This window comes from Agelaius tricolor, unplaced genomic scaffold, assembly GCF_023055355.1.
Source record: "Agelaius tricolor isolate 1412-34295 unplaced genomic scaffold, bAgeTri1.0.p SCAF_22, whole genome shotgun sequence".
NCBI classification, from domain to species: domain Eukaryota; kingdom Metazoa; phylum Chordata; class Aves; order Passeriformes; family Icteridae; genus Agelaius; species Agelaius tricolor.
The window spans coordinates 13,433,544-13,504,074 of record NW_027269282.1 but is presented as its reverse complement, the minus strand read 5'-3'; the positions used below and the strand labels follow the sequence as shown (position 1 = coordinate 13,504,074).

The following is a 70,531-nucleotide window of genomic DNA, read 5'->3' as shown; positions in this document are numbered from 1 at the left end:
TCTCCAGCCCCTTCCCAGCTCCCTCAGCCCCTCCTGGGGCTCCATTCCCTTCCCAGCTCCATTCCCTGCCCTGCTCCACTCAAAGTGCCCCTCTCCAGCTCTCCTGGGGCTCCTTCAGGTGCTGTGGGGCCGCTCTGAGCTCACCCCAACCTTCCCCTGTCCAGGTGAGCCCCCCAGGTGTCCCAGCAGAGCTGCTCCATCCTCTGAGCATTTGGTGCCTCCTCTGGATGCCCCAGCAGCTCCAGGTCCCTCCTGGGCTGGGCTCTGCAGGTGGGGCTCACCTGGGCACAGAATTCTCCTTTCCTGCTGGATTTTCCAGCCCATAATAATGATGTTTTTGTACCGTGGCAGTGAGAACAGAAAGCTGCAGCACTCCCCCTGTGCCTGGCAGAAGCAGCTCCCTACATTTCCCATTTTCCCATCTTTGCCACTTCCCTTTCCATTTTGCAGTAAATATCCCTCAGCCTGGACAGGACATCCCAAAGCTTTTAAAGGCAGACAGAACAAACTGCCTGAGCATGCCTGGAGCACAGCAACCTTCCCTCCCTCCCTCCCATCTCCCTAGGGGCAGCTGGGCCCCTGTTTCCATGTGAAAAACGTGGAATTTGCTCCTGGGAGTGCGGAGCTGCTGAGGCTCTGCTCTCACCTCAGCAGGGCCTGAGCCCCAGGGTCCGGCATTGCCTCCTCATGAGGATGCCCTGAATGACACAGAATTATTCTTTATTTTCACTGTACCTGCAGAGACAGATTGGTGAGCTCAGTGCCAGCTGAGGGAGCTCTGTAGGGCAGCCACAAACATTCCCTGTATCACCCAAAACGCTGGAGGTGTTTGTTTGTCACCCTGCTCTCCTAAGTTCTTCTAAGCCTTCTGATGTTCACATTTTTGTAGTGGAGATTTTCACACACTTTTCATGTAAATAATGATTGTTTTGCATTCCTTTCTGGAGGAAGGCAGAATTGATGGGCTGTTGGTTTGACCACTGTGGCTGGAGAGGGGGCAGCTTCATCCTCCAGTCCGTAGTCACTTTTGAAAGTCTACAAATATTGGAGTTTGGAAATAAACTGCCCTCTTTCTACCTTGGACACCTCAGCTTGTGTCTGTTGTTCATTTTGTGTCCTATTGTGACATTGTTTTCATGTTGGAGTGATAAATACAGGGAGAGAGAGAAGTCCAGCTGCATCTGTGAGACACAAAAAAAGCATCTCAAACAAAACTTTAGGGCCCCTTCCAACCCCAACCACTCTGATCCTATAATTTCATGGCAGGAGGGTCTCAGGGAGCCACAGACCAGAGGAGTAAGAGGGGATTTTCCAAACTTACACCATTAAATAATACATCTAATGCAATTATTCATGAATAATAGCATGATTTATGGCTGTGGGAGGCTGCATTTTATACCAACCCCACCACAACACCCAAGCACTCTCCAGGCTTCCAAACCACCCAGGACTGTTACAGTTCCCTTTTAATTTTGGCTGCAAGCAGCCTGGGAAGGTCTCTGGCTCCATTAATGGCTCTCATCTATCACTTAAGCCCAGAGCCACTTTGCAGCAGCCCTGTGATCAGGGAGGAAATGATCCTGACAAAACAACTTTGTTTTTTATGGCTTTCTAATCATTTTGTTATTATGGAGTTGTGGCTGCAGCGAGAACTCTGTGATTTACAAGTGATTGTTTTGGGTGGGGGATGTCACATCCAGTGGCACCTACACAATTTCATATTTATGGGGGTGTTCATCTGTCACACTGCATTTTAGGTGCCTGCACGTGCCTGATGGACGAATGCTGCCTGCTGGAAATGAGCTTTTCCTTAAGAATCACAGAATTATTGGGGTTGGAAAAGCCCTCCAGGAGCAGAGCCCAGCCTTGGATCCCCAGCCTGTCCCCAACCCAGAGCTCCCAGTGCCACCTCCAGGGTTGGGCACTCCTGAATTAATGAATTAATAAGGAATTAACTCCTCTGGGGAGCTGTCCTTGCCCACTGGAGCCCCAGGATTGCCACCATGATATTTTCTGAAAAATCCCTTCACCAGGATTGTTCTCCTGAGAAGCTGAGGAGGCTCAGAAAAGAATGAAGACAATAATTATCTGATTGTTTGGGAATGTGGTCTGGAGGTTGCTTACCAGCAGGTGCAGCTTTGATTGGTTCCATGTGAATTGTTTTTAATTAATGACCAATCCCAGCCAGCTGTGTTGGACTCTCTGAGCCAGTCACAGGTTTTTATTATTCATTCCTATCCAGCCTTCTGGTGTCTCCTTTCTCTTTCTTTAATATAGTTTTAGTATATAATTTTCATATAATATAATATGATATGATAATAAGATAATATGATATGGTAATAATATAATATAATATGACAATAATATGATATTATGGATATGATATAATATAATATAATATAATATAATATAATATAATATAATATAATATAATATAATATAATATAATATAATATAATATAATATAATATAATATAATATCAGCCTTCTGAGAGCTTGGAGTCAGAGTCTCATCTCTCACCTCATCCTGGGACCCACAACCCCCAACACAGGGTCAGGGACACCCAGTCACGTTTTACACACAAACGTGTCCCCTCCCCATTTCAGGCCCTCTGTGAACCAAAACAAAATGATTGCTAACCATGGAAAAGGCCAAATTCCAGAGGGGGAGCTTCAGTGGCGGGATCAGAGCAGTCAGAGGCAGCTGAGGGCACTGAGGTGCTGCTGGTGGCAGGACTTGGTGCTCACAAAGGGCTTTTCCACCCTGAAGGATTCCCTGGTGCCAGAATTTATCTCCAGCTGTGCATCCAGCCAGGCTGAGTCCTGGGGCAGGGCTGCACTCACCTGGAGCATTATTACATTATATTCCATTACATTATATTACATTACATTATATTATATTATTGTCATGTTGGGATGGATTCTGTGCCGAAGCTGCAGGAGGGCTGGGCACGAGGCCAACCTCACAGCAGATCCTGCAGGATCAAACATCCCAGACTGTCCAGTGGTGGCCACAGCAGCTCTGAGAGCTGCCAGGATCCATCAGCTCCTCCGAGGGTGCCAGGCTCCAGAGCAGACATTCCAGAGGAGGGCAGGCTGTGTCTGGGCTCATGGCAGGGCTGTTTCAGGGCTCACTCATCCAATTCCCTGACAGAGAACCGAACCTTCCATGGAATAAATTCCCAAACCCACCAGAGCCTGCACTCCTGAAAATATCCTCATTTGATTATCCTGCATTTCATTCATTATCCATGCACTGTAGGCAGCATAGAGCCCTTTTCTCCCTGTTTTAATGGCACTGAAGCGTTAGGACTGTCCCTAACCCTGGGCTCTGGAGGCACCCCTGGCTCTCCCACCCCTCTCCTGGGGCTTCCTCTGCTCCCTGGTGCCAGGGAATTGGGGAGGAGCAGCAGCCCAGGCCCTGCAGCCTCTCCTTGGCCTCACTGGATCTTGGCTCCTGCTCTGCTCCCTGCTCCAGAGAGGATGGAATGCTGCTCATGGTGCAGATTTCGGGAGATTTGGGGCCATGAGGCACCTCTGGGGCTCTGAAAAGAGTTTCTCCCATTTAACCCTCAGCCTGCAGTGGGCTCTTGCCCTTTTCCAAGGGCTTTTTTGTGCTTCTCTATTCCCATCCCTGCCCCAACAGCTTATCCTGAACCAGGGAATCTTTTCCCTGAGCTGCCACTCCTCCTTTTCCCAACAGCAATTGGATTTTTCACTTGCACCCCCTGGTTTTCCTCTGCATCCCGTTGAAGTCCAGCTGTGCTTCATTCCATGGGCTCTGATTTTAAAGAATTCCTTCTCCAGCTCAGTCTGGAGAGGAAACTCCTGGGAGGGTTTTCCAGAGCAGAGTGGATGAGCAGAGAGACAAAGCTGCAGCTGCAGCTCCCTTGGTGCCACTGCCCCAGCTCCCCCTTCTTCCTTTTCCAGTTCCAAACAAGGAGAAGCTCTGTGGTGACCCCAGCAGCGATTCCTCACGTGGTTCCTTGCTGAGGGAGGTGAATGTGGCTGCTCAGGGAGCCAGGATTATCAATTACTGCTCCCAGGAAAGCAGGGAGAGCTCCCTCAGCAAGGCTGCAGCACCTGGGTGGGACACACTGATGGATTTCCATGGATGGTCTCTGTTCAATGGCTCAAGGAGCAGCAAACACTCAGAATTATGCAGATTTACTGTGGGTTTTGCTGCAGGTCCAGGCTGGGTAAAGCAGCTCTGGAATCTGGGAGCATCCTGGTGCTGCCTGCCCAGCAGGAACAGCCACTGGTGTGGGACGGGTGAATAAAAACAGAGCTCACACTGAAAGCTGGGCTAAAAATGGATCAACAAGTACAGGAGAGAGAGGAAAATAAAATCAAACCAACCAGTTCTCTGGTTTTGATGATGCCGGAGCACTCACAGATCTCAAACTGCTCTTCAGCACATCCAAGGATGGGTGAGGCTCCTCCAGGGAGGGAATTCCAGCTCTGGGCACCTTCAGCTCTCCTGGAGCTCCCAGGGACACACACACCTGCCTGTGTCACAGATATCCTTTATGGAAAATCCTTTCCTTGGGATTTTTCCTCCTGAGAAGCTGAGAGGCCTCAGGAACAAAATGTCCCCAATGGTTATCTGCTGCTGTGGGATGCAACAGGTGCAGCTGGGATTGGGCTCATGGGATTGTTTCTAATTCATGGCCAATCACAGCCCAGCTGGCTCGGACTCTCTGTCAGAGCCACAAGCCTTTGTTATCATTCTTTCCTTTTCTATTCTTAGCCAGCCTTCTGATGAAATCCTCTCTTCTATTCTTTTAGTATAGTTTTAATGTAATATATATCATAAAATAATAAATCAGCCTTGTGAAACATGGAGTCAGATCCTGGTCTCTCCCCTCATCCTCAGACCCCTGTGAGCACCATCACCTGCCTGAATCTCTGCTCCCACAAACCCTCCCTGGTGCTCCTGAGCACCACAGCTCATCCCAGGTGTGGGGGGTACACGGGGACACCGCCCTGGGAATGAACAACCCGAGGGGCTTCAGGTGCTGCTGACGGAAATTTACTTCCCTCAGTTTTCCTGAAATGAGAAAATTTAGGAAATTAAGGAGGGGGAAAAAAAGACTCTGCCCTAGGAAACAAATCTCTGATAGAAAAAAGATGGAAAAGTGGAAGTTATCTCTTAATGAATAGAGAAGTCTTATTACTGCAGCCTGCTACAACTTCAAGGTTTGCAGCAGGAACTTCTCCAAGGGAGATAAATATCCCATTAAAGCAGCCCTACATCCCAGAACTCCTGCATTTTAAAAGCACCCTGGAGGCCAGAACTTGCACAGTTCTCTCTGCAACTTGTGCTCTCTTCTGAAGCTGTCTCAAACAGAAAGAGTCTTTCTAGTCAGGCTTGTTGTGGCTTCAAGACAGGCTCCAAATTTTGGCAGAAAAGGCAAATTCTGAGGGATGGGGGTGGGGGTTTGCTGCGGAGAGGGAGCATTGGATCTGTTCATGTGAATCCTGCTGTAGTTTCATGTTTATCCCAGAGTGCTTTGGATGGGAAGGGACCCTAAAGCCCACCCAGTGCCACCCCTGCTGTGGCTGGGACAGCTCCCACAGTGCCAGGTGCTCCAGCCCTGTCCAGCCAGGATGCATCAGCTCCTCCGAGGGTGCCAGGCTCCAGAGCAGACATTCCAGAGGAGGGCAGGCTGTGTCTGGGCTCGTGGCAGGGCTGTTCAGGGCTCACTGAATTCCCTGACAGAGAACTGAACCTTCCATGGAATAAATTCCCAAACCCACCAGAGCCTGCACTCCTGAAAATATCCTCATTTGATTATCCTGCATTTCATTCATTATCCATGCACTGTAGGCAGCATAGAGCCCTTTTCTCCCTGTTTTAATGGCACTGAAGCGTTGGGACTGTCCCTAACCCTGGGCTCTGGAGGCACCCATGGCTCTCCCACCCCTCTCCTGGGGCTTCCTCTGCTCCCTGGTGCCGGGGAATTGGGGAGGAGCAGCAGCCCAGGCCCTGCAGCCTCTCCATGGCCTCACTGGATCTTGGCTCCTGCTCTGCTCCCTGCTCCAGAGAGGGTGGAATGCTGCTCATGGTGCAGATTTCAGGAGATCTGGGGCCATGAAGCACCTCTCGGGCCCTAAAAACAGTTTCTCCCATTTAACCCTCAGCCTGCAGACAGGTTACCACTCAGAACTCCTCAGATTCTCCAGGAACCCAGACTTTCATCCACTTTTGCCAACCAGGCTCCCAGAAATGCATCTTGTTTACAGACTCTGCTTTTCCTCAAAGAGCTCCAGAGCTTAATCTTGCTTTTCATCCCGAGCTGCAGCAGGGTCCCCAGGGATTCATTAGTGGCACCAAGGAGGCTTTTCCAGCACCTGGTGCTGCTGAAGGAGGCCGGGGAATTTATTTTCCAGTCCTTCCCAGGGTCCAAGCTCGCTGGCACCGCCTCAGAGATGCAGAGCTGCAGTTCTGAGGATTAAATTCTGGGGATTGGACTCTGTTTTGTTTACTCTTGCCTTATCAATTCCAAAAGTTGTTTGAAATCTCAACACGGTTCACTGTTAATCACCACTGAAGCTTTTCTGCCACCAGCTGGGAAATTCCTTATCACCAGATGACACCTTTCCCTCCTTTTCTAATTTTTTTTTTTCTTGTGTGTTTCCAGGATTGGTTTCTCATGGAGTTTGCAGTGGCAGGGTCACATCACACATTTTTGGGAGCACCAGGGGTGTCCCTGGCACCACACACAGAGCAAACCCTTCCCACCTCATCCTTGTTCAGCCCCAAGTCACAGATCCCCAAACTGGTGTGGCTTGGAAAGGACCCTAAATCCTTTATCATTATCATTTGCCTTCCATCCTTTTGGGATGTTCTGCATTGGGAACCACTGATTGTCCTCTGTCAGAACTCAGCGCATCCCTCTGGGTGTCCAGAGCTGCTGGGACCCCACCAGGGGCTCAGAGACCCTGGCACACAGCCCAGAGCACCTGAGGGTTTGATTGTGAGCCCTGGAGCGAGTTACCAGCTTTGTATGAGGGCATGAAGGTCACAGAAGTTTAAATAGTGTAATAATAAAATGATCACAGGGCGAAAATGTAGATTTTGGGATTTTTGGAATGGGGGTTTTGGGGACAAGATGGAGGAACTTGGGCATGTCCAGCCTTTCTTCTTCTTCTTGTCTCCATTTTCTGCAGTGGTGTTGGCACTTTGGGACTGGTTTAGAGTAGAAGTGCACTGTCTAACACAGGTGATAGGTATTGGAATTCAGTGTAAATATGTTATATGTAGAGTAGAAGTGCACTGTCTAACACAGGTGATAGGTATTGGAATTAAGTGTAAATATGTTATATGTAGAGTAGAAGTGCACTGTCTAACACAGCTGATAGGTGTTGGGAATTTAGTGTCAATATGTTATATGTAGAGTAGAAGTGCACTGTCTAACACAGGTGATAGGTATAGGAATTAAGTGTAAATATGTTATATGTAGAGTAGAAGTGCACTGTCTAACACAGGTGATAGGTATTGGAATTCAGTGTCAATATGTTATATTTATGGTAGAAGTGCACTGTCTAACATGGGTGATAGGTATAGGAATTAAGTGTAAATATGTTATATTTATGGTAGAAGTGCACTGTCTAACACAGGTGAAAGGTATTGGGAATTTAGTGTAAATATGTTATATGTAGAGTAGAAGTGCACTGTCTAACACAGGTGATAGGTATTGGAATTAAGTGTAAATATGTTATATTTAGAATAGAAGTGCACTGTCTAACACAGGTGATAGGTATTGGAATTAAGTGTCAATATATTAATTGTAAATTAAGTGTCAATATGTTATATTTAGAGTAGAAGTGCACTGTCTAACACAGGTGATAGGTATTGGAATTAAGTGTAAATATGTTATATGTAGAGTAGAAGTGCACTGTCTAACACAGGTGATAGGTATTGGAATTCAGTGTCAATATGTTATATGTAGAGTAGAAGTGCACTGTCTAACACAGGTGATAGGTATTGGAATTCAGTGTCAATATGTTATATGTAGAGTAGAAGTGCACTGTCTAACATGGGTGATAGGTATTGGAATTCAGTGTAAATATGTTATATGTAGAGTAGAAGTGCACTGTCTAACACAGGTGATAGGTATTGGAATTAAGTGTCAATATGTTATATGTAGAGTAGAAGTGCACTGTCTAACACAGGTGATAGGTATTGGAATTCAGTGTCAATATGTTCTATATAGTTTGTAGTATAAAAGGACAGCACCACCCTGGTTGGGGTGGTCACAGTGCCTGTGGCTGCCCTGCTGAGCAGATCCCGGCTGGGCAGGAGAAAATTTTATAGATGAGAATTAATAAACAACCTCAAGAGCGAAAAGTGAAGAGTCCAGACTCGTTCTTCAGTTGTGGGGCTAAAGCAGAGACACCCTGCACATCTCGGGGCAGCAATCAACAACCAAAACCCGAGAGCCCTCCTCATAAAATCTGATGTCCTGTCATAAAATCAGAGAATCCCAGGGTTAGCGTTCAGAAACACAGGATCACATAAGAGATTATCTGCAGGTGCTTTTATTAAGAGCTCTGGGTGTCAGGAGTACTCAACTCAAATCTGACTCCCACCATACATTCGAGATGATTGTGGTTTTATATTCTATTGTTATATAACTTTCATTGTAATTATTAAACTTATATTTAATAATTATATTATATTATATTATATTATATATATTATATATATTATATACTTTGTTCTATTGTATACATAGATTTATCATATATATTTATTATTTATTATATAATATATCTTTATTATTTATTATTTATATATTTATAATATATATATTATATACTTATATTATATACTTTGTTCTATTGTATACATAGATTTCAGTCAACCATGGCTTCTCATGGTTCCCCCCTTAAACTTCTAACATGGTTTCTCATGATTCTTCTTATGATTATGCAATAATTATATTTAGTTACTAAACAACCATCACATCTAACAATTATATCATTTATTATACACAAAGCCCAACATTTTCAAAGTCCATCTTTAACATTTTCCAGGGCTCCACTACCACCAGGATGGTTTGGGGTGGGAGGGACCCCAAATCCACCCCGGTGCCAGCCCTGCCATGGCAGGGACCCCTCCCACTGTCCCAGGTGCTCCCAGCCCCAGTGTCCAGCCTGGCCCTGGACACTGCCAGGGATCCAGGGGCAGCCCCAGCTTCCCTGGATAATCTCCCAGGGCCTCCCCATTTTCCCCTGGATTTGGGGTGAGGAGCATTTGCACCCCACAGCAGCAGCAGCAAACCTGAGCACCAGAACATCTCGACCATAATTAACCTTTTAATTTACATATCCACAACAAATTTACTGCAGAACTTGAAGGCATCTGAAGCACAGCTGTGCTGGCTGGAAGCTGGACGTGATTATTTTGGAGAACAGAAAGCTCAGCTCCCACTCAACAGATTTGCAGCAATTAAATCTCCACCACTGGCACTTATTTTACATTTCTTATCTCAGGAAATGACTTTTTTTTGACCAGTTGAGCTCCTGCTGCTTCTCAGCCGGCCCTGGAATGAAAGTGCAGCAATGTTGTTTGAATCATAAAGCTAAAAGGCACAATCTGGGCTGAATATTCAGGGAGAGGTTGAGTTCCCCAGGTGCCCCCAGCTCAGGGCTGTTCCAGGCGGCTGGAGCATCCCCAGGGATGGAGATTCCACATGTTCTCCATGTGCATCCCTGGATTTCTGAGCCAAAGATCCTTAAAGAATCCCAGGTGCTTCCAAGCACTGCATGGGTTCACCCTCAACAGCGAATTCTGGGACGTGGCAGCTCCTTGCCCCACATCAGCTCCATTCCCAGCAGATGCAAATCTCCAATTTACATAAAATACACAAAAGTAATAAAATCCTGACACCTCTGTGCCTCCATCCTGACTTTTTCCTGTCCCTGGAAGCAGGCTCTGCCTTTGCAACCCAAATTAAACCAGGATCTGACAAATTTTCACACTTAAGTAGATGTTTGCTCCAAATTCCCTGTCCTCCTTTCACCTCTTCCCCATGACCATCCCCTCAGTGCACAGACCCTGATGTTCCTCTTTTCCTCCCCTTTTAACTCTAAATCATTCCCTCTGGACTTCCACAACTCAGAAATAACAGGAACCAGACGCTGCTTTCTGGTTTTCCTTTCAATTTCCAAATTACTTCTAAATTGTGACCTTGCCTACCAAGATTTTGCCTAAAGCAAGGTTTTATTGCTGTGTTATCAACGGCAGAAAATAAACCCCTCACATTAGAAAAAAGAAACAGACCTTTAATTAACTGTAATGATGGTTCTGGGGGCCATTATCACACATTCCAGCTGCAATAAAAACCTTTTAAGAGGGTTGACAGCAAGTTCAGCCCTTATTCCTCCCTCCTTCCCAGCACCCAGGCTGAAGGGAGGAGGAAAGCTCTCAGCTCCCTCTAAAAGGGAAATTTGGAATATCTCAGACCCCTGAGCAGTTGGCTGTGCCACAGAAATGTCCTCAAAGTTCTCCCTGCAGCTTTTGTCCACTTTAAGATGAAAGAACGTCCAATTATTGTTAATTTTGGTTACATCCAGGAGTTTGGTACCATCCCACCCACTCCCAGCTCCATTGCTTTTCCAGGCACAGAGCAGCAGGAGTCAAGCACAGGAAAAATCCAAATTTCCTCCTGATGGCAAAGGAATTTCCTGGATTTTCTGAATTTTCTATTCCAACACCAAGTCTGCAAACCAGAACTGGTGCCAACGTTTCTCCAGGCTGCAGTTCCACCACAGGAAATGGATTTAAATGCCACACCTGGGAATTTGGGTTTTGCATTTAAAGAAGCTGTGGTTTGGAATATTGATGCATTTCTCCAATTTCCCTTGGTTTTCCCAAGCAGTAATTGTTCCTCATGTACTTTTCTAATCAAATGATGTCTGCAGTCATTCCAGGTGGGAATGGAGGGATTTATCCTGAGCTGCCCTGGTGAGCCCCAGACACACCTTCAGCACAGGGCAGGCCATGTGGCATTATTGCTGCCATCCCAGCTACAAATCCCAGCCTCAACTTTTCTTAATTTGCATCCCAACCTTCCAAAACAGAGGGAAAGAAATGAGATTTTTAGTGCTCCGGGATGGCTCTGTCATCAGCAAGGAGCAAACCCCTGCTACTCTGGAAATTAATGTTCTCATTCTCTTTTTGTCCCAGGGTTTTTGTCCCAGGGATCCCAGGGTTTTTGTGTCAGGAATTCCAGGGTTTTTGTCCCAGGGATCCCAGGGTTTTTGTCTCAGGTTTTTTGTCTCAGGGGTCCCAGGGTTTTTTTGTCTCAGGGGTTCCGGGGTTTTTGTCCCAGGGTTTTTATCCCAGGGATCTCAGGGTTTTTGTCCCGGGTGTCCCAGGGTTTTTGTCCCAGGGATTCCAGGGTTTTTTTCTCGGGGATCCCAGGGTTTTTGTACCAGGGTTTTTGTCCCAGGGGTCCCAGGGGTTTTGTCTCAGGGTTTTTGTCCCAGGTGTCCCAGGGTTTTTGTCCCAGGGATCCTCAGGGGTTTTGTCCCAGGGTTTTTGTCCTAGGGATTCCAGGGTTTTTATCTTGGGGATCCCAGGGTTTTTGTCCCAGGGTTTTTGTCCCAGGGTTTTTGTCCCAGGAATTCCAGGGTTTTTGTCCCAGGGATCACAGGGTTTTTGTCTCTGAGATCCCAGGGGTTTTGTCTCAGGGTTTTTGTCCCAGGGATCCCAGGGTTTTTGTCCCAGGGATTCCAGGGTTTTTATCTTGGGGATCTCAGGGTTTTTGTCCCAGGGTTTTTGTCTCTGAGATCCCAGGGTTTTTGTCCCAGGTGTCCCAGGGTTTTTGTCCCAGGGATTCCAGGGTTTTTATCTTGGGGATCTCAGGGTTTTTGTCCCAGGGTTTTTGTCTCTGAGATCCCAGGGTTTTTGTCCCAGGGATCCCAGGGTTTTTGTCTCTGGGGTCCCAGGGTTTTTGTCCCAGAAACATGCATGGATCTCAGGAGCTGCAGTTAGCACAGAGGCAGCCTCACTCTCCCCTAGAAATTAAAAGCAATGAAGGCACAGCAGAGCATGAGGGGGTTTGTGTGCCCTGGGAAGGAGAGGGCTTAGTCCTTCTGAGCAGGAATGAGAAGTAAATAGAGCTGGAATTGAATCTCTGAGACTCTTAGACAAATGAGGTTTCTCTCCCCACTCCCTGCCCAGCCAGCAGCATTCCCTGAGTGAATCCCTCCTGCTCCAAGCAAAGCTTGCAGAGGAAAGCCATGGGGAGCCCTAGCTGCAATATTCCTGGGGTTTCCACTCTCCTCCACCAGGCCTGATCAATGATCCCCCCAAAATGAGAAACTCCCCCTTTCTCAGCCCTCTGATCAGAGCCCTCCTGGATAATCTGGTTTGTGCCCACCATCCATCTTCCCTCCAGATGAGAAACTGCTCATCAGCCCAGCTCCAAAATCAGATCTGCTGCTCTCAGGGCCAGGGGAGGGAGACAGATCACTGCTAATGGGGCCTTGGATCCAGTTACAGGAGCCCTGGAGAGGGGAAATGATGGCGAGATGAGAAACCAAAGAACACGTGGAGGGGTTCACTGAGGAGGAGAGAATTGCAGAGACCTCAGGATTGATGAGTGAGGGCAGGAGGAGGAAGTTTACGCCATGAAACAAAGACACATTGGGTTTAGAGAAACTTAATTTAATTTTCCTGTCTTCTAATGATTGGCAATACCAAGAAAGCCCTTGGTAAGGGTCCTTCCATCTCAGGACAAAGGATGAGAAGGAAATGGAAAAGAGAAAGAGCTGAAATCCCAGCAGGGTGAGGTCAAGCAGTCCCTTTGGAGCTCCCTTTGGAACACCAGTCCAGGCAGTGGTGCCAGTTCACAGCACAGGGCAAGGCTGGCACTGATTTCTCCAGATTTATTGCCCCACTCACACCACTGTGAATCCAAGCAGAGAAGGTGAACTCAGGCCTCCAAAAGCCAGGGGTGAAACTGCTCAGCTCAGTGACAATTCCAGCACTCCTGTTGGGATCAGAACTGACGAGATGGGGATTATTTCCTGATATTTCCCTTCTCAGACACAGCCTGTCCTTTGTTCCAGCGTTTTCCCTGCAGCTGGAACCAAGTTCTTGCCTTTGGCTGCTCCTGCAAGGTGAGAAACACCTTTGGATCTCACCTTGGGCTGCCAGGGGTGCCTGGGTCCCTGCCCTGGGGAGCCTGGTGGCCAAAGGAAAGCTGCACTTCAAGGCAGCCAGAACTGAGAGCAGAAACAAAAGGAAACAGAATCAAAGCTGCCCCTCCAGAATCAGGCCCGGGAAAATAAAATAAAATAAAATAAAATAGGTGCTTTCAAGCCTGACTAAAAATAGCTTGCTCAAATTTCTCTGTAATGCCTTCAAAGATAGGAAATGACAGGAGAAATGAGAAATCAGCCTGGCTGTGCTCAAACCACAGCCTGGGAGGTCGAGGGGACCACGGGGATCACCCCAAACAAACCAGCAGCACAGAAATACCTCCTGCCACACCCCAGCTGCACAGGTGCTCCCTCCTTCCTTAAAAGAACACCCCCAGCTCTGGATAACAGCCACACACTGGTTATTCCCCTCCTCAATCCCCATCCAGGCACAAGCTGACTCTTCTCATGCTCCCCACGGGTGCTGGGAGCTCTCTTTGCTGTGGCAATTTAACTTTTGCAGTTCTATTTGGGGTTTTAAACCCCGTGCACTTCTTTCAAGTCTCTCCTTCCTTTTATTCCCTCTGCTTTGTTGTTCATTTATTATTGCAGGTTCAGCCTCGTCACATACACCTTTTATTCCTCTGTCTCATAAAGTTTTGATGGTGCCATTGTAGCTGAGAACTTTTCTTCCCTCCTGCTTTAGGAAACTGCATTTCAGGAGTTTATTCAATGTGGGATATGATGGAGCCATTCCTGCCACGGCCACCACCAACCTGTGTCCCATGTGCCACACTTACATGGCTTGGAAATTCCCTGGGGAGACAGGGACTGCTGGAACCTCTTGGATGGAATAAACTGCATTTTGTATACAATAAACTGCATTTTGTATACAATAACTGCATTTTGTATGCAATAAATTGCATTTTGTACACAATAAACTGCATTTTGTATGCAATAAACTGCATTTTGTACGCAATAAACTGCATTTTGTATACAATAAACTGCAGGTTGTATACAAGAAACTGCATTCTGTATACAAGAAACTGCATTCTGTATGCAATAAACTGTATTTTGTATACAATAAACTGCATTTTGTATACAGTAACTGCATTTTGTATGCAATAAACTGCATTTTGTATGCAATAACTGCATTTTGTACGCAATAAACTGCATTTTGTATACAATAAACTGCATTCTGTATGCAATAAACTGCATTTTTTATACATTAAGCTGCAGGTTGTATACAATGAACTACATTTTGTACACAATAAACTGCATTTTGTATACAATAAACTGCATTCTGTATGCAATAAACTGCATTTTGTATACAATAACTGCATTCTGTACACAATAAGCTGCATTTTGAAGAGCTGCCTGGAGTCCCACATCTCTCATCCAGGCTCTCACCCCTGTTTTGGCTCCCTGGCCACCCAGATCTCTGCAGCCCTGTCTCAGCCTGCCCTGCTCATTTGCATCCCTGCTAATCAGCCCAGCCTGCTCTCCTCGGGCTGCCAGGAGATGCATGACATTAATCAGCTGATTGTTATTAACCCAGTTACATTGTAGCTGTGCATTAATGCTGCTCCAGCCCTAAATCCAGCCTCTAATCAGGCATTACAACACCCAGCTCATTGTGCTGCCTGTGTGCTTGGCAATAATCCTGCTATTGAGGGGCTGGGGTGTTGGCATCAGAGCTTTGTGGGGTTTCTGCAGATTTCAGGGGTGGGCAGAGGGGTTTGGGGTCAGTACTGGGTGTCTCATGGAAAAGGCTGCTCAGGATTTAACACCTCCCAAAAAATAACCCAAAAATCCCAACAAATTTCATACAGCACATGCACAGAGGACAGAAAATCACAATTCCCTCAGCACCATAGCCAGGACAGGACAGAAAATCACCAATCCCTCAGAACTTCTATACCCAGGACAGAAAATCACCATTCCTTCAGCATTTGAACATCCAGAACAGGACAGAAAATCATGAATCCCTCAGCATTTGAACATCCAGGACAAGACAGAAAATCACCATTCCCTCAGCACTCCAAAACCAGAACAGAAAATCACCATTCCGTCAGCATTTTCCATAGCCAGGACAGAAAATCACCAATCCCTCAGAACTTCTATACCCAGGACAGAAAATCACCTTCCCTCAGCATTTGAACATCCAGGACAGGACAGAAAATTACCATTGCCTCAGCATTTGAACATCCAGAACAGAAAACCACCATTCCCTCAGCACTTCATACCCAGAACAGAAAATCACCAATCCCTCAGCATTTTCCATAGCCAGGACAGAAAATCACCATTCCCTCAGTATTTGAACATCCAGGACAGAAAATCACCATTCCCTCAGCATTTTCCATGGCCAGGACAGAAAATCACCATTCCCTCAGCATTTTCCATAGCCAGGACAGAAAATCACCATTCCCTCAGTATTTGAACATCTATAACAGAAAATCACCATTCCCTCAGCATTTTCCATGGCCAGGACAGAAAATCACCAATCCCTCAGCATTTTCCATAGCCATTTTCCAGAAGCAGCAGATCCCAGCCTGGGTCAGGCTGGGCCAGTGTGCCCAGACTGGCACAGGGTGTGTTCAGACTGGCACAGGATGTGCCCAGATGCTCTGGAATATTGCCCAGCCCCTCCTGGAAGGTGTCCCAGGGTTTGGGATGAGATGCTCCTGGAGGTTCCTTCCATCCCAAACCCTCCTGGGCTCGGTGCTGATTGTGGCCTGCAGGACCAAACTAAAGGAGTTTAAAAGCTGAGCACTCCAGCTCTGCCTGTGCTCCTTCCTTACTTCCAGCAGGATTTGTGTCTCTATTTATCCATCATTTGACCTTGCCTTTGCCCTGCAGCAGCCCAGCTCTGCAGGAATCCCACAGGGAAGGGTTTCCCTTTCCCTGCCCAGGTGCTGGCAGGGAATCCCCTCCCTTCCCAGGCACTGGAATGCTGCAAACAGGCGGCTCACCCATAATTTACAGCCAGAATCAACCACTGGACTATCAGTTAAAATTAAATCCACTCCATCCTGGCAGGAAATCAATGGCCCACAAAAATAAACAGCAGCCTGGGAAGCAGAGCCCTGGCCAGGGAGTTTTCCAGGATTGCCTGGGAGCACAGCCCTGCCCCCTCGGAAAACACATAATTGCAGTGATTAGCCCATTATTTGCAAAATTGTTGTAAACACGTTAATAATTAATCAGTATCTGCAGCGTGCCCTCATCAATGTGTGGTTATTAAATCCATTCATGATTCCAAGACATTCATGGGGATATTTTGCAAATCCTTTTTCCAAGTGTAGCAGATTTTTTTTTTGTATTTTTGTGGTTTTGCAGCAGCTATATTTTTTAACCAAAATAATAATAAAAAAAGAAGACAAAGCATATAAAGATAATTTCTCTGTAAAATGCATTTTAATGCATCACTGCTCATTTTCTCAAAGTCATTTTTTTGGGGACTAGAGATGTCTGGTAGCAAAAAAAAATTATTTGTGATCAGACTTGGCACCGTGCAAAGCCTGATTGGAGCTGCAGGTGATAAAATGGAAACTGAAATATTTAAAGCAGAATCTCCCAAATCAGGCTGATCCCATAAATGAGCTTTGTGGGATGTCTACAGGAGGGGAAAAAGAAAAAAAAAAAAAAGGAATTAAAAACTGGGATGACAGTTCCAGTGTACCTTCCCTTCAGCCTGAGGAATGGAATCCAGAAATGGAGGTGCCAGGAGCTGCCAGCAGCTGTGGGGGCTCAGAGCCAGGCTCTGCTGAGCCTTGAACACAAACCCACAAATAAATTCACAAACTGAACTTGGGCTGGGCACCCTGGAGAGGGGCAGGGAACTGCCAGGAGCCAGGGGTGCCCAGGAAAATCCACCTGAGGGTGAGGAAAATCTTCTTTATTTGTGGGCACCTGTTGTGGCACTGTTAGCGTTCAGAAACACATGATCACATCAGCCATTATATGTGGTGCTTTTTATTCAAGAGCTCTGGGAATCGGGGTGGTTTCCACCCAAATCTGACTCCCACCATACATTCGAGGTGAACGTGTTTTATATTCTATTGTTATATAACTTTCATGTTAATTGTCAAACTTATATTGTTCTATTGTATACACAGATTTCAGCTAAACATAGCCCCCTTTAAATTTCCAACATACTTTCTCATGATTCTTCCTATGGTTATATAATTATATTTAATTACTAAACAATCATCATATCTAACAATTCTATCATTTATCATACTGCTTACACAGGTGCAGTGACCTGAGAAAACACAAAGCCCCACATTTTCAAAGGCTATTTTTAACATTTTCCAGGGCTCCACTATCAGCACTAGGACAGGAAATAACTCGATGTGGACATGCTGCTTTTTCAAGGCAAAAAGAGACTTTTTAACTTCTGACCGCAACATTTCTAGATTTCCAAAAGTGACAGTGGATTGCAGGGTGACAGTGCCACCTCTCCAATGGCACTGGGCAAGCCAACAGCCCATCAAATTTCTCCCATAAAGGAATGCAAAACAATGAGTTATTTACAGGAATTGTGTGAGAAAGTTCCTTACAAGAATGTCAACATCAGAAGGCCTGGAAAAACTTAAAAACTCAGGGTGACAGGGCCCCCCAGGCCCCTGGGGAACAATTCCTGCCCAGATCCCTCTGCAGTGCAGCCCTGCACCTCTCATCCCCTGGGAAATCCTGCGTCCTCATCTGGGAGAGCACAGAGAATCCCTCCCTGCAAAACTGAGATTTCCCTCGCAGCACCCGGCCCGGCCTGGCCAGAGCCCATTCCAGCTGGAAATCTCACTCCAGACATAAAAATCGGGGTTTTGCAGAGCTCCCAGGAACCGAAAGGATGGGAGATGCTGGAAGTTACTCAAAATGCTGCCCATAAAAGGGGGAAATGAGTCAGAGACACCCTGAAGGCAGCCTGGCTTTCTGAGGGAAGCAGGGAATGCTGAGAGGGGCTGGAAGAGCCTTTGCAGCAGGAAATGCCCCAGAGAGCGGCTGGGAGCTCTGCCCTGGGTCCTGGCAGGGTCCGGGGAACCCGAGCAGCCCCGAGCCCCTGCAGGCGGCACCAGGCTGATTGAGAGCCCTGGAATTTCCCAGGATGTTGTGTTTTCCTCTGGCTACAGCCAGGCCTGCTCCATGAACCAATTTGTCCCTCGGAGCATTAATTGCTTAACATCAGATCTTAACGAGCTTTCAGCACCAAACCCAGCATTCCTCTGCCCCCAGCAGAAAAATCCCATTTACAGGAGAAGCTCAGGGCCGGGAGCCAGCTCTGAGGACTGAAATTGTGTTTCCTTCAGCCACTCATTTCCTGAGCCTCCTGAACACGGGCCACGAGGGCGTTTTTGTCATTTTCTGCCACTTTTTGCTGTGCTTGGCCAAAGCCCTGACATCTCCCACCCCGGCAGGCCTGGCCCTGCTCCTGTACCACGCTGCAGTCGCTTCCCAGCCGCTCTGCTGCATCTGCACCAAACTCCTTTATGCATTTTAAATGATCTAAAATCTGTATTAAAGCCTCTGCCCCTGAGCTGGGAGCTCTCCTGAGGTCAGCTCACCCCACAGGATCCCAGCCAGGTGCTGGGTTGGTGACACCCAGCTCCCCATTCCTCTGAGGGGAATGACAAACAATGCAGGGCAGCGTTTGCTGGAGGGATTTGATTGTTTTAATTTGATATTTCCAGCCTTAAAGATTCCATGATTCCAGCTGCTTTTGTCCTGAGATATCGAGCAGCTTTCATAGAGCTCCAGCCTGCTTTGGGTGGGAAGGGACCTAAAAATTCATCCCACCCCACCCCAAGGACACCTCCCACTGTCCCAGGTGCTCCAGCCCCAGTGTCCAGCCTGGCCTTGGGCACTGCCAGGGATCCAGGGGCAGCCCCAGCTGCTCTGGGCACAATTCCTAATTCCCAAAATCCCACCTAAACCTGCTCAGTTTGAAGCCCTTTCCCTTTCCACCCAAAAACCCTGGAAAGCCCAAGGTAACCAAGGTCCCACCACGGCGCTGAGCTCTGGCATAAATCCTGATTTAACCCAGACATGAGCAGAGCAGGATCCTGTGTTCCAGCCTCGTGTTCCTGCTCCACACTTTGCTGTTCCCAGAGGGCTGCTGTGGTTTATTTGTGCTCTGAAGATGAAGGTGGAGGTTTCAGCGATAGGAAGCCACATCCTTCCCTCCCTTTGTGCTGTTCCTCTCCCCCTGCTCTCCCTCAGCATCCCAGCTGCTTCCACAAGCACACCCAGCTCTTCCCCGGAGCTGGGAAAAACTTTTCAGGTGCAGCTCTTTCATTTGGCAAAAAACCATTTGGGGCAGGCAAAGCTGTTTAAAAATTCAAATGAGGTTTTCAAATGGTGTTTGAGCTCAGGAATTCGGAAACATTTCCTGAAACACAGGAGCTGGTTGCAGAGAGACTGGAAATGAATTCTGGATGAAAGTGAAGCGGGAGGAGAAAAAAGACCCCTTTTAACACAAAACATGTTTTGAAAATTACCATTTCAGGGCATGAATTTGTGTTGCATTTGATCTGAAGTTAATGAGGTCTGCTCAGGTACCCAGCTGCCACAGAGCCATGGAATCCCAGGATCATTCAGGCTGGAAGACAACTCCAGGATCAGCTGTGCCTGAGCTCACCTTGGCTCAGCCCTGAGCTCCGAGTGCCACCTCCAGGAATTCCTTGGGCACCCCCAGGGATGGGCACTCCAACCCTCCCTGGGCAAACAGGGCTGCAAACACAGCCTGAGCAGCAGGAAAAGATCCCAAAAATGCCAGAGGGGGTGGCCTGAGGAGCTCCTTCCCTGCTGGAGGCTGGGGCTGTCCAGCTCCAGGTCCATTCCCTGGGCACAGACATTCCCAGGGCTGGGCACACACCCTGGACCCCCAGCAGAACCAGGGACGGAGCTTTTAGAATAAGGATCAATTCCTGGAGGGATTTATCGAGGAATTCAACAAGGAATTTATCGAGGAATTTAACAAGGAATTTATCAAGGAATTCAACAAGGAATTTATCGAGGAATTTAACAAGGATGAATTCCTGAGCTGGCTGTGCCAGCCCTGGGCTGGGCTGGGCTGGCACTGGGAGTGATTCAGGGCACAGAGGACCCCTGTGCCAGCCCTGGGGGATCCCTGTGCCAGCCTGGACATCCTCTCAAAGGGTGAGAAAGTTCTGGAATGTTCTGCCCAGGGAGGTGGTGGAGTCCCCATCCCTGGGTGTGTTTAACAAAGCCTGGATGTGGCACTGGGGGCCAGGGTGTGTGTGAGGTGTTGGGGCTGGGCTGGACTCGAGGATCCTGGAGGTCTCTTCAAGGACTGAATTCACTTTCTGTTCTCCCACTGAGTGAAGTGATTCTGTCAAATCCACCCCTCTCCCAGTTTCCATTATCCCAGGTTGTTCCAAGCCCCTCCAACCTGGCCTGGGACACTTCAGGGATGGGGCAGATCCATTCCTGCAGTTTGGAAGCCTTGGGGCAGAGGATCTCCCCTCCATCAGCCCCTGCATCCTCTCCCAGAGCTTCCCACAGGAAGTCCCATCTCACCTCTCATCCTCAGTAAAAACAGAGATGCCATGCCCCAAATTTGTTTGATAATTGCATTTTCTCACTACCCTCCCATCATTCTGGGTGCCAGCAGTGTCCAGGCTGTTTACACCCACCATGAAATTGTTAGAGTTCAAAACCACATAATCACATCAGCCATTATATGTGGTGCTTTTTATTGAAGAGCTCTGGGAATCGGGGTGGTTTCCACCCAAATCTGACTCCCACCATACATTCGAGGTGAACGTGTTTTATACTCTATCATTGTATAACTTTCATGTTAATTATCAAACTTATATTGTTCTATTGTATACACAGATTTCAGCTAAACATAGCCCCCTTTAAATTTCCAACATAGTTTCTCATGATTCTTCCTATGGTTATATAATAACCATATTTCATTACTAAACAATCATCATATCTAACAATTCTATCCTTTATCATACTGCTTACACAGGTGCAGTGATCTGAGAAAACACAGGGCCTAACGTTTTCAAAGTCTATTTTTAACATTTTCCAGGGCTCCACTATCAAAATTGGCAGAGGATAATGGAGAGGGCACAGGCCCACCCAGAGCCATGCTGCAGCTCCACCTGTCCCGGCACTGCCATCCCATAATCTGCATTTTAGGGTGCTCTCAGGGGCTGAGGCTGTGCTCAGAATGGTGACACCGCTCTGCTGCTGCAAGGAGAGCGCTGGGAAGGGCTCCCCACCCACCACAGCACAGCCACCAAAGCCACAGCCCCAAACCTTTCTCCCACTCTGAAGGATTTTCCCAAGAAGGACAGTGACAAACAACCAGGTACCCGCAGGACAGGAGGTTCTGTACATCCCCGGCTGCTGCCAAAGCCACGAGCACCACTCTGCCTCTCCACGCCCTGCAGGGCCACGGAATGCCAGCCTGGTTGGGGCAGGAAGGGACCTCCCAGCCCAGCCCATTCCAGCCCTAAAAATCCACTTTAAAACTGCGGTGTGCAGCGCTGCCTCTCGGTTCAGATGTGGCAGGGAGTTCGAGGCACCCAGTCCAGGTGAGCTTTGCCCCCTGCAGGTGTAAGGAGCCCTTTCCCACCGTGTTTTCCCGCTGAACAGCAGCCCCGGCTCGGCGGCGATGGCACTGACAGATTTACAGAGAGCGCTGCTGAACTCCCCACATCCTCCTGCGCACAGAAGGCTCCATCTAGTGTCACACGGGCACATTCCCGGGGAAAAAAAGGGGGAAAAAGGGGCGAAAGGCAGTGGATAATAATTGCTATGGGTTTTTAAGATGCCCTGGCAACAAAACAACAACAACAACAACAACAACAACAAAAAGTAAAAATATTTTCCTACCGTGCTTTTCTGTCCACAGCAGCTTCAAAGCAGGTGAAGACCAGATCTTCCATTGTGGCTTTCTTTGGAAAAGGGAGGGACAGGGCCCAGGGAATGGCTGCCAGTGCCAGAGGGCAGGGCTGGATGGGAGATTGGGCATTGGGAATTGTTCCCTGGCAGGGTGGGCAGCCCTGGCACAGGTGCCCAGAGCAGCTGGGGCTGCCCCTGGATCCCTGGCAGTGCCCAAGGCCAGGCTGGACACTGGGGCTGGAGCCCCTGGGACAGTGGGAGGGGTCCCTGCCATGGCAGGGGTGGCTCTGGGGGGGTTTGGGGTCCCTTCCCACCCAAACCTCCTGGGATTCTCCGATGGCTCACACGGGGTCCATGAATTCTGCTGGCATCATTGCTCACCCCAGGGTCTGCATTGTGACCAGCACTGGACCCACATCCAGGAGGAATCTGAGCAGCCCTCGGGGGGCAGAGCTGGCACTGCCAGACTGTGCCAGGCCCAGGCACTCAGGGAGGGCTCAGCCCCAGCACTGAGGGCAGAAATGCCAGGCTGGTTCTGCCAGGAGCCCGAAATCCCTGAGAGTTCAAATCTTCCTGACAGCTCCAGCCTGCCCGGGGCAGCATTCCCAGTTTAACCCAAACCTTCCCAGTGTCAGGAAAGCCTCAGCTCCTGCACGTTCTTCAGAGGCACCCGTGGCACCCCGGGTTCAGAGCTGCTCCCTGGGGCACTCAGACTGAGCAGCAACATCAGCTGCTATTGGCATCATCATCATCATTATTATACTACTATTATTATTATTACTATTAGGATTACTGTTATTATGATTATTACTGTTATTCCCAAGCATTTGATCTGAGAAATGGCTGAAAAGTCCAGATTTGTCTTGGGAACAGCAGCCAATGAATTTAAATTGAAAGTTTAAATGAATCCCCAATAAAGCCACGTTGGACAGCTCCTGGGCTAAGGAGCTCCAGCCCTGTGGCCCCTCCTCTTGTCCCCATTTCCCACCCACCCCACAGCATTCCTGCCCCATTATTCCCTGTTATCCCACCCTGCAGCATTCCCAGCCTGATTTTCCTCCTTACCCCACAGCACTCCCCGTTATCCCCCCAAGCTCCCCCTCAGCATTCCCAGCCCCAGTATCCCATTATTCCCATTATCCCAGGGCCATCCCTGCTGGCAGCATCCCCAGCCCTGTGTCCCCCATTACCCCCCCACCATCGTGTCCTGTGGCATCCCCAACTCTTCACCTGTGCCCTGCCACTATCCCATTATCCCAGGGCAGCATCCCCAGTCCCATTATCCCAGTATCCCATTATCCCAGGGCAGCATCCCCAGTCCCATTATCCCAGTATCCCATTATCCTGACACATCATCCCCAGCCCTGTTATCCCACTATCCCATTATGCTGGGGCAGCATCCCCAGCCATGTTATCCCATTCTCCCAGGGCAGCATTCCCAGTCCCATTATCCCTCTATGCTGCTATCCCATTACCCTGGAGCAACATCCCCAGCCCCGTTATCCCATTATTCCATTCTATCATTATCCTGGGGCAGCATCCCCAGTCCCATTATCCCTCTATCCCATTATCCCAGCACAACATTCCAAGTCCCATTATCCCACTATCCCGTTATCCCGAGGCAGCATCCCCCGTCCTGTTATCCCTCTATCCTGCTGGGGATAATAGGGCTGGGGATGCTGCTCCATTACCCTGGTGAAGCATCCCCAGCCCTGTTATCCCATTATCCCACTATCCCAGCCCCATTACCCTGGAGCAGCATCCCCAGCCCTGTTATCCCATTATCCCGCTATCCTGGCCCCATTACCCTGGAGCAGCATCCCCAGCCCTGTTATCCTGCTATCTCTCTACCCCATTATCCCTCTATCCCATTATCCCCCTATCCTGTTATCCCGCTATCTCTTTATCCTGCTCTCCCATTATCCCTCTATCCCATTATCCTGCTATTCCGTTTTCCTGCTATTCCTCTATCCCTCTATCCCATTATCCCTCCCTCCTGCTATCCCTCTATCCCACTCTCCCGTTATCCCGCTATCTTTCTACCCCATTATCCCTCTCTTCCGTTATCCCTCTCTCCCACTCTCTATCTCACTCTCCCCCTCTATCCCGTTATCCCTCTGTCCTGTTACCCCCTATCTCGTTATCCCATTACCCCTCTGTCCCATTATCCCGTTATCCCTCTGCCCCTCTGTCCCATTATCCCTCTGTCCCATTATCCCGTTATCCCTCCATCCCGTTATCCCTCCGTCCCGTTATCCCGTTATCCCTCTGTCCCGATATCCCTCTATCCCACTATCCCATTATCCCGTTACCCCCTCTATCCCATTATCCCTCTGTCCCATTATCCCTCTGTCCCATTATCCCGTTATCCCTCCGTCCCGTTATCCCTCCGTCCCGTTATCCCTCTATCCCACTATCCCATTATCCCGTTATCCCCTCTATCCATTATCCCTCTGTCCCGCTCCCCGCGCTCCGCGGTGCCCAGCACCGCCCCGTGGCCATGCACGGCGCTGCCGCCGCCAGGAAAAATCCCCGGGATTGGTTTTCCCCATGAAATACCCCTAATTAAAATCATGAACTAACCCAAATTTATCCATAAAATACCCCCCTAACTAAAATCATGAACTAACCCAAATTTACCCATAAAATACCCCCCTTACTAAAATCGTGAACTAACCCAAATTTACCCATAAAATACCCCCTAATTAAAATCATGAACTAACCCAAATTTCTCCTGGGCCAGGCAGAAGCCCTCAATGTTCACATGCAGCCAGGTTAACTTTTAATTTAAATCCCAGGTATTGATTGCATCCCTGATCTCAGCCGGGTGACACTTCCCTTTCAAACCTGGAATATTTCATGGAGGTTGGAAGGAATTTCTTATCCCAGCACTGAGGAGGTGACAGAGGTGACAATTATCTGCTAGGTGAAGTTATTTCATGTATTTAGTAGCACAGAGGGTTTAATCACTGGCTGTTCCTCTCTTCATCTTCCTTAGGAATATTTGGGGTTTTTTTTCCTAATATCCCAACATTAAATTGCAGGGAAAAAATAATCCAGCTGAAATGTTGGGACAAACAAGGGAAATAACGCAAAATAAGGAGGGAAATACAGACAAGGCACCCACAGCTTCCCTGGGCACCCTGTGCCAGGGAACAACTCCTTCCCAATATCCCATACTGGAATAAATAAAAATACAAATTGTCAGGAATCAACTGCTATTCCCTGCTGCTCTGTTGCACGTCTATAAATCCATTAACAGGACTCCATAAACCCCAAATAAATTCCACTACACTGAATTCTGAAGGAAAACTAAATAGCATTTGGTATTTAGTAGTTAATTAAAGCTTCTAACTCCTTACTTCACCACAGGGGTGCTACGTTTTGCTGTAATAAATTATTTTCTTCCTACTGAAAACTACCTGAATGCATTTGCAATTCACTTAAGAGGATTAATTAAGGCTTGTTTTCATGACAAGGATTTTTTTTAAAGCAATTAAAATCGGGTTTAAAGTTATAACACATATTTGATAGCAATTACTAAAACTAATCCTAGAAAATTAAATATCCATCCCTAGGAATCCTCTAGCACATGGAAGGACCTGCTTCCCTGCAGCCAACCTTCTCCACGTTGGGATAAGCTTAACACCAGATTAGGTTTAGTTCTGAGACTGGGATCATATTTAGGATTTAGGGGAAAAGCCCCAGAGCTGCTCCCCGAAGGTTGCACCTCACCTGGAGCCTTTTCCAGGCACAGCTGGGAATGTCAGTGCTGGCCCTCCCAGCAAGGAGAGACTTCTGCCAGCATCTGGGGATGTGGAATGCACCCAGGCTCAGGTGCTGCAAGAAGGGCTGGTCCCAAATGAAATCCCAGCAGTGCAGGAGCAGCCCAGGAAAGCTCTCCACAGCCCTGGAGGATCCCTGAGTGCTGGAGCCAGGACATTGCTCTGTGCCTTGGATTTTAGCCCATGGAGACAATTCCCAACTTTGTGTGAGGAGTTCCAAGCCATAAGGGTTTGAGTAGAATGATGGTGAATTTATCACAGGGTGAAAAAGTGGAATTTTGTGGATTTAGAATGGGGGTTCAGGAGGCAAGATGGAGGAATCTGGGTGTGTCCAGTCCTTTTTCTTCTTCTTGTCCTCCATCCTCTGCTGTGATGGTGGCACTTCTGGATTGGTTTAGAGCAGAGACAGACTGTCTGACATAGGGGATAGGTATTGGAAAATTATTGTAAATAAAGTACAGGCAGTTTTCAGGATCAAAAGCTAACACCAGCCTGAGGGTGTGGAAAAAGTAGAATTTTGGAAAAGTAGAATTTTGGGGATTTAGAATGGGGGTTCAGGAGGCAAGATGGAGGAGTCTGGGTGTGTGCTGTCCTCCTTCTCCTCCATCCTCTGCTGGGATGGTGGCACTTCTGGATTGGTTTAGAGTACAGACAGACTGTCTGACATAGGGGATAGGTATTGGAAAATTATTGTAAATAAAGTACAGGCAGTTTTTAGTGTCAAAAGCCAACACCACGCCAAGGGCAGGGACTGAGCCACAACCCAACCTCTGGACAGATCTCAGCAGGTCAGAGAGAGGATGGAACAGATAAGAGAAAATGAACAACCTTGAAAAGCAGAACCGAGGAATCTCAGCTTCTTTGGTCATGGGGCTGGGGAAAAAGAGACTTTCTAATACCTCAGGGTCATCTGAACCACAGGAACCTGAGAGCTGAGGATTCAGCAGCACTTCCAAAACCACTGAAACCCTCCCAAAACCCCACGTTTGTGACTGAGCACCCCAAATTAGCAATTAGTGCACCCACTTAACGAGTTTGCAGAGGACAAAGCTGCAGCTCATTAATAACTCCCTAAAGCTGTGCTGGCTCAAGGCTCCCAAAGTGTTTTTCTTGCTCATTAGACATGGAAACAATTAATGGGGGCAGGAAAAGATGGTGCTCCATTAATATTCCCCTAATGAGAGCTGAGCCCAAAAAAAGCAAGTTCCAATTTCACCTTAAATAATTCTGGGATGGACAGGGGTGCAAATAATGAAACCCCAACACCACAAATCCTGGAGCACTGAATTTTAATTGACCTTTTTGTGTCCCCAGTGAAACCATTTCCACAGAGAGAATATTTGTGTTTATTTCCTGTCTGCTTCCCCTCCTGATGCTCTCAGGGTGCAGTTGGCTGTTTCTCCAGGAGAATCTCTCAAGTGTTTCAGGCTGTTCCAGGGATTTCTCTCCCCATCAATTCTCCCCCTTGAGCACAGGCAGCAGCTCCCCGCTTTCCTTCAGCTCCTGCAAGACACAAGAAGGGTTTGCTGGGATGATCCAAGGAGATTCCAGCAGGAAACACTCCCTGGCAGCATGGAATGCCTCACAGGGCTCCCTCCTGGGCAACACTCCGAGCTTTAGACAGGATTTAAACTCTGCTTTGGGTGCATTTCGTGCAAAAGACAAAGGAGTGGACAATCACACCTTGAGAGCTCTGCTTGGTGTCCCTGATCTCCTGCCAGGTGGAATCCCAGACACTCCAGGCACAGAACTTTCCAACACCCCAAAGGAGGAATTCACCACCCATGGATGGGTTTTGTTTTCCCACCCCTAAACCCCAACAAGAAAATGAAAATCCTCAGGACTCTGAGCAGGAGGCGCCTGCCCTGCTCATCCCTCAATCCTGGGCACTGAAATTCACATTTTGGGGCTGGCAGCTGCCTCGGGAGCACCAGGAGACACCTGGGAAACAACGTGGAATGCTGCTCTTCTCCCACATCTTGCAGTCAACAGCTCTATTGCAGTAATTCCATACTATGCTGCATTAAAAAATGCAATGTAAAATGTAAACCACTGACAGCGCTCATCCACCATACGAGTCATGAACTCAAAGAGCCAAGGATGCCAAGGGAGAATTTACATTGAAATACCAAAAAAAAAAGGGATTTTACAGCATCTCACAATGCCCAAGACTCCTCTTCCTGACACTGAAAAAGCCCCCACAATTCTTAAGTTATCTAGATTAATTTTATTGATTTAATCCCTACACTTGCTAAATAAACAAATAAAATTAAACTCTAAATAAGGTTAATCTATATAATATAAGCAAAATTAATCTATGTAATTGAAGCAATCCCTAAACTTGTTAAAAAAACAGAATTAATGATATACCTTGGGTAAAATTAATCTATATAAACAGAATTAATCCATATAATTTAAGTAAAGTTAATCTACATCCATAAAATTAATCTACAGAATTTAGGTAAAAATAGTATCTATAAATCAAATTATTATTTATGTAATAATTTTATATAATAACTTCAATAATAAATTTATATAAGAATTGAAGCAATCCCTACACTTGTTAACTGAATAAAAATTTATATACTTTAAGTAAAATTAATCTATATAAAGTATATATTTATATACTTTAATCTAATTAATCTATATCTTTATAATTATATATAATCTATAATTATATCATTTATATAATTGAAGTAAAGTTAATTTGTATGAATAAAATAAAGCTGTACAATTGAAGTAAAATTAATCTTTGTAAATAAAATTAATCCATGTACATTAGGTAACATTAATCTATATAAATAAAATTAATCTATATCCTTTAAGTAACATTAATCTATATAAATTAAATTAATCTATGTAATTGAAGTAAAATTAATCTTTGTAAATAATATTAATCTATGTAATTGAGGCAATCCCTCACACTTCTTAAGTAAATCAAGCAAATCTCTCTAATTTCAGTAGTCCCAGGATTTTTAGAATTAAATGGGATTTATTGACTGAGCATTCCCAGGAGTCCCAGTCTGAGGAATTGGCTCTGAACCATCCAGGCAGGAATGGGCTCAGGAGGATTTGGGAACTCTGGGGCTGCTCCAACAACTCCAAGAAAATTTCCTTTTCCCCAGGAATGTTTCCTGGGAAAAAAACCAACATCAGGAGCAAAATTAGGGATGAGAAAAATTAAAGAGGTGAAAATGAGCTTTTTTCCAGTCATTCATTGGAGAATTAAAGCTCCTTTCCCTGGAAAAGCATCCTAGGGTGGCTGCAGGGATTCGGTGGGGGGCAGGCAGGAAAATTCCTATTAATGCAATTTTGAAATGCAACAAATAAATGCAATAAAATGGAGTTTTTACCTTGACAATGTCCAGGCCCCCCACCAGCTCCCCCTTGACGTAGAGCTGGGGGTACGTGGGCCAGTTGGAGAAAGATTTCAGCCCCTGGCGCACCTGGGAACCAAACAGGAATTCATTCTGTTTAATCCCAAATCAAACTGGGAAATCACACAGGAATATTGGGAATTCTGGCCAAACCAAACTGGGAAACCACACAGGAATTCATTCTGTTTAATCCCAAATCAAACTGGGAAATCACACAGGAATTCATTCTGTTTAATCCCAAATCAAACTGGGAAACCACACAGGAATTCATTCTGTTTAATCCCAAATCAAACTGGGAAACCACACAGGAATTCATTCTGTTTAATCCCAAATCAAACTGGGAATCCAACAGGAATTCATTCTGTTTAATCCCACATCAAACTGGGAATCCAACAGGAATTCATTCTGTTTAATCCCACATCAAACTGGGAAATCACACAGGAATTCATTCTGTTTAATCCCAAATCAAACTGGGAAACCACACAGGAATTCATTCTGTTTAATCCCACATCAAACTGGGAAACCACACAGGAATTCATTCTGTTTAATCCCACATCAAACTGGGAAACCACACAGGAATTCATTCTGTTTAATCCCACATCAAACTGGGAAACCACACAGGAATTCATTCTGTTTAATCCCAAATCAAACTGGGAAACCAAACAGGAATATTGGGAATGCTGGCCAAATCAAATCTGGGAATCAAACAGGAATATTGGGAATGCTGGCCAAATCAAATCTGGGAAATCAAACAGGAATTATTGGGAATGCTGGCCAAATCAAATCTGGGAAATCAAACAGGAATATTGGGAATGCTGGCCAAATTAAATCTGGGAAATCACACAGGAATTATTGGGGAATTCTGGCCAAATCAAATCTGGGAAATCAAACAGGAATTACTGGGGAATTCTGGCCAAATGAAATCTGGGAATCAAATAGGAATTAATGCTGGCCAAATTAAATCTGGGAAATCAAACAGGAATTACTGGGGAATTCTGGCCAAATGAAATCTGGGAATCAAATAGGAATTAATGCTGGCCAAATTAAATCTGGGAAATCAAACAGGAATTAACTGGGAATTCTGGCCAAATCAAATCTGGGAAATCAAACAGGAATTACTGGGGAATTCTGGCCAAATGAAATCTGGGAATCAAACAGGAATTATTGGGGAATTCTGGCCCTGGGAAAGGCAGCAGGGAATGGATCCCCAGGGAGGGGCAGCTGCTGTTACCTCCTCATCCTCCAGGATGTCAAAGGTCTCGTAATCCACGCTGGGGAGAGAGAGGGATAAAATGAGATATTCATGGAAAAAATGGGATATTCACGTTATTCACACTGCAGCTGGGGAGAAATGCTCAGAACGCAACAAAACCCTGCAACATTTGTAAAGAAACGCCTCAAAATTCTCACAGAGACTGCAAAAATTACCCCCAAAAATTTGTAGAACCTCAAGATTTTTTAAAAACCCATCAAAAGCTGGAAAAATCCCTCAAAGTTCTCAAAAAATCCTCAAAATTATCAAAAACCTCAATCTTCTCAAAACCCCCTCAGAATTCTCAAAAAACCCCTCAAAGTTCTAAAACATCAAGATTTTTTTTAAAACTATTGAAATTCTCAAAAAAAACCCCTCAAAAGTCTCAAAACCTCAAGATTTTTTAAAAACCCTAAAAATGTTCAAAACCCCTCAAAATTCTCACAAGAAGTCCTCAAAATTCCACAAAAACCCTTCAAAATTCTCTCGGAGAAACCCCAAAATCTTGAAAAAATACTCAAAATCTTCAAAAACCCCTCTAAATTTTCAAAAAACTCCTTAATTATCTCAAAAAGCCCCAATAAAATTCTCAGATAACCCTTCAACTGCTTGAAATCCTCTTGAAAAATAAAAACTTACATTTGGGGAGTAATTCCATTGCTATTTTCTAATACATTTTCCATAAAATGCAGTTTTTACCCCAAAACTGCCCCCCCAAACTCAAGCCCCATTACCTACCCAGTGTTATTCATGATTTCTATGATTTGCTTGCTGAAGCCACATTTTGCCATCTGAAATATAAAACACAGGTATTAAATGTCTCTGCTTTTTAAATCCATGAATTCCAGCTGCACTACAGCAACTCCCATTTTTCTGCTGGATGAGCCACTCCCTAATCCCTTTCCCATCCTTTATCTCCTGATTTTTATGGATTTATGGAATAAATCTGCTGCATTTTGAGGCATCACTGGCCTGGATTCACCAGAATAAACTATAATAAACAAGAAAAGCAACTTGTCATACTTATTCTCATTAGAATTAATTTAATTATAATTAAACTATAATTAAATTAATTATAATTGGAATTATAATTAAACTAAAATTAATTATAATTGGAATTATAATTAATTAATAATTCGTATCCACTGCAAACTCTTGACATGAAGACAATGAACACCCAGCAATTTTTAGATATTAACAGATACTATAGATATCTATAAGATATCCAAGATATTAGATATATCTATTATAATATCTAAGCATCAGATATTTCTATTAATATTTATATTAATTGGTATTAATAGAAATATCTAATAGTTAGATAATATTCAGCAATAATAAAAAGCAGGGGCTGTTTTATGGTTTATAGAAGCACAAAATAAAAAGATAAAGAACTTTTGCAGCTGCACTGATTTGAATTAAGTAAGAACAAGGTAAAATTCACAATTTTCTGGAACATTCCATGTTACCTGTTTGTTTCCCTTCATGAAGAGCATCACAGGAGCTTTGTTTATCAAGGATTTAAGCCTAGAAAAAGACATAAAATACCTTGGTTATCAGCCCAAACAAAATGCAGAATTGGGAATGAAAACTCCAGCTGATCAATCTCCAAGAATTCCACCCTGGGCTGGGAATGCACTCCCAGCAGGAACCCATCTCCCATGGAGAAAATGGCACTAAAGCCTCCCCAGAGGTGCTGCTGCTCCTTACAAACACATCTCATGGACAACTTAACCCAAAAAAAAACTTTAAGGGAACTTTAAAACCCTCTGGGAGACACAGGACATTTCCCATTCCCTTCTTTCCCTCAAAAGTTTGTGCAAAAAAAATCTGTGTAAATGGGGTTGCTGCTTGTGCAATTTGCAAACTTCGTCAAGAACTGACCAAAAAATGTTGAATTTCTTAACAAACTCCTTAAAAAGCAGAGGAAGGGGCTAAAAGGCTTTAAAAAATAAGTTTTTAAAGGCCACCAAAAGTAAGTTTTTAAAGATGAGCCCATCTCATCTTTATCTCCAATTTAATCTCTGCTAAAAGCATTAATTGGGGTTTGTGAGCTCAGGGAAACAATTTCAAAGTAAAGCAACCCAAGGCTTGGGATAAATTTGGAAGGAATGAATAAATCCCTAGAATTTAGAATGGTGGGTTTATTTTTTATCTCCATTTTTACATGGGATTTATTAAATTATTTGTGCACTGCACTGAGCAGGGAGAAGAACCAGGCAGGGATTCCTTCCAGTGACACCAGAATTGGAAATCTGTGGCAAATAAAGCTGGAAAAAGCTTAAAAAGATGATTTTCCCAGTTATTTTTAAATAAAAAATTGCTAAAGAGAGACAAGAATGAATCTATATCTATATATCCACCTACAGATACAGATATATAAACACATATAGATATAGAAACACATATAGATATATAAATATATATACATATAGATATATAAATATTCAAGTAGATATGTAAGTAGATATATATATTAATAAAGAAAAATATGGAAATATAGATATATAATTATAAATATACACATAGATATAGAAATATAGAAATAGAGATATAGAAATATAGAAAGGCATATTTATAAATATGTAGATAAATACAGATCTATAAATAGATATAGATATATAAATGCATAAATAGATATATATATCTACAGATATATATATATAAACAGATTCTTGCAACAAGCAGAAATTAAACCACAAATACAAGTAAAGATTCTTGGACTTAAACGTACAAACCCCAAAAGACACCGAAAAACTGCAAGAATTTTGCAAGTAAATGAATTCTTGAGGCACTTCTGATAAAGCAGAAATTCACAGAGGGTTTCCCCTGTATAAGCATAGAAAAAAACCTCAAAAATTGTCATAACTCCCCCACCTGTCCTCCAGCTTCTGGCCCTTTGGGCAGATTGTGTCCAGTTCTCCTGACGCCTCGAGCTCCTGGGGAAATTAGGGAAAAAAGCAAACATGAGGTGGAAGAAGCAAGACAAGGACATTTCTGTCATGCCAGAGAGGAGGGAAATTGCGTGGCGTCACCTTGACGATGTCCAGGCCCCCGATGAGCTCGCCCTTGACGTAGAGCTGGGGGTAGGTTGGCCAGTTGGAGAAGGCTTTGAGCCCCTGGCGCACCTCCTCGTCAGAGAAGATGTCAAAGCTGCTGAAGGCCACGCCGTGCTTCTGCAGGATCTCCACCATCTGCCTGCTGAAGCCTGCAGTGGAACCCCCTGGGATCTCAGCACAGCTGGGCTCACAGCTGGGCTCAGCCTGGCTCACAGCTGGGCTCACAGCTGGGCTCACCCTGGCCCACAGCTGGGCCCATCCTGGCTCACAGCTGTGCTGACCCCACCCTGGCTCACAGCTGGGCTCACAGCTGGGCTCAACCTGGCCCACAGCTGGGCTCAACCTGGCCCACAGCTGGGCTGTGCCCACCCTGGCCTACAGCCATGCCCAGCCTGGCTCAGGGCCATGCCCACCCTGGCTCAGGGCCGTGCCCACCCTGGCTCAGGGCCGTGCCCACCCTGGCTCAGGGCTGTGCTGGCCCCAGCCTGGCTCAGGGCCATGCCCACCGTGGCTCAGGGCTGTGCTGACCCCAGCCTGGCTCAGGGCCGTGCCCACCATGGCTCAGGGCTGTGCTGGCCCCAGCCTGGCTCAGGGCCATGCCCACTGTGGCTCAGGGCCGTGCTGGCCCCACCCTGGCTCAGGGCCGTGCTGGCCCCAGCCTGGCTCAGGGCCGTGCTGGCCCCACTGTGGCTCAGGGCCGCGCTGGCCCCAGCCTGGCCCGGTGGGGCACACCGCAGCGCTCTGTGCCAGGGAGGCCCAGCAGGCAGGCTGGCTCACCGCAGCGGGGCTCCTTGGGAGAGCCCTTCATGAAGAGCATGCAGGGGGCAGCGTTGATGAGCCCCCTGAGGCGGGCGTGCAGCTGCTCCTGGGCAGGGGCAGCGCCCCCGGGGCCGGCCGTGCCCGCCGTGCCCGCCGCGTGCCGCTGAACCTTCTGCGTCAGCTCCGGGGCGTGAGCGCCGTCCAGGCGGTCCACATTCTGGGAATTCTGCAGGAAATAACACACAGAGTGCAGAACAGGCATAGATACAGCACACACAGACTGCAGAACAGGCATAGACACAGCACACACTGCAGAACAGGCATAGACACAGCACAGAGTGCAGAACAGGCACAGACACAGCACAGAGTGCAGAACAGGCAGAGACACAGCACACACTGCAGAACAGGCAGAGACACAGCACACACTGCAGAACAGGCAGAGACACAGCACAGAGTGCAGAACAGGCATAGACACAGCACAGAGTGCAGAACAGGCATAGACACAGCACAGAGTGCAGAACAGGCAGAGACACAGCACAGAGTGCCTCAGAACAGGCACAGACACAGCACAGAGTGCAGAACAGGCAGAGACACAGCACACACTGCAGAACAGGCATAAACACAGCACAGAGTGCCTCAGAAAAGGAATAGACACAGCATAGAGTGCCTCAGAACAGGCACAGACACAGCACAGCCTGCAGAACAGGCATAAACACAGCATACACTGCCTGCAGAACAAATGGGATAAAGCACAGCCTTCAGTCTAGGCCTGGCTCAAGCACAGCACTCACAGCCTTCAGTCTAGGCCTGGCTCAAGCACAGCACTCACAGCCTTCAGCCCAGCCCAGGCTCAAGCACAGCACTCACAGCCTTCAGTCTAGGCTGGGCTCAAGCACAGCACTCACAGCCTTCAGTCCAGCCCAGGTTCAAGCACAGCACTCACACCCTTCAGTCCAGCCCAGGCTCAAGCACAGCACTCACACCCTTCAGTCTAGGCTGGGCTCAAGCACAGCACTCACAGCCTTCAGCCCAGCCCAGGCTCAAGCACAGCACTCACAGCCTCCAGTCTAGGCCTGGCTCAAGCACAGCACTCACAGCCTTCAGTCTAGGCCTGGCTCAAGCACAGCACTCACAGCCTTCAGTCCAGCCCGGGCTCAAGCACAGCACTCACAGCCTTCAGTCTAGGCCTGGCTCAAGCACAGCACTCACACCCTTCCGTCCAGCTTAGGCTAACGCACAGCACTCACAGCCTTCAGTCTAGGCTGGGCTCAAGCACAGCACTCACAGCCTTCAGCCCAGCCCAGGCTCAAGCACAGCACTCACAGCCTTCAGTCTAGGCTGGGCTCAAGCACAGCACTCACAGCCTTCAGTCTAGGCCTGGCTCAAGCACAGCACTCACAGCCTTCAGTCCAGCCCAGGCTCAGGCACAGCAAAACCAGCCAGCCAGGCCTGGCTTTCAGGGAGGAGCTGCCTGCCAGGCTCGTGCCTTTCTGGCACCAATGATGCCTCAGGGATTTCAGCTTTTGTGTTTTTCAGATCCTGTGCTGCATTAGTGCCTAACTCTGAACTCCATACAAAGTGTAGTTCAGTGTCTTCACATTTTGGTCAGACTAAACAATCCCTCCAGGCCTGAAACTCAGGACACCCTACAGCCTCAGGTCCTGAAAAGAATAAACTAAAGTGAATTGGAGGGAGCAAACTGGGGGTGAATAACTTCATCACCTGAAGCTGAACTGGAGGATGAACCCCTGCTATGTAAATAGCCCAAACTCACATCTGCCTGACAAACCCATGACCATGGCCCATCCTGGGGTAGCTCTGAGGCTCTGAGTGCCCAAGGTGCACCTGTGGAAGGCCTTTAATAAATACCCACTTTATCCTCCCAACCTTGTCTAGCCTCTGTTCTGGGCAGCCACTGCAAGGCCTCAGTAACAGCAGCAAGTTTGCCTCTAGAAATACTTATTTCATAAAATATTATCCATTTTATCATCACAGGCAAATAGCACCCAAACAGAATTGTTATTTCTGTTATTACCATATTTACTTGGGTCTTTTCCCCCACTACAACACAAGGAAATGTTGCTGTAAATTTTTTGACCCAAGTACAACAAGTGAAATAAAAACTATGTATGAGTCCCGAAGCACTTAAGGAAGCCCTGAACTATTCCACATAAAGTGCAAAAACCATATCTATTTCCATTTTTAGGTTCCACTGCATAGAATTCAATCAGTTACAGAGGTGTTTCCTCACTGAGAAAGCTCCTAAGGTTCTGGTAGAGTATTACAAAAGTATAAGTATTAAGAGTCCACATGGATTCTATTTTCCCTTAAATCCACTTTTCTTAAATTCATCTCCTCTTAAATCCATTTCCTCTTACCTTAAAGAACAAGAACGTTGGAACAGAACTAATTCCATATTTTTCAGACACTTCAGGCACAGCCTCAGCTTCCAGCTAAAAACCAAACCAAAAAAAAAAAAAAAAAAAGAACTGGATTATTTTCATAATCTTCTTTAAAGTTTCACTGCAAGTGTCAATCCTGGAATGTTCTCCCTGGCATTTTATACATTTAAGCAGGATCTGCTGCTGAAGTCTGGGAGACATTTGCATTTAAATGAGACTCTCTGGGCTGCATGGCACCCGCTGAACCTCCACAGTGTCAGAACAGGTTCAGAGGTTTTTATTTTGTTGCACATTTCAAAAGACGCCCGGAGGCTGCGAATAAAATTTTTGGTGCACTCCTGACCCAGTAAATTCTCAATGCTGTGCAGCTCCTGCTATATTGGAAGCCATAAATCACTGGCCCCAGTGATGTCACCACCACAGAGGTGCTTTTGTGCCCCCTTGGGGGGCTCTGCATCACCCCTGCCATCTGCAGCCCCCTGCAAATTAGGAGGGGAAAAGGAGCTGCTCCTTCAGCTGAGGGTGATTTTGAACTTGATTTTTAACTCCTGCCAGGCTGCTGAGTGCCCAGCCTGGGATTCCTGCTCCCACTTCCATCACAGAGGCATTTGCTATGAAAATTTATCTTCACTGGCTCAGATTTCGAGCTGCTCCAGCCACACGGGCTCCTAATGAAGCCACTAATTAGAGAGGCAAAGCAGGAGCATCAGAAGTGAGCCCCAGCCTCCTCCTGGAAATCACCACTCCAGGAGAACCAACTGGAAAACTACAGCTAGAAAAGGAAAGCTTACATCCAACTGAAATTGAACTGAAAGCTTGTACATAATTGAAAGAGAATAGGTAATTCCAATTATTGATTCTTTTTCCAGGGGCAAATGATGACTTCCATGTCTAATACTCATTTTCTTTCCCAGCAAAATTTCCTGCTGGATATTTCTGTTCCATATAACACAGAACAGATTTCATTTCATATTTCAGGAACTTGCTCTCATTGACACAGCTTCCCTAAATGTTGTTTGTGAGCACTCTGGGATATGAACACATTCATTTCAACCAAACATCTCAGGAGGTAACAGGTGCTTGCCAATTCAAAGGCAGGCTGGATATTCTGGAACACAAAAATCCCACCAAGGACTGCCAAAATCAAATATATTCCTCTGGAGGAGCTCCTCCCTCCAAAATGTATCAGTAAAATTCACCCAAGAATTTTCATCAGCTTATTTTCTCTGAGCAAGAACACCAGTAATATTAAAATTGCTGGGAGGAGGGAAGCTGGGGAAAGGATGTGCCACCACCTTGGTTTCACAGCCCTGGATGACTTTGGAACCTTGTTATTAAAATATAAATTACAGCTGAATAATAAAGGTCATAAATAAATGATATAGGAATAATAAAAAGGCAATTGAGAGATTGCAGACTTTGTTGGGCTGAGTAAAAGCTACTAAACTTTAGATAAATGTAAGCATCTTGAATTTGCAATATGTTGAAAATTAGTCTTTTGGAGCTCTAAGTCATAAAATACCATTAAAATAATTCTGACCTGTTTTACAAATACCAACTGAGAGGAATCATTAAAAAAACCCATACACACATCCTAAAGGCTGTAAAAATCACATTAAAATACTCACACACAGCTGGCTGCTCCACTGCTCCCTGCCCTCATCATCCCACAAGTGTCTCATTAACCAGAGAAATTTGGTTTAAAACCAACAGCACGTGAAGGGAATTCCTTCCTCCTTCCCCTGGATCCCAGGGGATGTGCAGAGGGTCTCACAGAGCAGAGTGACAGCCCTGCAGGGGGTGAGCTCACTTTCCTGAAGTGTCATTTCAGTGCCACAGGAATCCTCTGGGAACCCTGAGATCCCTTAACCAGGAACATCCCCAGGGCTGGACACCCTGGGACAGTGGGAGGTGTCCCTGCCATGGCAGGGGAGGCACTGGGTGGGCTTTGGGGTCCCTTCCCACCCAAGGCATTCCAGGATTCCCAGTCTGAGCCATCCCTGACAGCAGCAGCACTTTGGGATAACACTGGATGGGCTTTGGGGTCCCTTCCCACCCAAGGCATTCCAGGATTCCCTGTCTGAGCCATCCCTGACAGCAGCAGCACTTTGGGATAACACTGGATGGGCTTTGGGGTCCCTTCCCACCCAAGGCATTCCAGGACTCCCAGTCTGAGCCATCCCTGAGAGCAGCAGCACCTCTGGGACACCAGATGTGAGAGGGGCATTGGAAATGTGAGGCCCCAGAGGCAGCCCAAGAGGAAGCTGCCCCTGCTGTGGAACATTTCCCTGCCCCAGGGCTGTCCCTGTGCTCACCTGCACGAAGGTGACCTGGCTGTGCTCCCGTGCCAGCGCTGCCATCACCTCGTTCATCTGCGCGCACTGCGGAGCCCATGGTGCCCAGAAGTGCACCACCACCAGGGACCTGGGGAGAAACAGCACTGCTGGGGACAGCTGCCAAAAAACACCTGGACCATGGAACCCCTGAGCCTGGGAGAGGCCTCCAGAATCACCATCCAGGGCCCCGACAGCCACCTTGTCCCCAGAGCCCAGAGTGCCCCCTCCAGGGATGGGCACTCCGTGAAAACCCATCAATCCCCACCATCTGCTGCCCTAGACAGAGGCTGGACAGAGCTCCAGAATAAAGCAGGGATTCATTCACAGCATCTCCTCCATGGATCCACCTTGGGCAGCACCAGAGCCCAGCCAGGGCTGCACCCAAGATGAACCAAAATGGCCCCAAAATGCACGGCCGGGCACGGGCTCTGTCCCTGGGATCAGTTCTGCTCCATTTGCATCTTGCAGTTCATTGTCCCATTCCAGCTTTAGCCCCTGCAGTCCCACCCTGCTTGTTTTTCTCTCTCCAGCCCACGGGGTTTGTGCTCTGGGGCTGAGATTTGGATCATTTGTCCTTGGTGCCCAGCTGGAGCAGGAATTGTTTTGTGTCCCTGCTCTGTGCACAGAGCTCAGCATCCCCTGATGTGAGCCCAGACCTGCACACTAAAGCAGCACAGAATGGGAAAATAGAAAAGCCAAACCTGAGGCATCACCTGAGATAACAAAACCCTTTAAAGCACAGCCAGGAGTTTCCTTTCCCAGGGACCATTCCGAGCCCAGGCAGCAGTGCTGAGGCCATGCAGTACAGAGCCTGTCACACTGCAATGTTATTTTTCTGCTTGCATTAGCTCCAACTTCTTATTGCAGGTTTGCTGGGATGTTTGGGATTGGTTCTACACAGCATTTAAAGGTGTGAGCAGAAATCCCATCCCACTGGGTACCAGCTCCCATGGGCTTAAACACCTGGGACAGCAGCAGTGACAAGATATTGGAATTTTCAACTCCATTCTCCATCTTTGCAGAGGTCAAACCCTCTGCACTCCCAGAGAATGGGAATAAGGAATTAAAGATACAATGTACTAGTACTAATTTACTCTAGAAAAATAGAGAAATCAAGTCACCCATCCCACAGCAGCCACTTCATGCCTTTTATCCCTAAATAATGGAAATTCATTGTAAATTGTAGCAGCTGCGTGGGCAGCACAAGATCCCTGCTGGAGCAGTTCCTGTGACCTGGTCACACACCCTAGATGCTTTCACAAACTCGATTTTTCAGTGAAACTCTAGAAAATTCTGGCAGAAAAACAACAGAACAACTTTTCTTTCCCCACAAGTCCTCAGTTTAAGTCTGTGCCCACAGCAGGACACACCTGGCCACAGGGATGGGCCTCAGGGCAAATCACCACAGGATTATTTCATCCTTATCCCACCAGAGCCTGCTCCTTCCTTACCAACATCCAGCTGCAATATATTCATTTTTATCTTCAGGAAGAACATATTTTAAATTCAATTGCACTAAGGGTATCGTTTCAGTTGTTTGATTTTTTTAAAATTCATTCACAAAACAATTCAGATTTTGCAACCAAACTGCTCACTGAGCACTTCAATTTCACTTTAAAAAAAAAAAAAAGAGTACTTGAAAACATTAAGAGAGATAAAAAATAAAGAGTTGGCAAAATGAAGCACTTAAGTAACTCCAAACAAAAAGTGTTCCCTGTGTTCAGTCAAGGTTAAAAAAAAAAGCTCCACTATTAAACAGGGCAGGGACAAAAAGGTTATGACAAATCCACAATTTTCTCCTTAAATATCAAGATTTACACTCATTCTATAACACAAACTTACTGATGACTTAATGCAAGAAATGTTAATTTTCTGAAACAGGAAACGCTAATAAATTAACATGTAATTATAAATGCTGTTTTCAAAGGAAGCAGAGCAAGAGTTATCAGAATTATCAGCTCATCTTGGGTCCAAGAACATGGATAAAATCATCAATTCCTTTAGAGAGAAAACTGAATTATGTTCTGTGACAAAGGCAATGAGAAAATTACTGGTGGGTTTTTTTAAATAACCTTAAAATATCGTGTTTGTTCCTGAAGCCACTTTCCTTTGGGCACACGAATTCCTTCTGCAATGTCCCTACAAAACAATCCAGCTGAAGGACAATTCCAGCAGGGAAAGTGGAAGTCCTACAGCAAGTCTGGAAGAAATTCTGTTCCTTTTTACCAGGACCATCATTTAACAGCATTTCCTTCGCTTGTCTCTCAGAACTGATGCTGGTATTCCCCCACACTTTTAATCACTGTAAATCTGTAATTACAGAGGTGCTTAGTGCAGCTCTCCCCTCCCACAGTTAAACACGTGCATGGAACACTGGAATAAAACCACTGGGATTGCTCAGGACAGGGCTGGGAGCACCCTGGGACACTGCAAGGTGTCCCTGGATGGGCCTGCAGATCCCAGACCAGGCTGGGGTTGTAGGAAAAGCAGAGCCCTGTCATTAATCATAGAGCACAAAACCAGATTAATGTCATTAATCACAGAGCACAAAACCAGATTAATGAGACCCTGGGTGGGAGAAGAATAATTCAGAGCCACTTCTGTGTCAATAAACACCCAAATGATGGTGCTCCCACTGCAGTGTCACTGCTGTGACATTGGTCACAGCATAGTTGGTCACTGCTGCTCCCACTGCAGTGTCAATGCTGTTTCCACTGCAATTCCACTGCTGCTCCCACTGCAATTTCACTGCTGTTCCCACTGATGTGCCACTGCTGTTCCCATTGAAGTGTCACTGCTGTTCCCATTGAAGTGCCACTGCTGTTCCCACTGAAGTGTCGCGGCGGTTTTGGTGACATTCCCACGGCTGGAGGACAATCCCAGCTCTCAGGGCAGCTCTGGTTAATGGGATTTTCCAGAGGATTCGCCCAATTTGGCCCCAAATTCCCTGCGGCAGGACCTGCTATAGGGCGGCACCTCCGAGAGCTGAGCCAGGGGAACGCGGGGCTGGCAGAGGCCGAGCCAAAGCCGAGCCTAAGCCCGGGCCTAAGCCTGGCCAGCTTAAACCGAGCGTAAACCGGGCCAAAGCCAAGCCTAAACCAGGCCTAAGCCCGAGCCTAAGCTAAGCCTAAGCCTAAGCCTGGCCATAGCCAGGCCAAAGCCCAGCCTTTGAGCAGCTCGGGGCTCTGTTTGTCCCCAGTTTGGGGTTTTTTATCTTCCCCTCGCAGTTTTTACCGGGCGCTGCGGCAGCACCGGCCCCTCCCGAGCTGTGCCCTGCGGGGACCGGGAGGGGACAGCGGGATGGCACCGAGGGACGGGATCCAAAGAGGGGACACCGGGATGGGGAACCCGGGCTGGCCCCCACAGAGGTGACACCGGCATGGCCCCAACGGATGGCACGGAGGGACGGCAGGCGGAGATGGCCCCATGGAGGAGACTGAGGGACGGCACGGCGGGACGGGAGCCACGGTCAGGGACACAGGGACGGGCCCATTGCCCCCTCCCTCTCCCCGGTGCCCCCGCACCTGTCCGGGCGCTGCAGCAGCTTCTGGAACTGCTCCACGGAGCCCGCGGCCGCCACCGCGCCCGCCATGGCCGGGCCCAGCCAGGGACACGTGGGGTCACCGCCGGTCACGTGGCGGCAACCGCGGGTCACGTGCGTCCGCCCTGGGCACGCGCTTCCTCCTGCCTCACGTGTCCCGCCCGCGTCACGTGTCCCACCCGCGTCACGTATCTTTCCCGTGTCACGTGTTCCTCCCTCCCTGTGTCACGTGCCCCCGTGTCACGTGTCCCGCGTGTGACGTGTCCCCCGTGCCCTTCCAATTGTTAAAAATGGATCAGGAACTGTTGTAAAATAGTTGGTGACGGTGAAAAATGCGTTATTTTATGATTGGCTTTTCACAAATATTCAAATGAATATTATATGTGTTGTGCTAGAAAGTGATGCTGTATGCATTTTCTTACGCAGTGTGCTCAATATAGTTTTAGGTTATAACAAAATGTTAAAATAGAAACGATGCTATGTAGGATACTTTTTTAAAGAAAGGACTCACAGTCAGATAGCAGCCACAGGACACCTGAATCTTTCCTGGGTTTAGGGCTCTTTTTTGGGATTCCTGTCCCAGTCCCATTCCTGGTGAGTTCCCAACGAGCAGGGCTGGATTTGGGCTCTGGAGGAATTCAGCAGAAGGAATCCCAAGGCTCTGGGCCCAGGCATTATGGGATGGAGGCCCAGGCTCTGAGCCACGGTTCCGCTCCGAGTGGGACAGATGGAACTCCTGGAAATAAATCTCTTCCCTCTGTGGCCCACGTCAGCTCCAGCTCTGCCTGTAAATCAAAGCTCAGCCTTGAGAGAGCTCCCCGAGACCTTTGCAGGCTCCTTGGGAAGGGAGAGGCGAGGACTGCAGCTCCAAATGGATAGGCCTGGAGCCAGGGGACAGCTAAATCTGCCTCCCATCCAGCTGTATTTCTGGGATCCCATATGGAGCCTTGGCAGGAGCATCCCAGGGAAGCTTCAAGGACTCGGGGTGGAGCAGGCTGTGGCCGTGTTCACAGGGGCCCCAGGAAGAGGGAAGAGATGAGGATCTGACTCCATGTTTCACAAGGCTGGTTTATTATTTTATGATGTATATGATATTTTTAAAATACTAATAATATAAATATATTATTATATATGTATATAATATATGTGTATTACATATAGCACTATAATAATATTAATATCTAAATAAATATAATAAACTATATGTAAAATATTTTAATATTATAATTTAATATTTCATATATTTAATATTTATCATTTACTATATTTAATATTTATATTTTAATATTATATATTTTATTATATATATTTGAAACTATACTAATATAAATAAAATTATATTATGTATATCTATAAATGTATTGTTATATATTTATATAAAATATATGTAATATAAAACTATAATAATAAAATAATATATAAATAAATATAATAATATATAAGCTAAACTAAATAAATATAATAAATAATATATAAAACTATAATAATAATATTTTTGAAAAACTATACTAAAAGAATAGAAGAATAAATTTCATCAGAAGGCTTGAAAGCAAAGGAAAGAATTGGAATGATAACAAAAGCTTGTGACTGACCAGCGAGTCCGAGGCAGCTGGGCTGTGATTGCCATTAATTAAACACAATCACATGAGACCAATCACAGATGCACCTGTTGCATTCCACAGCAGCAAATAATTATTATTTATATTTTGTTCCTGAGGCCTCTCAGCTTCTCAGGAGAAAAAATCCTAAGGAAAGGATTTTTCATAAAATGTGTCTGTGACAGCAGGCAGGGGGACAAGTTACCCTGCAAGTGCCAGGTGATGCCCTGCTCACCTGCAGCCCCAAAGAGAGATGGATGTGGAGCCCAAACTGGGGTGAAAACCCCCGAGGGAAGAGGCTGGGTGAGAGCTCCCAGCTGTTCCCAAATCCCACTGCAGTTTTCCAGCAGCTTTCCCAAAGAATCCTGTGTTCCCTTTCTAATGAATTCTTTGTTTCCTTTCTGCCAAGGTTGGGATTAAATTGTGAGAGGGTATTTCTTGTTGGGACTCAGGTGTTTATTAGCTCTTATCTCTGTCACAGTCTCACAAACCCTGAGTTCTGCAGCTCTTCACTCCAACAAACTGAAAATGGAGCCCCATCTCTCTCTCTCTACAAGGCCTTTTAAGAATAAACTGTCCAATTAAGAAATGACACCTCAATTAGTTTTACTTTTAACCCAATACCCAGCCACCTGTGATCTGCAATGTGGACTTTTTTATCCAATTACACAAAACCACCCAAACCCATGGAGAAGAAGCTCAAGAAGAAGGTGAAGAAGAAGGACCAGCCTAAAATCTCCATTTTACCTTAAATATATATATTACTGTATTCTAAACCATTAAACTCTAAATTTCCCAGCCTGTGATATCACACACTTCTACTCAAACTCCACACCCACAATCCCAGTTCTGCCATTCCATTTTGGAAGCTTCTCCACAGCCTCAGGTCAAGGCCGTGTTCCAGAGCTCCAGAGGGGATGGATGCCAGGGAATAATCTGTGTCCTCTCCTACAAAACCGCTGGGTGCAGCTGGAAGTGCTTTATTAGAGAGGGATGGAGGGAGCTTCACCCGGTGAGAAGGGCTGGGACAATGGGGATCGTTCAGCCTGGAGAAGGATCCAGGGTGAGCCGAGTGTGAAGGAGCTGAGAGATGGAGGACAGGACAAGGGCAATGGCTTAAGCTGACAGTGGGTAAATTTAGATGGGAGATTGGGAATTGGGAATTGTTCCCTGGCAGGGCTGGATAGGAGATTGGGAATTGTTCCCTGGCAGGGTGGGCAGCCCTGGCACAGGTGCCCAGAGCAGCTGGGGCTGCCCCTGCATCCCTGGCAGTGCCCACGGCCAGGCTGGACACTGGGGCTGGGAGCCCCTGGGACAGGGGGAGGTGTCCCTGCCATGACAGGGGTGGGATGGGTGGGTTTGGGGTCCCTCCCAAGTGTGGCCATGCCGTGATCCGGACGGGGCCGGGCTCAGCGCTGCGCGATGGACGCGGAGCGGCCGCGGTCGGCCCAGCTCGGTGCTGGAACCGGGGAACCGGGACCCCATCCCCGGCCGGGCCGGGGTAGGCTCTGGGGGCAGATCCCGGGCTCGGGGGTGGATCCCGGGGCGGTGCCGGTGCCGGGGGAGGCTCCGGGGCTGGATCCAGGGGCGGTTCCAGGAGCGCCTCGCGGGACCGCGTTACAGGGGCGGCCCTGGGGTGGATCCCGGTTGATCCCGGTTGATCCCGGTTCCAGGGGCGGTGTCGGTGTCGGGGGGAGGCTCCGGGGGTGGATCCCGGTTGCAGGGGCGGATCCCGGTTCCCGGGGCGGATCCCGGGGCGGTGCCGGTTCCAGGGGCGGATCCCGGGGCGGTGCCGGTTCCAGGGGCGGTCCCGGGGCGGATCCGGTGCCGCCATGGCCGCGGTGCCGGTGCGGGGCCGGCGTGGGGCGCTCGGGCCGGGGGCAGCCGGGGAGCCGGAATGTGTGAGTCGGGAACGGGGATGGGAATCGGGAACGGGAAATCGGGACCGGGAAATCGGGACCGGGACCGGGAATGGGAATGGGGCAGAGGCTGGGGCAGGGCCCGGTGCCGGTCCCGGTCCCGGTCCCGTCGCCGCCCGGGCCGTGTCGCGATTGTCGCGGGCGGTGCCAGCTCGGGGGCGGGCACGGCCGGGCCGGGGACTGAGCTCAACAGGCTTCGGGGTTTTGCTTCTTTTTTCCTGTTTTTCCATAGTTTCTTTTTCCACATTTTCTCTTTCCCGTTTTATTTCCTCCCTTTTCCTTTTTTTTTAATGTCTTTTTCCCTTTTTTCTTTTCCTTTTCCTTTTTTCCTTTTGAATTTCTTGGTTTTTCCTTTTTTTCCTTTTGAATTTCTTGGCTTTTCCTTTTTTTCCTTTTAAATTTCTTGGTTTTTCCTTTTTTCCTTTTGAATTTCTCATTTTTTCCTTTTTTCCTTTTGAATTTCTCGTTTTTCCCTTTCTTCCTTTTCCTTTTTTTTTTTTTCCCTTTCCCCCTCTTTGGTATTTTTCCCTTTTTTTGTTCCTCTTTTCTTTTTTTAATTTTTTTCTTTCTTTCTGGCTGAAACCCTCTTTACCAGGCAGCCTCACTAATTCCATCTCTTGCTGCTCTCCTGGCTCCAAGATGACAGAGAGAGGAATCAGAATCCCAGCCTGGTTTGGGTTGGAAGGTTGGATTTTAAGGCATCTGGACTTAGAGGAATATCAGATTTTCAAGGCCACAGCTCCCAGTGTGTCCTGGTTTGGATTGATCTTCAGGGAGAGTTTCCCAGGTGGAATCTCACACTCCCTCTGCTTTCCCAGCCGTGTTTCCATAGGGCAAAAAGCAAGGAGCATCTCCCCAGGGCCATCATTCCTTAGGGATCCAGGGAGAGCTGGGCTCTGTGGCACAGGGTGAGTGCAATCCCAAACAGGAGACAGCCTGCCTTTAAAAACGGGGTCAAAACGCAGAAATTGCACAACAAGAACACATTAAACTTGGAGGAAATCTTTAAAACTGGACCCAAAATACCCCAAGAAATGAGCAGAACTTCTCCTACAACTCCTTCAGGTCGGCTGTCCGGTGGAGCTGGGTTTGGCAGCAGTTTGGTTTCCTCTCTCAGGTCTTTATCCCATCACTGAAAATGAGTGGGATTTCCCAGGGCTTCCAGCTGGACAAGGGAGTGAGAGCGACTGCCCTGCAGGGCAATGTGCTCCTGCCCCTGCTCGTGTCCTGCTCATTTCCCAGCTGCCAGGGCATTCCCTGGCACAAGCAAACAGACCCTGCTCGCCTTTGGAGCAGGTGGGTCCCTGTCAGTCACAGGATCCAGGGCTGCCTCTTCCCCAGGAGAGAGTTCCAGAGGCAAGGAGCTCCCCAGGCTGGCGTTGCTGGGATAAGTTTGTCTCCTCCATGTGCTGAACTCCTATTCCTGGCACTGACACCAAGCAAACCTCCCAAAACAATACCTGGAGTTTATTTTTAATCAGCCAAATTCCTTCTGCTGTTGGGCATAGAGTCATTTTTCCCTTTGCCCCCTCATCTCACACAGATTCCCAGTTTGCTGCTGCACTTGGCCTTTCCCTGCCATAAAGGAGGAGTTCTGCAGCAGCAGAGGCAGAGGATATTTTCCCAATGGGAGCCAATCTCAAGGATTTAGAGGACCTCCCCAGACTTTTATCCCATTATTCTCTTTCTTACTACAGTACATATTTCACTTTTGGACTCCCTTCCCCTCCTGCTATCCTGCTTCCCTTCCTGCTGATCCCATCTCAGCTCTTTCCTGCTGAGGTTCCTGGTGCGTTGATCCATTTTTGGTTTTCCATAACTTATTCCAGCTTTGAATTCCATTTCTGTGCTTCAGTAGTCTGTCAGTTCTGTGCCAGCACATCCTCTCCCTGGAGAGAGAGATGGAATGTTGGGATTCCTTAAACAAAGTGTGTTTGGGGAAGAACATCCCAAGTGCGCGAGCGTCCCTCTGGAATTCAGGCCCTAAATCTGGGTCACTTTTGTAATTCCCATGCTTGTGTTAATTTCCTGGGCAGTTCCAAGGAGCCCTGGGGTCCCTTTCCACGGGCTCTCTCAGGCCAGGGATGTTGTTCTGGAGGGTTCCACTGTTGTGTGGGTTTTCTGTGGTGTTTTCTGTGGGTTTGCAGTTTAACCTGCCCAGTGCCACCGTGCTGCTCAGAGCAGCATTTTTGGGAGCCCCTGGTCCTGGGAGGGCTCACAGGGCCCTGGGAGGGCTCAGCCCAACCCTTGGGTTCCCAGGACAGCCCAACTGAGGTTCCCTTAGTGCTGGGCACAGCTCAGGGCACAGCTGCAGGAGGAGGGAGTGCATGGAGAGCACTGGAGAGCTGGGGAAAGGTGCCAGTGTTCAGGGAAGACACTGATCCCCTCTCCAAGGGTGTTCCTGTCACTGGGATCACTTTTCCTTCTGTTTCCTGGGTTTAATCACTCCTTCCACACTATTCCTTGGATCCCTGGATCAGCCCCGTGCCACGTCCTGCTGGGGTGGAGGCTCAGGGATGCCTTTTGCCAGGGATTGCATGGGACTGGGGCACAGAGAGGGGTGAGACACAGAATTCCTGCTCCCAGGGGCACAGAGAGGTGTGACACACAGAATTCCTGCTCCCAGGGGCACAGAGGTGTGTGACACACAGAATTCCTGCTCCCAGGGGCACAGAGAGGTGTGACACACAGAATTCCTGTTCCCAGGGGCACAGAGAGGTGTGACACACAGAATTCCTGCTCCCAGGGGCACAGAGGGGTGTGACACACAGAATTCCTGCTCCCAGGGGCACAGAGAGGTGTGTGACACACAGAATTCCTGCTCCCAGGGGCACAGAGGGGTGTGACACACAGAATTCCTGTTCCCAGGGGCACAGAGGGGTGTGACACACAGAATTCCTGCTCCCAGGGACACACTGAGGTGTGACACACAGAATTCCTGCTCCCAGGTACAGAATTCCTGCTCCCAGGGGCACACTGAGGTGTGACACACAGAATTCCTGCTCCCAGGGGCACACTGAGGTGTGACACACAGAATTCCTGCTCTCCCAGCACAAGGGGCACTGGGAGCCCCAAACCTGGGGGTTCTGCCCTAATGCCCCATTGTTGTCCTGGTGTTCTTCCCACTGGATGTGTGATCCTTGGGAGGCACAGGCAGGAGAATCCCCAGGGTTTGGGCCTGCACAGAGATGTGAATGTGGCCTCTGGCTGTTGCAGAAGCGGCTCTGCAGGCTGCTGGACACCATTCCAGGGGAGGCTGCTGCCCAGCTCGTGGACTGTGCCATGGACCTGGAGCCCAGGCAGAAACTGCTCCCTGACTCTGCTCCCTGGGCTGCAAAGGCAAAGCAGAACTCCATGGTAAGTTAGCACTGTCCATGGGCTTGCTGCAAAATCACTTCTCAAATGCATTTTACCATAAAGCTGCAAATAATTGCCGCCTTCTTTTTCTTCTTCTTTTTTTTTTTTTGTTTTATTTTCCCTTTTTCTTTAGTTTTTTCCCTTTTCTTTCTTTTCTTTCTTTTTTACCCCTTTTCTTTCTTCCCTTCCCCTTTCCCCTTCCCCTTTCCCCTTCCCCTTTCCCCTTCCCCTTTCCCCTTCCCCTTTCCCCTTCCCCTTTCCCCTTCCCCTTTCCCCTTCCCCTTTCCCCTTCCCCTTTCCCCTTCCCCTTTCCCCTTCCCCTTTCCCCTTCCTCTTTCCCCTTCCCCTTTCCCCTTCCCCTTTCCCCTTCCCCTTTCCCCTTCCCCTTTCCCCTTCCCCTTTCCCCTTCCCCTTTCCCCTTCCCCTTTCCCCTTCCCCTTTCCCCTTCCCCTTTCCCCTTCCCCTTTCCCCTTCCCTCTCTTTCCCCTTCCCCTTTCCCCTTCCCTCTCTTTCCCCTTCCCTTCATTTTGATGAATTTGTGTCTGGTTTTGTTCCTCAGATTTTGGAAAACCATGGGAGCAAAGGCATTTCCCAGCCCTGCCCAAGATGTGTTGCTGGAGAATCTGTAAGTGTGGCAATTTGCTTTTTTGGGACAAAAAGGACTGAGGCTTGTTCCCCATTAAAACATGAAGTTAAGAACCTCCACAATTGCATTGCTCGGGAATAAAGTGTGGAAATTAAAAATAAAGGAGATGGATTTAGCATTTCAGCAGAGCACGAATTAATATTTCCAGCAGCAGTTGGAAAATCTGGAGGTTCTCAACATATTTTTCAAATTCTCTCTAAAAAGCAGAATTTGGGAAGTTACTGAAAGAAACAATAACATAACACTTCCCCTACCCAATTTTACTTATCCTTGATTTACTGGATTGTAATAAAATGCTCAGGAATCTCATTCTATCTCCTTTTTTTCTGTAATTGGATATTTCCTTTCTAAGGAATAATAAAGTATTGAAAATATTGCTCCTTCCAGAGCCAAAATGAGGAAAGGTGTGAGGGAATGTTGGATGTTCATAGCAAAATCTCTGATTTATGGAATCAAAAGGCAAAGTTTCCATCAGAGTTTCCACCAGGAGCTGTGACAATGATTGTGTTAATTTATTTCCACTCATCCCTGGAGAAAAAGAAAAAAGGGAATGTTTGTGGTGGTACTCAGCAAATTCAAATAAAATTTGAAAACGAAGAGTGAGGAAAAGCCTTTTTGCCAAGCTCCTTTGTAGTGACCTGAGATTCTCTCATTGCAGGGCCACTTCAGTCACATCCTGGGCTGCTAGAAAAGGAGAGGAGCAGAGGAGCAGCTCTGATTTCCTGCTGGGATCCCTAGGATGCAGCTGCTCCTGGGCCCTGCCCGCCTCAGCACCCCACCCTGGGCACCATTCCCTGCCACTGCCACTGCCCAAAATGCTGCTGCTCCTCAGAGAGCTCAGAATTTGTCCAAAAAGGACAAGGAAAGGATGATTTCATGTTTAGGTAACTCAGAATTTGTCCAAAAAGGACAAGAAATGGCTGATTTCATGTTTAGGTAATTCAGAATTTGTTCATAAAGGACAAGGAAAGGCTGATTTCATGTTTAGGTAATTCAGAATTTGTCTAAAAAAGACAAGAAATGGCTGATTTCATATTTAGCTCAGAATTTGTCTAAAAAAGACAAGGAAAGGCAGATTTTATATTTAGCTGAGAATTTGTTCATAAAGGAAAAGGAAAGGCAGATTTCATGTTTAGGTAGTTCAGAATTTGTTCTAAAAGAACCAAGAAAATGCAGATTTCTTGTTTAGCTCAGAATTAATTTTAAAAGGACAAAAAAAGGCTGGTTTCATGTTTAGGTAGCTCAGAATTTGTTTTAAAAGGACAAAAAATGGCTGATTTCATATTTAGCTCAGAATTTGTCTAAAAAGACAAGGAAAGGCAGATTTTATATTTAGCTCAGAATTTGTTCATAAAGGACAAGCAAAGGCTGATTTCATGTTTAGGTAGTTCAGAATTTGTCTACAAAGGACAAGGGAAGGCGGATTTCATGTTTAGCTCAGAATTTGTTCATAAAGGACAAGAAAAGGCTGATTTCAGGTTTAAGTAGTTTAGAATTTGTCTAAAAAGGACAAGGAAAGGCAGATTTCATGTTTAGGTAGCTCAGAATTTGTTGTACAAGAACCAAGAAAATGCAGATTTCTTGTTTAGCTCAGAATTTGTTTTAAAAGGACAAGCAAAGGCAGATTTCATGTTTAGGTACTGAAGAATTTGTTTTAAAAGGACAAGGAAAGGCTAATTTAATGTTTTAGATGGATTAAGTTGAGCTGGCCTTGGGCCCAGGCTTCACCTGGGACTGGGCCAGAGCTCGTGTTGATTCCAAAGGTTTTCCCAACAGCCCTGACCCCCTTGGAAAATGCTACTTTGGAAAATCCTCCTTGTGCAGGGCCACAGGCAGCAATGGGAGGACACAGATTTTCATTTTTAAGTGGCTTTGCAGCTGTGAAGTCCAGGAAAAATCCAATTGAAGCTTACATCTAAATCCCAAAAAAATCTGTTTAAAAAGGCTTGACCTTGTCACCCAGCAGGCTTTTATTGGCACAGATCTAAGGACAGGTTAATTAACCTCTGAAAGGTTAATTTGGGGGTTATCAGGCTGCAGAATCCTCAGGCAAAGGTTTTTTGCAGGCCTTGAATCCTTCCCATGTTGTGTGTGGAGTTGGAGTCAGCACTGAGTTGAGATAGTCTCATTAAATAAATGAATATCACATAAATACTGAGTTTAATTAAGTAATACATGAGGAAATAAATCTAAAAGCAGACCTGCACTTAATTGGCACTCAGATTTTGGTTTAAAAAATAAGTTTCCTCCAAGCCAATAAAAGTTTTAGTTAAATCAAGAATAAATACTTTCAAGTTGGTATTTCCATACTTGATACCAAGATCTGGGGTGTCAGAATTTGTGGGGAATTCATTTTTGCATCCCCCACCCTTGTCTTTTAAAAATCCTGGTAATCAAAGCAGTATTTAAAAAACAAGGTGGATGGACAGCAGTTGCTGTGCAGCAAAAGCTGAAATATCTGAGTAAATGTAAAGGGCTAAAAGGGTTTAGTTCTTGCAAAATCACTCAAAACCTCAGGTGTGACAAGTAATGATTAGGACTGGTCGAAATTTGGTCAAATACGGTCAAAATTTCAGGTGTTCAAAGAGGGGAATACCAAAACTGGACTCAGAGTCTGTGATGGAAGAGTTTTCTGCCAGAATTCCTCAGGCAAAATACAGGATCAAGTTTAAAACAGGGAAAACATGGATTATGAAAGTAAAAAGTGTTTTTTCCTTAAATAACTCCCATTTTATCGTGTTCAGGAGTTCACAGATACCTGTGTCAACATTTCCTCTGTTTGCTTTAAACTTGGATCTGGGGTAAAGCCAAGAACCAGCTGGTTCCTTTCTGGTTTTCCTTCTGCTCCTGGTGGGGTTTGTGGCAAGAATTTGAAATCCTTTTAAATTCTCCTGCTTTTCCAGCATTTGTTGGAAGCGCCATGGTGAATCCTAGGGCTGGCTGCGGCAGAATTTTAATGGGATTTTTGGGAACTTTTATTTTTTAACCAAAATACGGATGCTTATTTAGCGCAGGTCTGGTTTAAATGTATTTCCTCACTTGTTACTTGAGTAACTCAGTGTTTGTGTGCTGCTCATCCATTTCATGAGCATTTCCCATTGTCACTGGGCAGGGAGCAGGGGTTTCTGTGCATTTCATTCAGGGCTTGCTGAGGAGAGCAGGAGCCCCTGATGCTGCTTTGGGCTCGGGGTGAGCAGGGATGTCCTTCCCCTGTGCCAAATGCCCAGTGCAGCCTGGGCTGGCAGGGACATGGGGGATTCCAGGTGTTCCCCTGAGGGCCCTGATCTCAAACAGGGCTCTCTGTGCTGGGCTTCCTGCAGGAGCACAGAGGGGAAAGCAGAGCGAGTCAGGTCGGATGTTTCAATCAATAAATAAAATATATTCTCCTGCTAACACCCTCAGTGCTGGCAGTGAGCCCCAAACAGGACAGCAGGCAGTGGAAAGGAGTCTGCCCTCATTTCCAGCTATCCCAATCCCCATTTCCCTGCAGGATTCCAGCCTGGAAAAGGCCTCAAAGCCCATCCAGCTCCACCTGGGACCCCTCCCACTGTCCCAGGGGCTCCCAGCCCCAGTGTCCAGCCTGGCCTTGGGCACTGCCAGGGATGCAGGGGCAGCCCCAGCTGCTCTGGGCACCTGTGCCCACCTGGGGCTGCAGAAATTCACATTTCAGCTCTGTCCTGGGGGAACTTGCCCACCTGGAACCCCTGGGGCTCACATCCAGGTGTTCCAGGACAGGGCAGCTGCTGCCCTGGCTCCTCCCAAACTCTCCTCTGAATTAAATCACCTCTAACTCCTCTCAGACTCCCCATTATCCCTGTTTTTCTCCCCACATTGGAAGGCAGAAGCTCCTGGATCAATTCCAAAGTGAACTTTTCCTCTCAGATGTGATTCCCTGTTTTCCAACAGGGCGAGGAGTGCTTTTTTAAAATCAGCCAGCAAATTGGAATTTAATTGTCTGCTCCACTGAAGGCTTTTAATAGTGATATTTTTTTAAATAGATGTGTTTGTAATTTATTTTGGGATTTTCCAGGATCATTAAGCTGGCACAGGCTGGGGCAGTGAATATTCCTTTAAAGCAGATTTGTGTCAAATCTGCTGTGGAACCACAGAGTTATTTTTGTATGCCTTGTAGAACTCTGAAATTTTGTTTTCTTGATGAAAAAAAAATATATATAAATTTTCTATTTCCTGCTGCTGTGGTTTGTACAAAGAATAACCAGTGATGCTTTATTTACCTGTATATAGAGAGAAAGGCCCCTGGCCTGTTTTTAATTCAGGTTTAAATGATCTAATTCTTATTTTTAACTTTGTATTTTGTAAATTGTTCCTTACAAAAGCAGAAGCATTAAACACCACTTTGGCTGCAGCATGGAATTGTCTGGTTGTGTTATTCCATGAGTGATTTCTGAGGAATAAAGGTAAATAAAACCTCTGACGAGGAGAATAAATATATTATTATGAGAATAATAAGAACTAGGAGAATAAATATATTATTTATGTCATGTAAAATCCTTTTAGTAGGTTTAGGTGTTCACTTTATTAATTTGATGGCAATTAGAGGTTCACTTGGCATCCTGACTGCCAAAAAATCATGAAAAATCAAAATATTGGGATAAGTGGAGTTTAAAGCCAACTTAGATCTGACAAGCCAAGACTTATGTGTTGAAATAAATGCAGTTAATATATTTAAATATATATATAGTTATATATATATAGTTAACTGTGTATATATATATAGTATATATTAATATATTATATTTTTGTTAATTTTAGATATTTAATATCTAAATATTATAATATATTTATTTTTGTTTATTTTAGATATTATAATTTATTGACTAGATTTCAAATCCGTGGTGTTTATGTTTAAATTTGCTGCTTAAAGCCTCAGCCCTCTCCTGGGAGCTTGGTGTGATACCCTGATTCAGAGTCCCACATAAACAACAGAATTTCTCAGGTTGGAAAAGCTCTGAGCCCATCAAATCCAACCTTTCCCAGCCCTGCCCAGGCCACCACCGTCCATGTCCCCAAGTGCCACCTCCACAGGGTTGTTAAACCCTCCAGGGATGGGCACTCCAGCCCTTTCCAGGAAGGAATTTTCCCAAGATCCATCCTGAGCCTCTCCTGGCACAGCTCGAGGCTGTTTCTTGTCACAGAATTCCAGCCTGGTTTGGGTTGGAAGGGACCTCAAAGCTCAGCTCATCCCAGCCCTGCCATGGCAGGGACACTCAGGGGCTCCCAGCCCCAGTGCCCAGCCTGGCCTTGGGCACTGCCAGGGATCCAGGGGCAGCCCCAGCTGCTCTGGGCACCTGTGCCAGGGCTGCCCACCCTGCCAGGGAACAATTCCCAATTCCCAATCTCCCATCCATCCCTGGCACTGGCAGCCATTCCCTGGCTCCTGTCCCTCCATCCTTGTCCCCAGCCCCTCTCCAGCCTGTCCCAGGCCTGGAGCAGCCATGCCTGGCTCTGATGTCCCAAACTCTGCTCCCGACCCTCCCAGAGCAGCTTCTCCACACCACAGGGACCACCACAACCTCCACGGGCACATCCTCCATCCCTGGGGCTCTGCCTTCCCCTGAGGATGGGCAGGATGGGCTCCCAGGGCCTCCCTGGGTGCTGCAGGCCCGGTGCTGGGGGATATTTGGATATTTTGGTGTGATTGTGGTGTTGTTGCTGCAGCGATCCCGAAATCGCCGTGTGATATTTGCTTGCAACACAGGGTGTCATTCATGAGTTATACATAAATGGCAGCTTTACATATTTAAAAGGAACATGGACTGCTTCATATCTGAAGTATGGTTCCCAGGGGAGAACACCACCATTTGATCTATTTTTGATTAAAATGTAAAAATTAAAAATTAAATCAAATGGTAGTCAAATTCCTCGGGGAAAACATACTTCAGTTATGAAGTATTCCCCACAGTAACCTTGAGAATCTTACAGCTGTATTGTCTCATCTGTAGGTGGTCTTTTTATGTCTCACATAATTAAAATGAATTGCTGGTAGAGAACCCCTACCACTGCATACAGATTTATGAACCTGGAGGCACCTCCACTGCCAGACAAACAGGGACAGCCCCGCTCCCTCTGCAGCTGTGCCGTGCCCAGGCAGCCCCTGGAACCTGGGATTTGCTGGGAATGTGGGATTGAGGGGCAGCGATCCTTCCCTGCCTGCGGGGGGAGTAAAGCCAGGGAAGAGCAGGGGCTGGGGAAGGAGTGCACAGGATCCCTGAGCTGGGACAGGGTAGGACAGGGGGGATGGATGGATGGAGAGCAGGGATCTCTGCAGCCAGGTCGGGAACTTGGGGTTCATTGCAAAGGGCGTGGGTGCAGGGGCCTGCTGGGATTTGGGGTTTATTGCAAAGGGCCTGGGTGCAGGGGCCTGTTGGGATTTGGGGTTCATTGCAAAGGGCCTGGGTGCAGGGGCCTTTTGGGATTTGGGGTTCATTGCAAAGGGCCTGGGTGCAGGGCCCTGCTGGGAGCTGCCAGGCACAGCTGGAGCAGGCCTGAGAGAAGAGAAGGGGAGAGAGGATGAGAGGGTGAGAGAGCAAAAGCATAAGAGAGTAAAAGGGGTAAGAGCATAAAAGGCAAGAGCTGAGACAAGAGGTAAGAGAGCGAGGTTCCTGTTACAATACCATAAATCTTCTTCTGTGCTGAATATTCTGATTCTCACTAACCAATCTACTACAATATACAAATCCTATAGCATTTACAAACAGCCCATAAGAATCATTACATTACCATACTGTGTTACATTTTAAACCCTAAAAACTCCTCTTTGGGCCCCTTCTGCCAAGCTGTAGGGTCTGCTCTGACCCTTGGGCCTGTCTGCAGGCAGAGGGTGTTGTTCCATCAAAAGGGGATCACCTTCAGCTGGCCACACCATTGTTTTCCAGTTGTTCAGTAACTGAGGTATCTCAAAGCTTGCTTTCATTTCAATCTCACTTATAGTTTCCATATTCTCAACATCCTTTGCCAGACAAGCATATTCATAAGGCTTTCCTGTTTCATCTTCCCCAACAGGACAGGACCTCTCAGACCCCTGAGTCCACCCTGTCACTGCCCCATCCCCACCCTGTCCCCAGCTCTGAGGGCCACCCCAGGTGCCACCTGCAGGGATGGGCACTGCAACCCTCCCTGGGCAGTTCCTGAGCCCCCTTTCCATGGGGAAATTCCTGCTGTGCCCACCCTGAGCTGCCCTGGCCCAGCCTGAGGCCGTTCCCTCTTCTCCTGTCCCTGTGCCCTGGAGCAGAGCCCGACCCCCCCGGCTGTGCCCTCCTGGCAGGGGCTGTGCAGAGCCACAAGGGCCCCTGAGCCTCCTTTGCTCCAGGCTCAGCCCCTGCCCAGCTCCTCAGGGATTCTGCAGCCCCTGCCCAGCTCCCTCAGGGATTCTCCAGCCCCTTCCCAGCTCCTCAGGGATTCTGCAGCCCCTGCCCAGCTCCATTCCCTGCCCTGGCCATGTTCCAGCCCCTCCAGGGCTGTCCTGCAATGAGGACCCAGAGCTGGACTGAGCCCTCGAGGTCCCTGTGGTGGCACAGGGGGACAATCCCTGCCCCGGCCCTGCTGCCACAGGACTCAGCATTTCAAATACCCAAGGAACCCTTGCTGTACTAAGCAATGGCTAAATGTCACCAGAACACGATTGTGAAATTGGATTTCCCAGGAAAATGTGCTCTACACAATCTAATGCAACTTATTTCTAGCAAGCTGCTTTACCAGGCTGCCTTGGAATATGGGAATGTATATTTGATAAGATTAGAGAATCATGGGGATCAGGAAAAATAAGACTCTAGACTTTGCATTCCCATTTTCACCCAGCTGAAGGACAAACATGTCATTTATTTTGTGTTTGGTTGTGATTCTCATGGTCCTGCTAATGTACCCACAGCAGTGGCCTGTGACTGTGCATCCTGCTCAAGCTGTGACTAAAACTTCCCTAACAACATTTCCGTAAAAAAGAAGGCTATGGGAGCGAAATGCTGGGATTTATAGAGAAAACAAAACAATCCTGGCAATAAAAGTATCGAGTGGAAGAGTTCCACAGTGCCTTGCAGAAACATTTTGTAATAAGCAGCAGGAGTGTTCAAATTTCAGTGTAATACTTGAAAGGAAATGTCTCTTATCTTTGAGTTTCTTTGGAGAGGGGAGTTTTTAATGTATAATCAGACTAAAATCCTCCTGTAATTGCACAGTGAGAGGCCTGTGAAGTTTCGGGAAGGCTCAGATGGAGCACAGACCTACAGCAGCACCGAGCTTTTTCCTCATCTCTGGAGGATTCCAGGCCTGTGGCATCAGCCTGAGGTGTCCCCAGGTGCAGATGCCCCTGGGACCTCTCCCCAGCAGTTGTGCTGTCACCTGTGCTGGCCACTGATGGCTCTGAGCAGGCCCCGTGGTCACTGATTGATGGAATTCTGCCAGGACTGGAACACCCAGCTCCTTCCCCTTTCCACTTGCTCCAAGCCCAGCCATGCTCCAGCTCCATCCAGCTCCTTGGGAAGCTTCTCCCTTCACACCATTAATGTTTACCTCTCCATTACATGGAACCCCAAATTGGTTTGGGTTGCAGGGACCTCAGAGACCACCCAGTGCCACCCCTGCCATGGCAGGGACACCTCCCACTGTCCCAGGTGCTCCAACCTGGCCTTGGGCACTGCCAGGGATCCAGGGGCGGCCACAACTTGAATCCTAATTTATTAATTAGGCCTGAATTAATAAAGAAGTGTCAACACCCCTCTCCTTTTGTCAGTGGTGCCCTAGGCCAGGCTTCTCCATGCCCTGGGAACAGCCAGAGTTCAGTGGAATGTGAATATTCCAGCAGGGAAGAGCACAGCCAAAATCACAGAGTTAAAATCCTCCCTGAGCCTCCCAAACCCTCCCTCTGCTTGTGAGCACCTCCCTGAGCACCAGCCTTCATCCTCACCACCCTCATCCTCACAGCCACAGGGAGAGGGGCAAGAATCCATCTCCAATCCCTGCACCAGCAGGGAGTCCTGAACATTAAAAGCCATTAAATAAAAGTTAAGTTCTCTGAACTCAACACCTCCCAGCAAGTGCCAGATGCTTCAGTCCCTGACTCAGTAGCTCAGCAAGGAAAAAGCCTGGGAAGCTTTAAAATGTGCATTTCTGGGCAAAGCTGAGAAGGGAAAGAATTCTGAGTAGTTTTTAACAGAGTTTGTAAGGAAAGGGAAATAGCTGGTGTGAGTTATTTGGTGGAGGGAGGCTATTTCACTGAAGATTGGCTAATTTAGGGTAGCTAGTAAATGACATTCTGGGTTTTCTGTCTGAATTTATGGCCAGGGTTCCACCACTTGTGCTGAGCATCCTGTTGAAGTCATTCCAGTTCTGGCAAAAGCTGAGTCACAAAATCCTGCCCTGTCCAAACTTTGCTTTCTCAGTCCCTGTGTGCAGCAAATCCCTTCCCCAGGCTGGGACAGTGACTTTAGGGCATGGGAGAGAAGATTTTCTGTCATTTCTTGAGCCCAGGGTTGCTCTCTGTGCTGAGAGCAGTGGGGTGGGTTGGGTTCAGTGCCAGCTCTTAGAGCAGGGAAAGTGGGGTCTTACTGCTCTGCTTGGGATGAGGGGATGCTCCTGGAGCAGCCCTTGGGTTAAGGCCCTGATTCCCTTGGGGGGATCCTCCTGAGCCCTTGGTGCCCACTGAGAGCACACCACACTTGGGATAAAATTCTGGAATGGTTTGGGTGGAAAGGACCCTAAATCCCCCCCAGTGCCACCCCTGCCATGGCAGGGACACGTCCCACTGTCCCAGGTGCTTCCAGCCCCAGTGTCCAGCCTGGCCTTGGGCACTCCCAAGCTTTGGGAAATTGCTGCACCCAGGAATGGGCAGTGGGGTTCAATAAAGCTCTGCTGGGTGAGAGGCTGGTGTGAAAGGAGCAGAGCTATGAGTTCATACTGCCACAAACACAGTACCAGAGTGGAAAGGAATCACTGTTTCCTTGGGTTTATGCTGAAAGTAGAATATGTCTGGTTTTACCATCACTACATCCTCAGCAATTCAGGTGCAGCAAAGTCGGAGCCTGAAGGGAAAGCCAGATGGCAGAAGTTCTGTGGAATTTGTGGCCTTCAGCTCAAGGACATGGATGGGACCCTGGGCAGGAATTGTTCCCTGGCAGGGTGGGCAGCCCTGGCACAGGTGCCCAGAGCAGCTGGGGCTGCCCCTGGATCCCTGGCAGTGCCCAAGGCCAGGCTGGACACTGGGGCTGGAGCCCCTGGGACAGTGGGAGGTGTCCCTGCCATGGCAGGGGTAGGATGAGATGAGCTTTGAGGTCCCTTCCAGCCCAAACCAGGCTGGAATTGTAGGAATTTCAGACTCACTGGGCCCAAGAAGAGGATCTGTGTGTGGATCCCCTCACCCTGTGGTTGGGACTGACTCAAACACAAAACTTGGTTTCCTTCTCGAGCAACAGTGGCAGGTAAAGGGAGCTCCATGGCTTTTCAGGTTCTTAAGAGCAGATGATTCAACAGCAGGATGAATAAATAATGAAGGAAAGTGAGATTATAAATTGCACTTCCTCATTTGAAAGGCCTCGTCTCCCGATCCATCATTATAAATGCGCTACAAACTTCGGGTCATTTACAAAATAATAGAACGCTTTAAGATTACCCTTAGCTTTATGTAAATGTAATTTTAATATTCTATCTTCATTAATTATCTAATCTTGGGAGCAAATAAACTCCTGACACAATTCTGTAGCTATTTTGCCAGCAGGATTTCCTTTGAAGTCGGCGGCGGTTGTAAGAGGAAGTGGATGACAGGACTGAGCCTCACCAGCCCTTTTGGAAGAAAAGGAACTTAAACAGTAGCTGAAAATCCAGACTTCCTATGGGCACAGAGCTATTCCTGCACTGCCACACGTTCATTAGTGCCAGAAAAGTGGCACTTTATTCCCGCTGCTCCTGTTCCAGAAGCGAGGAAGGGGTTTGCTCCCACCTCCTCCCAGTCCTGCTCTCCTCCCTTGGCTCCCAGCGCAGAGCCTGGCCCTGAATGAAGACCCAGCGGGGCTTGGGAGCTGCAGCTGGACCTGGTGTGTCTCTGTAGCTCTGTTTTCTCTCTAAAGCAGCTTTGCACCTCATCATTTTGGCAGGTGGGGCTGGGTAAGCTCTGCGGAGCAGCGTGAGCATCACCAACGATGTCACAGAATCCCAGAGTGGTTTGACTGCAAAAGGACCTCAAATCCCAGCCAGTGCCACCCCTGCCATGGCAGGGACAGCTCCCACTGTCCCAGGCTGTCCAAGCCCTGTCCCTCCAGGCACTGGGTGCCAGCCTGGGCCCAGGGAAGCCTGTGCAGCTCCCCACTCGTACCCATCTCAGTGTCCCATCCCTGTGGTAATGCAGCCTGGATGTTTTCCACCTTAGTCTGAGTTTCCCCAGCTCTATGCATATAAATGCTCATATTAAAAGGAATTAATTAATAACTTACATTTAGTTTCTTCAGAGCAGCAAGAGCAAAATCAGTGCATGGGATAGGAGAGTGCTGGGTTCAGAATCCCCACCCGGCCCAGGCAGCAGCAGGGCTGGTACTGCTCCCCTCAGATCTCCTCAGCTGAGACACAAAATGCAGATGTGAGCAGCCCCAGAGCTGCTCATTCCACCCCCAGCTGCTCTGTGCAAGGGAGGCATGGATATTCCAGGCTATCGCTGTCGTCAATAATCCCATCCATGCCTGTCGATTATTTCAGTAATTACCACTCCTAAAAACACTGCTGAGCATGATTACAAACGTGGCTTTCTTTTGATTGTCTGTTTTCCTGGCCACTAGCAGATGCCTGAATTCCTTGACTTTGTTTAACAATATAGATAATGTTTGCTGTGCTTTCCCAACGCCTGGAGCTGACCCAGGAGTACAAAATGAATAACACAACCCTGATAAACTCACCTGCAAACTGCTCAAAGTTCTCAAATTAAACCCTATTTGCATACAAAAAACTCATCAAAAGAACATTGAGGGTCAGATTCTGTTCTTTTGAAGGTCTGGGGCTGCACTTGCTCATCCCTGTGGCCAGGGGAGGGGGCAGGACCCAGGGCTGGGCAGAGCTGCCCACCCCAGATTCCCGCTCCTGCTGGGAAGGTGTGTGACACCAGTAAGGAAATGACATTGTTTAAGGAACACACCCGAGTGACCACCCAGCTGGCCCAGGGCTGGCTGAGGGGACACCCAGAGTGTCCTGGAACGGTGTCCAGGGAGTCACTGTGCCCTGAACCCCCCAGGGCTGCAGGGCTGCAGGGACCTGGGCATGGGCTGCGTTCCCAGGCTGGTTCCTGGCTGGTTCCTGGGCTGCGTTCCCAGGCTGGTTCCAGGCTGGTTCCAGGTTGGTTCCAGGCTGGTTTCCATTCTGGCTCCAGGCTGGTTCCCAGGCTGGTTCCAGGTTGGTTCCAGGCTGGTTTCCATTCTGGTTCCAGGCTGGTTCCAGGCTGGTTCCAGGCTGGTTCCCATTCTGGTTCCAGGCTGGTTCCTGGGCTGGTTCCCATTCTGGTTCCAGGCTGGTTCCTGGCTGGTTCCAGGCTGGTTCCAGGCTGGTTCCAGGCTGGTTTCTGTGCTTATTCCAGGGTGTTTCCCAGCTGGTTCCCATTCTGGTTCCAGGCTGGTTCCTGTGCCCGTTCCAGGCTGGTTCCTGGCTAATTCCAGGCTGGTTCCAGGCTGGTTCCAGGCTAGTTCCAGGCTGGTTTCTGGGCTTATTCCAGGGTGTTTCCCAGCTGGTTCCCAGGCTGGTTCCAGGCTGATTCCAGGCTGATTCCCATTCTGGTTCCTGGCTGGTTCCCAGGCTGGTTCCATTCTGATTCTAGGCTGATTCCTGGGCTCGTTCCAGGCTGGTTCCAGGCTGGTTTCTGGGTTTATTCCAGGGTGTTTCCCAGCTGGTTCCAGGCCGGTTCCCAGCCGGTGCTCCACAGGCAGTAACTCATCACTGCCACCACAGGAAGGAGCTCCAGCACTGCTTGTGGAGCATCACTCAGCCCTGCAGCTGCCTGCCCGCGCTGCTCCGTGTGCTCCATCCTCTCTTGGTGCCTTCAGATCCAGCTCTGCTATTCCCGGGTTCTGCCCTGCCCCAGTGTGCCCCTGCACCCCACACCCAGTGCCAGCAGCTCTCCCCACAGCTCAGGCACACACAACAATCCCTTTCCAGCCCCAGAACAGCGCTGCAGCTTCAGCCCCAAGAGTGCCAAGAGCAGGGGATGGAGGAGAGCAGCCTGGGAGGGTGGGACTGCATCCCTGCAGCTGGGATTGGACCCTGAACCCAGCCTGGAAATGGAGCAGAACTGATCAAATGTGAGATTGGGCTGGAGCCACAGCCAGGTTCTGACACTGCCCCAGGTGTGTCCTGTGAGCCTTGGGATCAATCCCTGCTTTATTCTTGAACCCTGCCCAGCCCTGCCCCAGGGAGCTCTCAGCATCACTGCCCCAGCTGTGTCCTGGGAGGCCTCTGAATAAATCTATTGACAGCTGGCCTGCAAGCAAAGCTGAGTTAATAGAAGAAATGACAAGAGTTAATTGAAGAAATAACAAGAGTTAATAGAAGAAATAATAATTGATGATTTTTGAGTGTATCCATAGCAAGGAAGAAGACAAGGCTGTCAGCATGGGAACAGATTAGAAAAGATACATGAAAATTTTTGTAAGGTAGGCTATGTGCATAAGTAGATGTGTACATGTGCCTTATTAAATTTCTGTAAAACTTTTGCCAATTATATTGATGCTAATTGCTTTGCACCAATGAATGTAATAAGTTATTGTGATGTGGTTAATGACTCAAGATCACACTTTGTTAAGAGTGTATAATCTGGAGAACACACAGAATAAAAACCTTTTCTTCTTAGACCCTGATCACGTGTGTGTGTGTCACATCTGACCTAACAGTGACACAAATCCCTGCTTTATCCTTTACCTCTGCCCCAGGAAGCTCTCAGCATCACTGCCCCAGGTGTGTCCTGGGAGGGAATGATCTCCTTGGGATAAATCCCTGCTTTATCCTTTGCCTCTGCCCCGGGGAGCTCTCAGCATCACTGCCCCAGGTGTGTCCTGGGAGGGAATGATTTCCTTGGATTAAATCCCTGCTTTATCCTTTGCCTCTGCCCAGCCCTGCCCCTGGGAGCTCTCAGGCATCACCTTCTCCTGAGCATCCCCTCCCCACAGTGCTGAGGTCCTGCAGGGAGCTGGGCTCCCTCCTGTCCCCACAGAGAGGGGATGGACAGGATGGACAGGATGGACAGGATGGGATGGTCAGGATGGACAGGATTTGACAGGATTGGACAGGATTGGACAGGATGGATGGGATGGACAGGATGGACAGGATTGGACAGGATGGACAGGATTGGACAGGATGGATGGGATGGACAGGATTGGACAGGATTGGATGGGATGGACAGGATTGGACAGGATGGATGGGATGGACAGGATGGACAGGATTGGATGGGATGGACAGGATTGGACAGGATGGACGGGATGGACAGGATTGGACAGGATGGGATGGACAGGATTGGACAGGATGGATGGGATGGACAGGATGGACAGGATGGATGGGATGGACAGGATTGGACAGGATGGATGGGATGGACAGGATGGACAGGATTGGATGGGATGGACAGGATGGACAGGATGGACGGGATGGACGGGATGGATGGGATGGACAGGATTGGACAGGATTGGACAGGATGGATGGGATGGACAGGATTGGACAGGATTGGACGGGATGGACAGGATTGGACAGGATTGGACGGGATTGGACAGGATTGGACAGGATTGGACAGGATGGGATGGACAGGATTGGACAGGATTGGACAGGATTGGACAGGATGGACAGGATGGACAGGATTGAACAGGATTGGATGGGATGGATGGGATGGACAGGATTGGACAGGATTGGACAGGATGGACAGGATGGACAGGATTGGACAGGATTGGATGGGATGGATGGGATGGACAGGATTGGACAGGATGGATGGGATGGACAGGATGCAGCTCAGGGCCTGCTCCAAGCCTCCCTCCTAGGCTGCCTGCGGGTGCCCCAGCGTGTCTCACTGCAGGATCTGCAATTCTGAGCCAGCCTGAAGAAGACATAAAGTTCTGTTTTATCTGCAGGGAGAGCTCCCAGCGTAACCTTTGCAGCAAGAGCAGATTGGCTCAGGTATTGATTGACCCTTCAGAAGGCTGGGGGTGCTCCTGACTCAGCTCCATCCTCACCTGGGGTGTGCCAGGTGCATGAACTCTGATTCACAGGATCTCCAGGCTGGCAGAGCCCTCCAGGATCATCGAGTCCAGTGAACAGATAACGTGGTGCTTCGTAGGAGTGATCTCAGGGTGCAAAAGAACCGCCATGGTATGAGGGGGTTTGCAGTGATAATCAAAACAAATGCACCTGTATTGAATGACCACAGCAAAATGTGAGAGAGGGATTAAGGGAGAGGAAAAGACAGAGAAAGAGAGAGAAGAGAGAGAGAGAGGGGGATATGGCTACCAACATAGAGACAAAGTCCTTTGGTCCAGTCCAGTCGAGGATCCGCCTGTTACGCTGGGGAGATCTCAAAGTCTCTCGCTAAATCAGAGGTTTTTATTATTGAAAATTGTGAGGGGGGAAACAGATACAATAAGGAATAGATGTATCAGGTAGTCCATGTTCTCAGCAGTAAATGAGAGCCATTGTTTTCTTGCTCCATTGGTCACAACCTGCAGGCAAACATCTCGCTTTGGTCAGCTTGCCTCCCCCACACACCTGCTCTGGGCTGGGGGGTTCAGTCCCAGTCCTTGGGAGGAGCAGAGGGGCCTTTTCACATGGGGGTTTCATGTCTCAGTCCTTGATGGAGAGGCTCCTCACATCTCAGTCTGTCTGTCACGGTGGTTGTAAAACAGGTGAGGGTCTTCTGTGGGGGGACCACCCAGAACTCAGGAGAAGTCCAGCCAGGCTGAGAGGTGGGAGAGCTTCCAAAGCCATTGTTGCAAAAAGGGCACGGTGACCCTTCTTCTCCTCAGTGCAGCAGCCAGCAAACACACCTGTGAAAACAATAACTTAACACTGTGCTCTCAGGTCTAGGGCCTTTGGTGTGTGTGACTTTCTCCTTCAGAGCCAGAGATTCCAGACAGGGGGGGGTCTTCTCTTCAGTGGTCGCCCAATGACAATCGTGAGGCAGATGAGGGAAAATTCGGGCAGACTCTCACACAGCCCCAACACCTCCACTAAACCCTGGCACCCAGTGCCACATCCAGGCTTTGTTAAACAAACTCTATCACCCTTTGAGAGGATGTCCAGGCTGGCACAGGGATCCTCTGTGCCCTGAACCGCTCCTGGTGCTACCCCAGCCCAGCCCAGGGTGGCACAGCCAGCTCAGGAATTCACTTTGCCCTTGTTCTAAAGGCTCTGTCCCTGGTTCTGCTGGGCCCAGGTTTGTCAGGGCCCTTTTACAGAATCCCAAAATCCCCAGGTTGGAAGAGACCTCCAGGATCATCAAGTCCAGCCCAGCCCCAGCCCCTCAACCAAACCCTGGCCCCCAGTGCCACATCCAGGCTTTGTTAAACACACCCAGGGATGGGGACCCCAGCACCTCCCTGGGCAGCCATTCCAGAATTGCCTGAAGCCACAGGAGAGGGAGCAGGGCACCTGCTGGAGCAGCAGCAGCTGGGCTGGAATCCCACAGCCACAGGAACCAGCTCCATGGAATCGGCTCCATGAGCTCAGGAGACCCAACGGCCCCAGCAGTGACTCAGCTCCTGCTCCCTGTGGATATTCTCCACAGAATATCCATGGATGGGAACATCCATGGAGCCCAGCCCAGTGGGCAGGGGCCCAAAACCCACCCAGCCCATGCTGGCACCAGCTTGGCCAGAAGCACTTCTCAGAAGTGGAAGGGGATAAAAGAAATTGAATTAAATTAATCCAAAGTTAACAATTTCTGGGCGCTCCTAGGTGACCTCCCATGCTTCCCCTCCCTGTTGCCCACGGTTCCACTGAATCCCAGACTGGTTTGGGCTGGAAGGGACCTTAAATCCCACCCAGAGCCACCCCTGCCATGCCCAGGGCACCTTCCCCTGTCCCAGGTGCTCCCAGCCCTGTCCCAGCTGGATTTGGACACTGTCTTTGCCCTCAGGTGTGAGAGGGTGAGATCTGCTGGTCTAAAAGCAGAAGGTCAGGGGAGGTCCTGGGGGGCTCCTGGGGCTGCCAGGTGGCTCAGGGACCCCCGTCCCTTCCCAAATCCCCCGCCCTGGGCACACCTGAGTGCTGCCAAAGGCTGCCCCAGCCTCATGCTCTGCTGTCAAATCTGTTCGAGCATCTTTTCTCATGTCTGTGTCGAAGAAAAAGTGTTATCTCCAGGAAAAAGTGTCCCTGGCTGCCTTCCAGTCACCTCCTGCCTGACACCAGGAGTTACAGAACACAGGCAACAGGAAAAGAATAAAAATACAGCAGATAAGTGGGCTTTGTCAAAAATTAAATTAAATTAAATTAAATTGAAGTATGTTCACAAAATACACAGGTGGTAACCACATGGTCTTTGGCTCTCATGTGTTGCAAAGAGAATTTTTGGTCCCAGGACACCCCCAAAGGGGACAGAACTTTATTTTGGCAACTCAAAATGCCCAAATGCAAAGCAAATTTAAAATCCAATTACTTAAACCAACGTTTCTCGCTCTTTTTTTTTTTTTTTTCTATTTAAATCACGATTAAAAGCAGCTCCTTGGCTGATTTCAATCAAGCCACCCAGTCTCTCTCTGCTGATCTCAAGCTGTTAAATAAGAAACAGAAAATCATCAATAACCCATCTGTGTCCCAGCTGAGGAGCAGCCCCACGGGGGCAGGGGCTCCCTGGCTCTCCCGTGGCAATCCCCGGGTTCTGAGGGATGCCACGAGCCCAGAGGAGCCCCCAAAAGGAGTTTGTCCCCCCAGGTGTGTGCCAGGAGCCAGAAGGGAGGGCAGGGTGCTGAGCAGGTGCTTCCACTCCCTAAAAAGAGCCCAAATCACCCTTGAGAGGCACAGACAGCAATTCCATCGCACAAAAATTGAGGGTGGGTGTAGGGGAGAGTAGGGTTAGGAGTAGTATTGTGTTCACTGATGGGATTTTGGTCCATGCAGTTGTTAGGGTCGATAGCTTTAGGACTTTGATTGTGTTTAGGGTGAGGAAAACGGTTGCAGTTATTAGAGTGTATAGGCAGAAGTTGAGGAGGGTGAGCTTGGGGCTGTAGATGATCACGATTGCTATTCAGCCTAGGTGGGAGATGGAAGAAAAAGCTGGGATTTTTCAGATTTGTGTTTGGTTGAGCCCCATTCATCCTCCCAGGGCTGCTGAGAGCACAGCCAGGATAGGAGTGCAGGGTTGTCACAGACATCTTTTATGGAAAATCCTTTCCTTAGGATTGTTCCTCCTGAGAAGCTGAGAGGCGAACAAAATGTCCCCAATGGTTATCTGCTGCTGTGGGATGCAACAGGTGCAGCTGGGATTGGGCTCATGTGCTTGTTTCTAATTCATGGCCAATCACAGCACAGCTGGCTCGGACTCTCTGTCCCAGACACAAACCTTTGTAATTCATTCTTTCTTCTTCTATTCTTACCCAGCCTTCTATGAAATCCTTTCTTCTATTCCTTTAGTATAGTTTTAATGTAATATATATCATCAAATGATAAATCAGCCTTGTGAAACATGGAGTCAGATCCTGGTCTCTTCCCTCATCCTGGGACCCCTGTGAGCACCATCACACAGGGTTTCACAAAATTTCACCAAAATTTCTGAGGGTGCCACCCCTGCTTTGGGAACCCCCCCCGGGCTGGGGACCCTGCACCTGCAGCCCATGGCAACCCGCAGGTCAGGCAGTGACTTGGGGAAAACCCCTCTGAGATCCCAGAGCCCAAGCATTCCCAGCAGGGCCAGGATGATGAAAGGAGCAGGGGAGGCCTTGTCAGGCAGAGCAGGAAGAGCAGGGGAGCGCAGGGAGCCCGGGGGTGCCGGGGCTGCCTCGGAGCCGTTCCCCACGGTTGGGGAATTCCCTCCCGGCTGCAGCTCCCTGCTTGTCTAATTGTCCTTGATGGATTTGCCGTCCCCCAGGAGCGCCAGCCAGACCTCGCAGCTCCAGATGTCTGAATATTATGCAGGAAGCTGGTAAACAAATTCCTCCTATTTTTCCTGCTAGCAATTAGGAACGTAGGAAGAACACATTGCTGAGCAGGCGAGGGATGCACGGCAGATATTTCATATGCATTTATAGCCACTTAACGCCTCTGGAAGGGTGATAAACACCGGCTATTGTAAATCTGTTTGATCGCCCCTTGTTGCTACAAAATCCGGAAAAAAAATTCAAAATAAGGGGGGCAAAAAACAAAACCACCAAATGTTGAAATAAGAGTTAAAATTGCGATAAATTAGTGATGACAGCTCCTTTCATATTAACTATCAAGCACTCGGGTAACAGAGCAGCTCTGGCACTTCCCCCCCAGCAGCTTTTTTAGGTGATTTCAACTTTTTGCCCCAATTTCAGCTGGGCAGCAGGTCCCTGCCTGCCTCCTGTGCTTCCCCTCTCCGTTAATTTCCCTGCCTGCTCCAGCAATCCTGCCCTAGGAGGGATGGCTTAGGTGGCTTCAGGAGTCTTTGCCAGCATTAATTGTTATGATTTTAGAGCCCCACGGGGTGCAGACTTCGAAGAGGAGAATTTGTTCAAAAGATTGGGAGGGAAATTAAAAAATCCAGCGCCACGGCTGTGCAAAACCAGCCCAGGGACAGAGCTGGGAAACCTGGACAGGGAATTGCAGGGCTGGGAAACCTGGACAGGGTTTCAGCTCCCAGGGGAAAGCTGGAATGGACAGAGCTGGGAAACCTGGACAGGGAATTGCAGAGCTGGGAAACCTGGAAAGGGAATTGCAGGGCTGGGAAACCTGGACAGGGTTTCAGCTCCCAGGGGAAAGCTGGAATGGACAGAGCTGGGAAACCTGGACAGGGAATTCCAAGGCTCCAGCTCACAGGGAGAATGGACAGAACTGGGAAAGCTGGATAGGGAATTACAAAGCTGGAAAACCTGGATAGGGAATTGCAGGGCTCCAGCTCATAGGAAGGATGGACAGAGCTGGGAAACCTGGAGAGGGAATTGCAGTTTCCAGTTCACAGGGGCAATGGTCAGAGCTGGGAAAGCAGGACAGGGAATTGCAGGGCTCCAGCTCAAAGGGAGAATGGACAGAGCTGGGAAACCTGGACAGGGAATTACAGAGCTGGGAAAGCTGGATAGGGAATTACAGAACTGGGAAACTTGGATAGGGAATTGCAGTCTCCAGCTCATAGGAAGGATGGACAGAGCTGGGAAACCTGGAGAAGGAATTACAGGGCTCCAGCTCAAAGGGAAACTGGACAGAGCTGGGAAACCTGGACAGGGATTACAGAGCTGGGAAACCTGGACAGGAATTACAGAACTGGGAAACCTGGATAGGGAATTGCAGGGCTCCAGCTCACAGGGAAAATTGATAAAGCTGGGAAACCTGGACAG

General features: G+C 48.0%; 2 protein-coding genes and 1 long non-coding RNA gene across 5 annotated transcripts; 1 reads left to right on the top strand and 2 right to left on the bottom strand.

The window, feature by feature from the left end:
- Positions 1–27,092: 27,092 nt before the first annotated feature.
- Positions 27,093–42,738, bottom strand: GLRX3 (glutaredoxin 3). 2 transcript variants are annotated; one of them, XM_071446134.1, is made up of 11 exons: positions 42,530–42,738; positions 38,985–39,093; positions 36,646–36,720; positions 34,286–34,493; positions 33,485–33,657; positions 33,327–33,388; positions 31,919–31,976; positions 31,188–31,240; positions 30,429–30,468; positions 29,174–29,266; positions 27,093–27,323 (listed from the first exon to the last, which is right to left on the bottom strand). In XM_071446134.1, the coding sequence occupies exons 1-11, from the start codon at positions 42,595–42,597 to the stop codon at positions 27,273–27,275; spliced, it is 990 nt and encodes a 329-aa protein (XP_071302235.1). In that variant the 5' UTR covers positions 42,598–42,738; the 3' UTR covers positions 27,093–27,272. The 2 variants fall into 2 exon arrangements, with proteins under 2 accessions (XP_071302235.1, XP_071302237.1); XM_071446136.1 differs by lacking the exon at positions 29,174–29,266.
- LOC139599116 (uncharacterized) lies at positions 29,586–30,422 on the bottom strand. The gene is made up of 2 exons (XR_011682170.1): positions 30,317–30,422; positions 29,586–30,269 (listed from the first exon to the last, which is right to left on the bottom strand). It is a non-coding gene; the product is annotated as an uncharacterized lncRNA (long non-coding RNA).
- Positions 42,739–42,774: 36 nt separating the features above from the next.
- CUNH10orf143 (chromosome unknown C10orf143 homolog) lies at positions 42,775–63,896 on the top strand. 2 transcript variants are annotated; one of them, XM_071446132.1, is made up of 4 exons: positions 42,775–46,043; positions 49,280–49,420; positions 49,980–50,045; positions 62,926–63,896. In XM_071446132.1, the coding sequence occupies exons 1-4, from the start codon at positions 45,567–45,569 to the stop codon at positions 63,313–63,315; spliced, it is 1,074 nt and encodes a 357-aa protein (XP_071302233.1). In that variant the 5' UTR covers positions 42,775–45,566; the 3' UTR covers positions 63,316–63,896. The 2 variants fall into 2 exon arrangements, with proteins under 2 accessions (XP_071302233.1, XP_071302234.1); XM_071446133.1 differs by lacking the exon at positions 62,926–63,896 and adding an exon at positions 50,725–54,432 and having other exon boundaries at positions 45,879–46,045.
- Positions 63,897–70,531: the final 6,635 nt, after the last annotated feature.

Coding starts and splice junctions, on each gene's coding strand:
- CUNH10orf143 (XM_071446132.1), top strand. CDS start 45,567: ATGGACGCGGAGCGGCCGCGGTCGGCCCAGCTCGGTGCTGGAACCGGG. Junction 49,421..49,979: donor AGGCAAAGCAGAACTCCATG/GTAAGTTAGCAC, acceptor TTTGTTCCTCAG/ATTTTGGAAAACCATGGGAG. Junction 50,046..62,925: donor GATGTGTTGCTGGAGAATCT/GTAAGTGTGGCA, acceptor GGTTTATTCCAG/GGTGTTTCCCAGCTGGTTCC.
- GLRX3 (XM_071446134.1), bottom strand. CDS start 42,597: ATGGCGGGCGCGGTGGCGGCCGCGGGCTCCGTGGAGCAGTTCCAGAAG. Junction 36,721..38,984: donor GCCAGGTCACCTTCGTGCAG/GTGAGCACAGGG, acceptor TTTGGTTTTTAG/CTGGAAGCTGAGGCTGTGCC. Junction 31,977..33,326: donor GGCCAGAAGCTGGAGGACAG/GTGGGGGAGTTA, acceptor GTCTTTTTCTAG/GCTTAAATCCTTGATAAACA.